Consider the following 72,089-nt stretch of genomic DNA (forward strand, 5'->3'; position numbering starts at 1 on the left):
GGAGTCCGCTCATCTATAAATTGTATGTAGCTGAGATTGCCTTAACAGTAACACCGCGCTGTCAACGTATTAGAAGGTACAAACAACGAATTACAGTGATATAATAACCAGTTTTTGTATTTCCATTCTCCATGAATGCTGATTTACTTGTTATCAACCAAAACCAAGCAATGTACACCCAGTTTGGCTCCACCCTGGAATCAGAAGCTCTATCCCGAAGATCATGAAATTTACAATTTTGGTGCAGGTCTTCATGCTCTTCATGTGCATGACCATACATTAATGTTTCTTACAGATGTGAGGTTGTAGAGAGGAGGTTTGAAAATTGGTGACGTTTTGGCTATATTTGAACATTTGAAAAATGGTAGTTATCGGAAATCAAAAGCCTTGAATTGTGAATGCACGACGTACGCTTATCAAATGTAATAGAAATGAATGGAACCTTTCAAGCCTGTCATTCACAGCAACTGAATATCGAATAAATAACTTACGACTGTGTTCTTGATGTGTATATCTTCATCAGGTAAACAGAGTAATCCATAGTCAAAATCAATATGTATAGGCCGTCCTAGCAATAAGTATGAAACACGTCAGACATTATTTGACCAAATGACAGGTTGTATTGGCAAACTAGAGCGTTTTAAAGACCATAGAACTTGCGAAATGTTGACTTTAAACGAAATTGTTGAAACCCATGTAACATCAACTTGTTTGACAGTAGGCTGTGTCAATTTAAAAACTGATCATACACAGAACAAACTACTGCGGATCGAATCAGTTGAGATATAAACACCATTTGCAGGTTATAGTGGAACATTGCTACATAGATATGAGATGTTTATAGTGTAGAAGCTGGACTCGTGCTGTTTGTCATCAAGTTGATCCCGTGGGGATCCGGGTTAGAAAAACAAATCCTCAGTACCCCATTGCTTGTCCTAAGAGGCGACTAAATGGGGCGGTCCTTCGAATGAGACCGCAAAAACGGAGGTCCCGTGTTGCAGCAGGTGTGGCACGATAAAGATCCCTCCCTGCTCAATGGTCATAAGCGCCGAACATAGGCCTAAATTTTCCAGTCCTTCACCGGCAGTGGTGACGTCTCCATATGAGTGAAATATTCTCGAGAGGGACGTAAACCAATATTCAATCAATCAATCCTAAAGTTGAATGTTAGTTCGCCGTTAGCATCTATGTTCAATAAAATATATAAGTACGAAGCAGATGTGGAACAATCAGTGGTGTGTTTTATTTCCTGTTCACTGGGACATATGAATGAAAATTATTATCGTTAATACTCGTAGATACATGTAAAACGTCGATATATCTAAATGTTGAGTTGGAGGTAACAACTAGATATTTTTTCTTCTCATGTAGAAGCTTTTAAATAAATTCTGCCTCAAAGGAATATGAAACAGGTCAGCTAACAAAGGAGTACAATTCATGCCCATGGGAATTTCAACAGACTGCTTGTTGGAAGACCTGATCACCAAAGACTGCGAAGATATCAATTGATATCAAAATATCTTGCTGTTACCTTCAACTAACGACATTAATTGATATTTGGACATTTTGTACATGCAAAGTAGAAGGACATCTAGTCTTTAATCTAAAAATCATTACATGTCATCTATTATATCAGCACAAATGAATGTAATAATACAATCTGAAAATAATTCTCTGGAATTATGTACAATATACAATTTTGGCAAATGTCATTCATTTTAACTTACGGAAAATATAAAGCATTAAAATGTTATAATCCTAGTTCATTGTTTGCAAAACATTCAGGGCTTTCCACCATCTATGGGTTTAGAAAAGTGAGAGAACTTTCCTGTTTTGTAAAAGGATCATTGTAAGGACCATAGAATCTGCAAAGCAGTTGAAACCCCTGTAACAACAACTTATTTGTCAGTAGCTTGCCATGGTTTCACATGTGATCAATGCAGAACATGTTCTAGGGTATCGAACAACTTGAGAGACATAAACACCATAAACAGGTGATAGTGGAAAATTGCTACAAAAATATAAGAAGTTTACGATGAAAAGCTGAAGTCATCACGTTCGTAATAAAGTTGAGTTGTCAGTTTGTCTTTAACATCCCTCTTCAATGAAACATACAAATATGAAGCAGTTATGGAAGACTATGTAGTGTCATCTATTTCCAAAGACGGAGATATATTTAATCAACATAGACTGAAAATGAACATTGTTAATAGCTAAAACTTTATCCATAGTTGAAGGTCGGAGTAAGATATTTTTTCTCATTAATAAGCGTTTGAATGATTTCTGTCTCGTAAAAACTCAAAACAGTTTCGCCGATAAAGCAGAGCAATTCATGCCTATGGATGTTCCCACAGACCAATGGAAGACTTGATCTCCAAAGCCCATGTAGATTTTTCTGTAAAAAGACCAACCTGGAATCGCTTTAGCAATTATTGTCAGAGTACTAATGCGTGGAATTTGAGTAGTGTTGCACATTTTTGATTTAATGCTATTCATCAAACAGACAGCAATATCAAAGTTAGAATAAAGATGTGGTTAAGCGTAAAATGTGAGTTATTTTTTCACTACATATTCACATATGCTCAACGCAAGGGACACAACCTACATGTATCAAATCATCCTTGATGATATTCCGATTCATAAATCTTCAATAATGCTGGTAATCATACATTGATAGACTGATTCACAACACATACATCACATGGAGTAAACTGTTTGCATGGTTGATTACATTTTTGTGAACGTGAGGATTAATTAATTTCAGAGATTGATCGTTGGTTACTAGCAATTTAAAACAGGATATCTATATTTACATGCTCAAACCCTATGCATATACATGTAATGTCATGCGTATAATATTCAATCATCGTACTGGAAACGGTACAGGGAAAGAGATAGAACTATACTTATAGATATGAATGTCCATCTTGTGAATGTACTTTGGTTACTGTCTTATTCACACCCGTGTGTCTCTGCTGTGGTATGCGAAGGGTATGTAAGATTCTTTTGAAATCTTAATGTATAATTTCAGTTTATGCAATATTTTAGTGGAAATATATTTGAATCAGTTACGAGCCTCTAGAAACTTCCTTATATATCACTTCTTTGTTAATACTGGGATAGAATATTGTATTTTAACATTTTATTGTAGATTGAAAGGACTTACATGTTGTAGTGGTTTTGCTGGACATGTTTGGAACGAGACAGTTCACAACTGTACAAGTCAGTAATGTTTCATCGATGAATATGTGAACTACTGAAAGATGCATGCATTTGAAATCTAAGAAAAACAAGAAACAATTCTACATGCAGTTATGGTATGTGCAATGAATTCTTCGATAGTTTTATCGTTGAAATTCTTGCAGCGAATTACGGGAAACAGGTACCCAAAAGCGTATAGGAATATTTTAATTGATTTCCGAATAATTCATGTTAATTAAATACCATTTCTGTTAAAATGGCATAACTTATTTCCCCAGTTAAGTATAAAACTCTTGTGTATGATTTAAACATTCATTTTAGAATATATGCTAAATTGATCTTATACAGGATGTATGTCCGGGTTTCATGGAGAACACTGTGCTTCGTCTTGTCCTTTTCCGCATTATGGTATTCATTGTGGCTTAATGTGCAACTGTAGTGAAGAGGAGTGCCATCATCAATATGGCTGCAAAAGAAGCTTTGGAGGTAAAATCCACATCATCAGGCAATATCTAAACACCTCATTATCTCTAGAAATAAGGTGCTATATCAGTTGTCTTTTACTTTTACATACATGTATTATCGTATCATAAGTAAAGATAGCTCAAGGTTTTACTGTAAATCTTACCTCTCTCCTTGGCTTTGATAGACTGTGATCCGGGGGTTTATGGTAGATATTGTGAATTAACATGTCAATACCCAGGATTTGGAAAGCAGTGTCAAAGGAAATGTGAATGTGAAGAACAGATCTGTAACCCGATTAAGGGATGCATATTAGGTAAATAGAAACACTAATATTTTTGCTTAGTTGCCTATGTAGACCATACAGAGTATAGTTTTGGTAAATATATGTATTTCAATATTTCAGAACTCATTGAAGTATGTAAAGGGTTTTATATTCAAAACTCTAAAAATAGATTTATGGAGATCTGTTTCTGATGAGCTTCCTATATGGAGGCAGCCTTACTAGACAGAATCATGCACATGCATCATATGCTGATTCATTCAAAGAACGAGGCTGGATTTTGTCTGTACTTTAAGGAAGTGAGATTCCAAATCATACATATACCTGAAAGGAAATGTGATCAATGGTGATTGTTGTTGAACTAGAACATGATTTGACCTTTTGCCACTTACGTACAATTCGTAAATTGATTTATTTGTTTCAACTAGTTATGCCTGTTGATACCTGTATAATCACACCATGAGAAGTACAACATAAAAAAGTGAAGATAACGAACAGTGATCAATCTCGTAACTCCTATAAGGAATACACAATTAAGGGTTGGGCAAACATGGACCATTGGATATACCCGGGGTGGGATCAGGTGCGTAGGGGCAGTAAGCATCCCTTACATCCCTTGTTGACCGGTCATACAAATCATTACAGTAAACCAATGCACACTTGTTTTCTAACAGTTAAATGTAGCAGGTTAAAAATAAATATTGACTTATTGACACATTTATACTCCAAGAAAATCATCAATCAAAGATTCAGAATTTGAATTCTAATCGAGCAAAGTGACTATTTTATAACTTGCACATACGCTAGTATGACTTAAACACAAGACATATTTTAATCATATCCTCATAGAAAAAGTCGTGATAATTGATATCTTCTGTGATCTGTTTGGAACATTTATTAATTAAAATAAATGAATTCACAACATTTGAAATCCAAGAATTTACTACTCTTATCATAGATTTACAACAACAAATGACATTAAAAATGTTAACAATACGTTAGATGAAACGAAAAAACAAATGACATGGATTTATACATTTTAGATAGTTGAACCCTTTCGCTTTTCAAATGTAATTCCTTCCAAAATGTTTCTAAATCTGCATTGAGAAAATCAAATTCAAATACATAGGATGAAGTAACAAGTAATATACGATAGCTGAGAGAGAGAGAGAGAGAGAGAGAGAGAGAGAGAGAGAGAGAGAGAGAGGTAATATGTTATAGTCAATGTTACGTTGAATGAAATATCTCCTTGGTTAACTTGTATTAAAACCCGAGCGGGAGTAAGTTTCCTTATGAAAAAATACCGTCAATTGTTATAAGATAAGTAATAATGTATAACGTATATTTGAGTTGTTTCGTTTGTTAACGCAGTGTTCGAATTATATCGCTTGAGAGTTTAACGAATATGTTTACTACTCAATTACAGGTACTATACACTTTGGCAATATTCTTTCTTCTTCAGACTCGTCATCACCTGATGCAGGTCCGTTAGCGAAAACAACTACAGCTTATCCACTGAATGAAGTGAATGAAAATTTTAGTAAGGCATCATACTAAATTGCAGATCAATAAAAGAAACCGTAAACATTGTGTGCCTTTAACTTAGAAAATTGATTTATTAAGGTATGATTTTCCTTTATATAAGCAAGCAAGTTAGTTTACAATCAATAATTAGTATTATACGGATTTAAAGCGATTATGCAACATTGGAGACTGGGTCAATCATAACTGTGAGTAGTTTTCTCTCCGTTTAGATACACTAGCTGTAGAGATTAACTCTTGCATTAGAACAGAGAATGTCCCCCCTATAAAGAGAAACACAGCAACACTGCAATACGCCATCATTGGACTCGGATGTGTCTGTTGTGTATTTCTGATCTTCTACATAGGACTGCGTATTGTTTTGTACAGATACAAACCGAAAGTATGGAACAGACAAGGACATGAAATGCAAATGGATGTTTAAACTGGAAGGAAAAATTCTTTATGAACTTATGAACGGAAATTCAAATACGGAAATTATTTCAAGTACATACGTATATTCACGATATACATGTATGATGCATTTCTGCCATGTTTCGGAAAACGAAATTCATTAAATCCAACGCTACATGGACTTTACACATGCTTTCTGAATTAGAATTAATATTACTGTTTCAGATATCAGTACTATTTTGTTAAGTGTACGTAGCATGACGCAACTGAAGTAAGATATACAATTAAGCCCAGTCAACAAGTCAGACAATATGATCTTAAACTTAAATACAAACAACGCAAGTAAACTAAAATCATATATTAGAAAACGAACTCCAACACCGCCAAGTACAATCGATGTTAGACTTATTTAAAATTAATCTTTATTATATTCTATGATGTTAATTGATTGACTTTTTTAGAACGCGTCGACAATTTTTTACTCATATTGAGACGTCACCAGGTTTAGGTGAAATACCACAAATCTAGACCTATACTTAGTGCTCTGGACCGCAGCAGTAAGGGTTCTTTATCGTGTCAACCCCTACCGCTACACGAAATCTGTGTTTGTTAAGATCATATTCGAAAGACGAGGCCAAGGCACCGAAAGACCCGTGATTCTCACTTCTAAATGTCGACCGTTCGGAGAAGGAATAATCATTGTCGATGTTTACGTGTTGGTTTTGACGCGGCCATGGCACGAGTGGAGTTCGAATTCACGATCTTTCTGAAGTGCCGCGACCGGTCTTATCATGTCAATAACATATTTTTTCTAGGATGACCTTAAATAAGACCCATTCACTTACATTGAAAATTGACATGCACGTCCTCATCGGAAAGCCAACAAAAGTGGAATGTAATTCAATAATGGTACAGGTTGACGCCAGAATCTATTGAGCTGCATTGTGTATTTTGTTATGGGTCAGAACAAACCCTTAACTAGATTAATAAAGTGCAAATAGTAATATACACAACATGTCAAATACGGCATAACGTCACTGATGAAGAATCCTTGAAATTTCTTATTTGAATATCTACATGATGATTATATAGGTATGGATACCCAAATTTCGAAATTGTATAGAGCAGTTTGGATACATTCCTACAGAAAACAAGTTTTAAACGTCTTTTTGTACGTATGTTTAATAAAGATGAAATAATAGTAGAGGCTAATGTATGAATACGATTGGTTAATAAGCATAATAACCCGTTCTGAAAGTAAAATGAACTATACAATTGAGATAGTTTTGACTAACTAAAGAGGTATGTTAAAAAGGCAATGTTTCAATTGATCGTTACAAGACGAGAAATAATATTGGATTGAATCCTAAAATCTAAACCCGAAGATCCAGAGAGAGAGAGAGAGAGAGAGAGAGAGAGAGAGAGAGAGAGAGAGAGAGAGAGAGAGAGAGAGAGAGAGAGAGAAAGAGAGAGAGAGAGAGAGAGAGAGAGAGAGAGGTTGTATAGTATTGATGTTTAATGCAAGAAGTCTGTGCAATAAAACGAATTGGTCGAAAGACTGATGCGAACAGAACCGTTTTAAAATATGTTTTACATTCTGTTCTAAGTTTTGATTCAAGCTTGAAAATGATAAACATTTATTCCTTTTCGACAAATACACCAATGTGGTGGCAGTATGGAAACTACACTCTGTAACGGTCCGTGTAATTGAGAATCATTCAAATGTTCGTTATCATTCACCATGGTGTTTGGAGATTTTGGAGCAATGGATTATGGTTTCATCATGGCATGCCTCGGCTGAAAAAGTATGAACAGTACTGGGTAAGTTAAGATATGCAGCAGTGCGTGTGTCTGTGTATGTCCATTTAGATTTGATTGTTATTGCATATATAAATGTCTTTTATGTCTATAATGCTTTCTATGTATTTCGGAAGACATTTAAGAATGTATAATGTCAATATTTTGATATTTCACATGTTTATCTTTCAGTGTTCTATGTAATTCCTTCTTCCCGCCATTTTACTAGTCTTCTCGAACGTTAATTGTTTTTTGCAATATCGTTGGCTAAGAGGCTTAATGCTGGCTTATGAGATTGAACGTTTATCTTTAGTATTTTAATGGTTTGTCAGTCCTATGTCAAGCGTGACATGAGTGATATGATAAATCTCAAAGTATAAAACTCATGACCAATCACAAACGATTTCATTTTACACTTTAAGGTATGCTTATTTTATCATTTTCTTTATTTTGTTTTTAATTAATTTAGCCGACTTCAATAAGCATGCATTGAGTCTACTAACATTAATTGTTTATAGCTATGTTTTACAATTTTACAAATGTACATGTAAATATCCAGTATTTATAAGATAAACTAACTTCAATTAGAATCGAAAGCTTGATTGTCGATTCAGGTAAGGCGATTGAGCCTATCATTTATAGTCTTTGGAAACGAACTTAAATATCAATGGGCTACAAATCGAGGTTCAATTTGGGCTTTATTAAGATACTTTTGAGAGAATAATGGACTTTGAACTTAACAAATATTGTAACAAGTGGAACCTTATTGTGATGCTTCTTCTCCACTACATCAGGATTAAAATAACATTGTTAGTTAGTGGAATTTAACATTTTGAGGGAAAACATATTCACTAAAATACAACCTGTTAAGAACATGTCTCGGGAAGTTTTGCTCTACTTTTCATGAAAATTTTTACCGTACTAGGATTGGAATTGCAAAGTTTCATTTTGAAATATATCTTTCAGATATACATTTAACATGATTTTCTGTTTCATTTATGGAGTTTATTCTATTTTCTATATCTTTACTTGATTTCTTCGACTTCACACTTATGAAATGAGTAAGTAAGTTAATTTATGTTGTCATGTGCATGTGTTGCTATCCGCATATCATGTGTGTCTAAACGTTCAGTGTAATATGTGACAGTCGCTTTAAATGTGTTGTACAGCATGTAAAATACCCTTGCATTAGTTTGGAATTAGAGAACTGGACCCCTTAGAAGGGTATTTTTCAGGATGGACAAATAATTTAACATACAACTTATATTTTCTAATGTCTCTTTTAATATTTTTGGAGTGACATAAAAACAATTTATTGACAATCGATTGGTATTTGAAAAAGAGGACAATTTCTGAACAGCTCGGGTGAAAATAGGGGAAAATATTCATGATTCGATACACTATGATGCAAAAAAAATAAGAAAACATACAAATATCAAGCAGTTATGGAAGACTGTGGTGTATTTCATTTCCAATTCGCGGAGATATATCGACTTAACATCTGAATGAAAATGCATATTGGTGATAGATAAAAGGTTATCCATAGTTGAAGCTCACAGGAAGATATTTTTTGTCATTGATAAGCTTTTGAATGAGTTCTGTATTGTAGAAATATGAATACAGTTCAGCTGGTAAAGCAGCACAAGTCATGCCTATGGGTGTTTCTAAAGACCAATGGAAGACCTGATCTCCAAATCCACGTAGATATTAACAATGAAATTTCCTAGAATGTTTTAGTATTAGCGTCAGAATACTTGTGCAAGAATCAAAGTGGTATTGAACATTGCTTATTTGATGCTATTTACTAAACAGGCAGTAATATCAAAATTAGATTAGAAATGTAGTAAAGCGTAAAATGTGAGTTATTGTTTCACTAAATATTAGCAGATTTTTAACAAAATGGAGGCAGAGTATAAAATCTTCATAGAATATATTCAGAATTATAAACGTTCAATTAAGCTGGTAACCATACTTTGATGGACTCATTGGCAAAACACATAACACATACACTTAAAAACTACTTGCATGGTTGATAACATTTTTGTGAACACGAGAATAATTTGATTTCAGAAATTGATTGTTGGGTACCAGCAATTAAAAAACAGGATATCTATATTTATATCCTCAAAACCAATGCATTTATATGTAATGGTATGCATATATATCAACGGGAAACATATCATCTTCGTACTGGAAACGGTACAGGGAAATAAATAGAACTATACTTATAGATATGAGTGTCCATATCCATATTCTGAATGTGCTTTGGATATTGTCTAATTTACACCCGTGTGTGTCTGCTGTGGTATGCGAAGGGTATGTTTCTTTTTAAATCTTAATATCTGGTTTCGGTTTTTCCAATGTTTTTAGTGGAAACATATTTGAATCAGTTAAGAGCTGCTAAAAACTCTGTTATATATCACTTATTTGTGTGATTATGGAATGAAACATTGTATTCTAACAACATTTTACTGTAGATTGAAAGGACTTACATGTTGTAGTGGTTTTGCTGGATATGTTTGGAACCAGACAGTTCACAACTGTACAAGTCAGTAATGTTTCATCGATAAATGTGTGAAGTGCAGAAAAATAAGAAATAATTGTACATGTAGATATTATATATACAATAGATTCTTCCATATTGTTATCGTTGAAATGCATGCAGTGAATGAAAGGAAACAGCTACCCAAAATGTATAGGAATGGTATTAAGTGACTTCCAAATAATTCATGTTTATGAAGCACCATTCTTGTTAAAATTGCATAACCTATTTCCACAGTTATGTATAAAACTCGTGTGTATGATTTAAACATTCATTTTAAAATAGATGCTAAATTGATCTCATACAGGCTGTATGTCCGGTTTTTATGGTGAAAACTGTGCTTCGTCTTGTCTTTTTCCGTATTATGGCATTCGATGTGGCTCAAAGTGCAACTGTAGTGAAGAGGAGTGTCATCATCAATATGGTTGCAAAAGAAGGCTTGGAGGTAAAATCCATATCATCAGGCAATATCTAAACACCTCATTATATCTAGAAATAAGGTGCTATGTCAGTTGTCTTTTACGTTTACATGTATGGATTATCGTATCATAAGTAAAGATAGCGCAAGGTTTTACTGTAAAACGTACCTTTTTCCTTGGCTTTGATAGAATGTGATCCAGGAATTTATGGTAGATATTGTGAATTAACATGTCGATATCCAGGATTTGGAAAGGATTGTCAAATGAAATGTGAATGTGAAGAACAGAACTGTAACCCGATTAAGGGATGCATATTAGGTAAATAGAAACACCAATATTTTTGCAAAGGTGTCCATGTAGACCGTAGTTTTAGTACATGCATGTATTTCAAAAATTTAGCACTCATTCAATTATATACAGTGTTTTGTATTCAAAACTCTAAAGATAGATTTATGGAGATCCCTTCCTGGCGACCTTCTTATATGGAGGCACCGTTGCTCGTCAGAATCATGCACATGTGTCATATACTGATTCATTCAAACAGAGAGACTGGATTTTGTCTGTACTTTAAGGAAGTGAGATTCCAAATTATGTGTTATTGTCAATCATGTTGGATGTATATTTTCAAATTTCTACATTAAAAAGGAAAGCTAGAACGAAAACGAAAATATGGGAAATGCTGTTTGTATTTTAACTAGAACGTGACTTCACCTATTCGCACTTACATCAACTAGTTTTGCCTGTTAATGTAAACACAGCATAAGTCTAGAAGTAGAGGATTCGTCCCGCATGTGGAAGGTTGGGGTTCGAATTCCGGCCGCGACAGATCTATGACGTTAAAACAGTTAGTGACAGTTCCATCACTAAACGCTCGGTACCAGGTGCGAATATCCCGGGCTATCGAAGATCAAATAAGAAAAAGGATGTCTCGTGTCAGAGTAGGTGTGGCACGCAAAAAGAACCCTTACTGCTCAATGGTCGTAAGCACCGAGCAGAGGCCTAAATTTGAAGCCCTTTACCGGTATTGGTCGTCTCCATATGAGTTTAAAAAAATCAGAGTGAAGTTAAACAAGATACAATCAATTAAAAGCTGAAGATAACGAACAATGATCAATCTCATAACTCCTACATGTTTAAGCAATACAAAATCAAGAGTTGGGCAAACACGGATCACTGGACATATCAGAGGTGGGATCTAGTGCCCAGGAGGAGTAAATACCCCCTGTCGACAGGTCACACCCTCCTTGAGTCCTATGTCTTGATCGGGTAAACAGAGTAATCCGTAGTCAAAATCAGCGTGACATGAATGACCTATCAATCTGTATGAAACACGTCAGACAGTTTTTGACCGAATGAATGTATGTATTGGCAAACTAGATAATTATAACGACCATAGAATTTACACAATGCTGACTCTTAACGAGACTGTTGAAACCACTGTAACATAAACTTGTTTGTCGGTAGACTGCCTCGATTTAAAAGCTTATCATACGCAGAACAAACTCTTGCGTATCGAATCATTGGAGATATATTATCACCAGATGCAGGTGATAATGTGAAATTGCTACACAAATATGGGAAGTTGACGATGGAGAAATTGAAATCCTACAGTTAAATCATTAACTACTTTTATCATAGAACTACAAAAAATGGCATTAAATGGGTTGTAAATTGTTGACAATACGTTATTGTTTTGCCGTTCTTTGAGATAGAAATGGAGAAAATAGATTATTTTCATGTCTTTATTTTGTTCTGCAAATGGAGTTAACAAAATGTGTAACTTAAATTAATTCACTGACTTACGGGTGAGAAAGCTTTATCAAATATATTCAATTTTCTTTTTCATTTCAGAATTGTAATGGATAAACTTTGAAATTAATTCGTAATTGATGCCAATTTAATTGCCAGTGGGATAAAAAGAACTGGTGTATTGATAGTAAATTGCACTATTTTTATTCCAGATAACGTTACACTTTTGTTTAACAGTTTTGAAAATTCATCTGCAGCAGCTGGGACCGATCAGGTTACAGACTTAGATTTGACAAGAAGGAATGATGGTACTGATTTAATTTCTATTCGCTGGTTATAATGAGATCCGTAGAGGAGGTGTAGACAAAGAATGTGACCAATGTATCATTTCTTTACTTTGACATTTTACGTTACTTTAGGAATTTTACACTGACTTCTACATTCCAATTGTTATAGGTTCATTTGCACAGGTTAGGAACTATGTTCGGTGCTCCAGTCCAAAATAGGAATGGTATTATTCTAACTGTTACCATCGGTCCTCATAAACTTGAGCAAAACAATTTCGATGACATTCTGTTTGTTATAAAAAAAATTTGCTTCTAATTTACATATTGTTAGGTCTTTTCTCTGTTCTCATTGGCTATCGTATTGTATATCAGTGCTATGACGTCATATAAAGCTTTTGGATAGATGACAGTTTTGTTTTCGAAGAATCAATGGTTCTTGAATTTATCTTAATTTCAGAAATATGAAAAACAAAAAATCGAATGGTTGATTATTTTTTAATGTTAAAGGATGCCGCAACTTGAATGTAAAAGGTGAATAACAATAGCATTCGCGCATGATCTCTCCTTATCATTTAGTAATAAGCTACATTAAAAGGACGGTTAGATAAAAATATGACGATATTGTAATGGTAAATCACAAACATGCCCTAAAAAAACCAAACTTCTCGAGTAATTAATATTAAGAATAATTCTAATTACATGTACATAGACGAATCGAAATCTTACTTATTTATGTTGTTTTTGTTGCTGTACACCAAAAAAATTTTTTAAAAAACCCAGAATATCTGAGACGAATTGTATAAAACTGTATCGCCTTGATGAGAAGTTATTGAATTTATATTGTTTAACGTCTCACTCGAAAATGTTTCACTCATATGAAGACGTCACAACTGCCTGCAAATTTAAGGCCTATGCTCGGCGCTTACGGCCTATGAGCAGAGAGGATCTTTATCGTGCCACACCTGCTGTGACACGGGGCCTCGGTTTGTGCGGTCTCATCCGAAGGACCGCCCCATTTAGTCGCTTATTACGACAATCAAGGTGTACTGAGGAACTATTCTAACCCGGATCCCCACGGGACTCTTTTATGGAGAAACAGAGGATACAGTCTTGATATAACCCTTGCATATATTATTTTGATAGAGTACTATACATGCATAATTTATTTCTAATGATAAACAGGAATCGTTGTTTTCCACAGCGTTACCTTGTAAATGTTTGCATTATTTTCGTTTAGGTTTCTGTGGTTTTCCGAAAGATTCCAAACACAAGCGTACAATTTTCTACATCAGCATTGTATTAGGGACTGTTGCAGGCCTTCAACTCATTGCTTACATCTGGCTGTCCTTCTACAGACCCACTGTTCCACAGAGGAGTGAGTTACCGATATAATCAGAATAAAGCGGAAACAGCAACTGTGTCATCAGATATAACATGTCTGATATAACATGCAACGAGACGGTTACATTTCAGTTTGGCAGAAAAAGGCAGTTTAGATGCATGTTTATGGTTCGATTTTACACTGCACTTGATTATAATGTATAACATATATAAAGACTATCATTTGCGGTTTCTCTGTATTTAACTTCCACGTGTTTATGAAGAATTGAATTTTTAATTAACCGGATTTTAGTTGTTCTTGTTAATAACTTTGTACATTTGTTCGTGTACAGCAGGCCTACACATATGACTTATAAGGTTTCCATTTTTTTCGATTGGAAAGGTAAGCTGTTCCCTTGAAGATAACGAACAGTGAAAATCCAATGATAGTCATGAAACAAATGAACTAAGGAGAGCGATGCAAACTGTCTAATAACTGTGTTTCGATTTATAAAAACAATATTCAATATTCAATAGTAATTCGTATTTCACTTTATATTTCAATGTATTAATGCCACCCCTTCCTTTTTTGTTTTCATAATACTCAAATAACAATATACAACATTGCGTATTAGTATATGTTTTCAGCCAATTATGAAAACATGAACTCTGAAATTTGAAAAGAAGAATAAATCAATGTTTGTTCACATCATTGTTCATAGGGCCGACATGAGGAAAAGAAAGTTAATAGGCATATATTGAAATAGACCTATTTGTTTGAATAATTTCCTTCTAAAGAATCAACTTGTTTTTAAAAGCATTGAAATAACTTCACAGAGTGTGAAGTAACATTCACCAAGGTCTACAGGGCAGTATGAGTGATGCGTTATGGCTTTCCTGATAGCACGTAATTAAGCAGACGGCGTTTTGAAGATTGGATTTTTAAACAATTACAGTTTTGCATTAACAGAATGAATACATCCATGGTTCTCAACACATTGACGACTACCATGGAGGAAAGTCTAAGACGAAAAGTATGAAGTTACATTCTTGTTTCTGTACTTTATTATTAGGAATACAGTATAGTGTTTACACGATGCTAAAGAAGGTGGGAGAAATTGTTCCCTTTCTCACCTCAAGAACACTTGAATATATTTCTTGTTGTGTAAATCTGCAAAATAGTCTGGCACCCACAAAACGCTGCACACCCTTTTTGCATTTCATTTATGAATGAATATGAAATAAAAAATGAAATAAATTGAACCCGAAACAAACAAAGGCAAATTGACAACTCTAATATTGATTACATTTTTTCATATCAATGCACTTATATGTATTTCTAGAATTATACAACCTTAAGGCTAATATCAATTTTTAGGAAGCGGGTAAGTACTAACCTGTTCAAATATTCTTATGCCGACGGTCAAAGAGAAGGTAGCCCGGATTGGCCAATAAATTCAGAGCGGGCACATGGAAAACAATATGGCGGAAAACGGAGATGAACATTTATTGAAATAGTTGATACATTTAACATACATACATGTACGGTAGTAAAATAGGTAACGTTTCTGACAGTATGAAAGATAATGCGATCAACACTGCTTCTCTGTGGAAGTTGCAGATCAGTCAGCCAAATTATTAGATTAGAAAACCTATTATAAATTGTAAACTGACATGGGTTGCAGCTTACAGTATGAAATCTGTTTTGCAGATTTTCTTTGAAAAATACATGTGCCTATTCTTTTTCTTCATTTTGATAGAAATTCGACAGAGTTTTCACTCGTTTTCGCAAGATAAACCGGATTAAAACGATATGCGATAATAGTGAACGATAATAGCGACCCGCACCGCTCGGATGTCCGAAACAAGTGCACCCATTGTCGAAAGCGCGCCTGCTATTTAAAAGCGAAAATAGAAATACGTAAATGACGTGTGTAGTTTCTGTGTACCTGACTTCATATAACTTCCGGTTGTTTAAGAGATTTTCTCGTATTAATACTTACACCATGGCATTTTCAAATATAGTGAACAAAGACGTATATTTTTAACCGTCCTTGTGCACACCTTGTTTATCAATTACAGCTACATGTATAGGGACCCAGCTTGTTGTGAAATAGAGTAAATAAAGTTATGGGGAAAATTGCCAATTATATACATGTAGTTTATCTTTTTTCCGAGTCCTTGCATCCCGTAGGTACCCGGGTTAGAATAGGTCCTCAGTATCCCTTGCTTGTCGTAAGAGGCGACTAAATGAGAAGGACCTTCCGATGAGACCACAAAAATCGAGGTCCCATAACACAGCAGGTGTGACATGATAAAGATCTCTACTTGCTCAAAGGCCGTAAGCGCCAAGGATTAGAATATATTTTGCAGCCCTTCACAGACAATGATAGCGTCTTCATACATGTATGAGTGAATATTCTCGAGAGGGACGTTAAGCAATATGCAACAATCCGACTTCTTGCTCCCGTCTTGTAAAATCAAATTTGTAAAAAAAAAGTTTAATAAACGTCACATTACAAGCTGAAATCAAGTTCCTGTGGGTAATTTTTACATACATGTAACCTTGTCACTCAGTCCAGAAATCATAATTCCTTTCCCGTTTCGTTTCTAGAATAACAATGGAATGCCGAACCCGATTTACACCAATCTGAAACATGGCGGGAAACATACAGAAACTGTGTGTAAAATGTATAGTCATATAGAACGTTAGCTCTATAGGAAATTTACTTGGTCTATCCATTTCCCCCACAGAGTTACGGTTTTACATTTTCATAGTACAATATTTAAGTTTCCAATCATTTTCATAGTACAATATTTAAGTTTCCAATCATTTTCGTAGTACAATATTTAAGTTTCCAATCATTTTCATAGTACAATATTTAAGTTTCCAATCATTTTCGTAGTACAATATTTAAGTTTCCAATCATTTTTGTAGTACAATATTTAAGTTTCCAATCATTTTCATAGTACAATATTTAAGTTTTCAATCATTTTCGTAGTACAATATTTAAGTTTCCAATCATTTTCGTAGTACAATATTTAAGTTTCCAATCATTTTCATAGTACAATATTTAAGTTTCCAATCATTTTCATAGTACAATATTTAAGTTTCCAATCATTTTCATACTACAATATTCAGGTTTCCAATCATTTTCATAGTACAATATTTAAGTTTCCAATCATTTTCATAGTACACTATTTACATTTCCAATGTGTTTGCCTTCGATATCTTTACCAACTGAAAAGATTGTCCATTCCTCATGAATCAATTTTTTTTAACTTGAAGTAAATCGTGATATCTTGTTTAGAAAAATTGACTAAACAATAAAAAAAGCAGTAATTTCTTCCACTCCCGGAGAAATAAATGACAAAATCTTTTGATTTCTTGAATTACTTTATTTGGAGAACTTAATTTTTTTCCAAAAACCCTCAAACTGTGCGTCTAATTTCACCTTATTAAAAATGATAGAAAATAGTACAAAAGTATAAAATCTGTAAAATCCAGAAGATTCCGCGGGCTGGACCCACTGGGGGCTTCAAGACGGCCCCCAAACCCCCTGCCTTATAAAGTGGCGCCCCCCGTAACCGCAATTCCTGGATCCGTCCCTGCATACTTTCAAATTGAGATATAGCCTTTCCAGTATCTTGTGTTGCGGTCAAAAATTTGATATCTTGTTTTCTATAGCTAGTGATAGAAAAAAAAGATAAAAATAAAAAGTCTGAGTGTCGAATCATGAGCTAGGGGGTATTAAAGTAATAGGTAACCTAGTCTCTCCGGACCTCTACAATTCACTGCATACCGAACTGTTCTTTAAGTATAACTTGAGGTTCGGTTTGAATTATAGTCAATTCGATTTTGAATAAGACGTTATTAATTTCCGAGTCATTAATTGAATATTGACTAATCATAGACATTTTTGGTTACTTATGTCAGAGTCTTATATTTAGAATTTAGCTGTAATATGTCCAAAGCTATCAAAATTTGTGAAAGGGGTAAATCAAGTAGAGATAGAAAGAAACAAAAGCATTGCAAATCGCCCATACGTTTACTTTCGTTTTATCGAGTTGGATAAATTATATATAGTAATGGTGATTTCCAGTGTTATTTATACTGACACAGGACGCAGGAAAAAATGTGATGTCTCTTGAACCCTCTCTCTTCTGAAGAATATAGAAGATTCTATTTCAGATCTTCCTTTAACCACCCCCCCCCTCCCTCTTCTAAAGCAGGATACACCGAAGAAATCTTGAAATGACTGCGGGGGTACTCTGTACTTCATCAACATGTACTACATGTACTGTATATACATAAACTATTCTTTGATTATTACAGTGACTTTCGTAATGCATATGCAGAAGCGCTTACTTTTTTTCTTTTTTCTTTTTTATAAAGTCTTAATTTTAAGTAATACTAAAAATAAGGGATTAAATCGTGAATGTATTCACGTAATGTCTACACAATACAGCTGAAAATTAGAATTGAAATACAATTTAATGCAGTGGCATATTCAGGGCCTAGTTACCTGCCTACAGATTTTTGTGACTAAAAATTTAAATTAGTAGGACAACATAAGTATATAAAGATTTGACATAATACAAACAAACAGCTGCATAAAGATAAACAAACTAGTTCTTGTATTTTTTGTTATCTTTTGATTTTATTTTTCAAAAAGTATAGGTATAATAACTTTTTAAAAAAGTAACTTGAAAAGCATGAACACTCTTGAGGGAGGGTAGGCAATCTGGGTTCAAATCCTAGTGCAGTTTATTTCTTGACACACTATGTAAGTGATTCCAACTGCAAATTTTAAAGAAAAACGATAATCTCGTTTTATATCGATTTATATAAAGTAGGAAGCAACAATTTACATTAACATCCCAGAACATTGATATACAGTAGATACACAACTTTTTGATTAAAAGCAAGTTCCAGAAACGGTGCATAATACGCTGGACAAAAGTTTATACAAGACGGACATTTTACGCTATGTGGATTGATCAAGGCAGGCTACTGACAAACAAGTTGATGTTACACAGGTTTCAACAGTCTTGTTTAAAGTCAGCATTTCGCAAATTCTATGTTCGTTATAATGATCTAGGTTACCAATACAACCCATCATTGGGTCAAATGCTGTCTTGGCATGTTTCATATCGATTGTTAGACTGTTCTTGGCAAACTGATTTTGGCTACGGAATACTCCATTTACCAGATCAAGGCATAGGGCTAGCGGTGGGTGTGACCGGTTGACAGGGATTGTTTACTCCTCCTCGGCACCTGATCCCACCTCTGGTATGCCATGGGGTCCGTGTTTGCGCAATCCTTTATTTTGTATTCCTTATAGGAGTTGTGAGAATGATCACTGTTTGTTACCTTCGCCTTTCATTGTACAACTTTACTGAAGGTAGAGTCAGCCATCATTTTTCTGCGAAATACTTTCCTTGGTATGGTATGAATAAAATATCCTAGCTTAATAACTGTGACAGGAAGTAAATAGACACACCAAGAGCTTTGTATGTAAATCCTTTCCCCACAACTGAATTCAACAACTTTTATGTTTTTTCAAGCATCAAAGAATATTAAAACAAATGTTGGGAATCAAATTCCTTGCAATACGCAAGTTGTGTACAAACGTTGTTTACAAAGGCCTTACCTTGAAAAGTGTGAGATGAATTGAATTGACAAACCATATACATGTACTAATTTTGTAATATTTTTTTAAAAGTTCAACAACCTGTAATCATCTTAACAATAAGCATATCTTCACTATCAGTAAAGCCATCTGTGAAATAAGAAGCTCATCTCTTGAAAATTATGGGAGGAGTTCAACTGTGAAATCGCAAAAGAGGTCGAAATGGACCAAACTTTCAACATGATCTAGAGTGACCCACAACGAAGCTACATAGCAAGTTTCAGCTTGATATGTGGCCCCAAAAAATGAAAACCCCGAACGGACGGACGGCAGGCATCGGTGTACCACTGACACATAAGTTGTCCCAATAAAAGTAACAATACATCAAAAGATCTTGTCATTTATTTATCTAAGAGGGGGAAAATGATAGCTTCTTCTTATCGTTTATTTTTCTTTTAAAAAAGATACAAGGATATACTGTAAATTTTAGGGGTGGGCGCCCATTTAAATCTTCCACTGGGTGAGATTTCTTTTTATTGAATAATACAAGTAGTTATTTTCATTATTTTATAATAACAAATAGAATTTTAGCAGGAAAATTGGTTGGTTATTTTCAATACACGATATAATTTTCAAAGATGAAAATGTTATTGTAGTAACACGGGAATGACCCTGAACACATTATTATGATGATATATGAAAAATATCTATAAATATTATTTAAATCAACAATAAGTACAAAATAAGTATGTAATCATAAACATAGATATTAATTCTATCAATGTGACTCCCTACACCCGTATGACTCCCTACACCCGTGTGACTCCCTACACCCGTGTGACTCTCTACACCCGTGTGACTCTCTACACCCGTGTTACTCCCTACACCTGTGTTACTCCCTACACCTGTGTGACACCCTACACCTGTGTGATTCCCTATACCCGTGTGACTCCCTACACCCGTGTGACTCTCTACACCCGTGTTACTCCCTACACCTGTGTTACTCCCTACACCTGTGTGACTCCCTACACTTGTGTGATTCCCTATACCCGTGTGACTCCCTACACCCGTGTGACGCCCTACACCTTTGACTCTCTAAGTACGCCCGTTCCACTGCTTACACCCGTGCGACTATTCACATGTGTGACTCCCTACATATGTACGACTACCCGTACAACTGCCTGCATCCTAGAAACTTACTGCACGCTAGAGACTGCCTGCATCCGTGCAACTTTTGGTACCTGTGCTACTCCCTCAACCTGTGCTACTGCCTACATTCAACTGCATTTATAAGAGTATTGGGAGCACCCATGGAACTCCTGTGCGACCAAGCTCAAGACACCAGAGCAAACAAAGGAATGAGCCGAAAAGTGGTCGTAAAAAGACTATCGGATACTGTTAACGTTAGATATATGTGGCGATGGGGATTATTGTTATGGTGGATCAAAGACTGATATTGAAATTACTGGATCTGAAAGAACTGCGTGGTGGTGACGATGATAGCAGAATTTTATAGCTATTTTGAATTGAAGTTTTAAGTAAAAATACGATTCACTGCTTGTGTTTTTTATAGGGTTGGTATTGAATATAGGCCTATACCTATATTATTGTTAATATTACAGACAAAAATACCAGTTCCTGTGCTCATTGTGAGGGGAAATGTCCCGCCTTCCTATTGTAATTGTATGTTTTTATAGTTCATAAATTTGAATTGTGTATAAAAGTTAAGAATGAGATTTCATAGATTAACAAGAGATAGATAGTGACTCGAAATGTTATATAGGAATTTGACGGACAAGGGACGTAACTTGCGGCGAACTGTTGGTTAATTTGTGTACGTACACACAGATAAAAGGTAGATAAAATTTCAATTAACTGAGGATTGTCTCATTTGTTTTACATTTTTTTATTATACACATATCATGTCTAATGTATATACGTAATGTGGATCTTCACAAAACACGAGTTACAACCCGTTTTACAACTATCAGTAAGAGAATTCTGTGTCGATATTATTCCATAAAGAATAAATAAAATGTGAGCAATTAGAGTAGAAATACAAAATAATCATACAATATATTGTATTGTATATTAAACAAGCATTTAATTTATTATTAAAGAAATAACGATGTACACAATTTCATTAATAAGCCTTTTTGTTAAAACGATTTAAATATACACTACAATTTTTTAAGAGAAGCTGTCAGTAACCATTGGGAATTTTCTTTAAAAAAGTGGAAAGTGCAAAAATCACAAATCTGAATGAAACTCTCACACTTTTGTGTATGGTGATAATCAATGTTAAAAAAGTGAAAATTACTGGAACCATGCATCGTGTTTCCATGGCAACGGACCGTACCCACAGTTAAATCATGAGATGTTGAGTTTTTAATCTTTTCACAAATATTTCTAATAAATCAATTTCCCAGCAATGTACAGTGAATAGAAATTGAAGAAAGCACTTAGATTATTGTACTTTTGATTGAAAAAATGTGTATTTTCTTGCTTATTCTTAAAACTAAGTCATAAATTAAGGTAAAAAAGAGCATTTATGACTTCTTTTCAGACACTATTTTCTCTGAAACGCAGCAGGGTTGACATTAATTCTACATGCCGTTTTTAAGACAGTTATTTATACTACCAATATAGTAAATAAAAACAGTTAAACAATTTACCCTTTTTTGTAAAACCCCTCAAAACTCTACACTAGGGCCTACTATTTTACACAATTATTACCCCTCTTGATGTGAACTCTCTAGAATTAAAGGAAGAAATGAATGAATATCACTTTGCAGACAACATAACAAATTCTAGATGGTCAGTAAGGAATTCATTTAACAGGAAACTTGAAAGGTGGGGTAGAGATTAGCCTATTTTTCTGTAAATTAAATTTGATATGTTAGTTAATAGTAGAGTTAGAGTCCATTTAATCATTCCAAATTCATACAAACTGTCCCAATGACAGATAGGTCTAGTAAATTAATAGTAAACACCGGTAAATAAGATTCCAAGTATGTCTAGTGTAGAACACTTGTTTCTCATTAAAAAAAACCCAAAGAATATCTAAATCATGTTCTACACTCAATCAGTATCAATGCTGATGTCACACTTTCACCTCATATTGCGTCATACTCAACATGCATTGTGGCGCACTTTTTGTGTATTCAAAGTATTTCATTCTCACTGAAATAATTTATCTTCTATCAAATGGTCAATGTAATTTCTATTATAATGCAATTCATATTTCAAAATATTGTATACGTAACGATGTGGATTGTTGTTCTGATGAGAAGGGGGAAGGGGAGGGGGGTATTTTGTTGGTAGATCCTCTAACAAATATCCCATCCCTATATCATTACGCTATGGGTATAGCACACACGTTTTTCAATTACAAATTCTGTAATTCATGTACTTTAGACCACATCCATATTTTAAATGTAATAAAACAATACACTTCATAGAGATTTCGATATAGAAATACTTGAGGCCTACTTATTCCAACATCTTACATGTAGCCTATGTATCAAAAAATCAATTTCTCTATTTTCAGTGAGTATTTGTTTAAACTTTTCGATATCATAATCAATGTTTCCTAAATTATACTCTTAAAACCAGGCATGTAGAACCAGGATGGCGGTGAGGAGGGGAAGGTGTCCTATTTTTGATAAGTTAATTTTTTCTTTGTTTTTACTTAACCCCCCCCCCCCCCCCCCCCCCCCAAGATTTTGCATTCGAAGTTAGGGAATGATAACAATATTTAGGTTTCAATTCTTATAGCCATGCATTTGGGGTGGGGTTTTTTCTTCTTTTTTTTTTGATTGCTTGTCAATAATTATTCGAAATTCCTCTGCGTTTTTTTTAAATTTCTTTTTATCCCGAACATCCCCTCCAGCTGCCCCCGCCCCCCCCCCCCCCCCCCCCCTTGGAAAATTATAGGCCTAATATGTGTCAGAAACTCTCAAATTTAGACCAATGACTGTAAATGTGTTAGTAACTTATTCATCTCCCGAAGATCCCTAATGTCGGCTTCAAATGAATTTATAAAACCGGAAAACGATATAAATCCTACATATCATTTTACGAAGATTGCACAATTTGACTTCAAATCTGCTGCCTAATGTGATATATTTGCATCTGGTAATAATTGTTTAATAAACATGTGAATAGCAAGTGAACTTTTCATATTTGGTTAAATTAACACATCAATTCAGTGTCCGGGGGTCCGTGTTTGACCAACTATCTATTTAATTGCTTACGGGATTTAGGAGAATGATTACTGTTCGATGTTCGTTATCTTCACCTTTCATTTTCCTTTGGGGTACCTCAGTAACTAAGTTATTGTCTCAGAGTTATCTCTCTTGGATTTATAAATAGGATTACCAGACGCACAGATTTTTCATACAGAATATACTAAACCCAAAAATATTCAAGTTTTTCATGACTGTTTACTAGTCTGTAAATTATGTATAATGAATAATGAATTATGATAGGGTATAACCTAATAAATTGGGGGATGTATCACAAATCGTCTGTTTAACATCGACTTGACAGTGTAAATATTGCAGCCGAGGCAGATCATGAATTTTTAGAAAGTGGATTCAACTTTTGTATTGAAAATTATGAATTTTAAAAAAAAAAAAAATTTTATACCTCAGATTCATTCAGGATTAATTGTTCAAAGAAATAAACACAATCTTAGATGAACCTTCATGGATTTGCGCTGCTATATCTGCTGTTACCTACATGTTTTATTTTTGCCGGTCCGCTGCCGAAAGAAACCGACGCGGAACATTCAGATTCTTTTAAAAATATCATAAATTCTATAAATATTTTATCCAAACCTGTATATTGTTTCCAAATTGTCTTTTTGGTTTGGTTTAAAGCGTGCATACTAGCCTAAATCTAACACGTGGTTTTGAATCATGTGCGTGTACATAGGGATATATGCATCTTTACGTATGGCGCTAGGCCTACGTAACATCAAATCTTTGTGACGTTATTTCTCTGTTCTCTTGAATATGCCATAAGGACCTTTTGTCATGGGCGCAATCATATATAAACTATAATATATATAAACCACAGCAATATGTGATTTTAAAAAAAATACACAGGTTCGTTAGTAGATAAAGATATATACAAGTTTAAATTAAATACAAATGCAGTTTAGGTCAACTGATTAAATATGAAGGTCATTGGTTAATGTATGTGACCTTGAGATTGTAGGACAAGGTCATTTACAAGGTTCAATAGAATTTAGCATGTCATTAGAAAGTAATTCATGCACCCAGAAGGCAAATGTTCTTGACCTAAATTAGATCATTAGCCTAGTAATTAGATACATTCTCGAAAATGTAGCTGAACATGAAAAAAAAAATTGGTGTTTTTGGTAAGGTCAGTAACAAAAAACTAAAAGTTGTTTAACTGATTTTATTTTTTTGAATAAAAATCTAACATTTGTTATTTCTTTCTATATGAAAGACCTTGCATGATTGTGTTGCGTTTTTGAAAAAAGTTAGCTAAAAAATCTATTGTTTTATTGAATTTTTGACTGTATACAATGCAAGGTATGTTGGTTGCCATGGAAACCATTTTTTGCTGAGATATTTAAATTTCTTATTTCAACAAAATTTTATATAAGCCTTTTCCATTTACCTTAAACTAAAAAATTATGCATCTTATTATCTTAATTGTATTTATTTTGGACTTTAAAGAGGTATATTTCACTGTTTTTTCAAGAACTTTGTCCTTGTTACCATGGTAACAACAAAGTGATCAATAACTCTGTGTTATTTGAGTTTAAGTGACTCACACATGCGTTTTGAATGATTTTATCAATAACGCTGCATAAAATTATAGAATTTTTCAATAATTTTTTTTTTGCACTTTCCAAAAAATTCTCCATGATTACTGACAGCTTCTCTTAAAGCCTCGTCAGATATATACTACTATAAGTACAAGCCACTTACCTGTACTTAATATGGAAGGTCCGGAGTGCCTCGGTTATCTCTATGATTTACTCTATACCCCGAGCTCTAAATTATACCTCCCGCAAAGTCTTTTGTCACTTTCTATACTCTCCGTGTTCGAAAATGTACCCTCTTGGTGGGTGTGGTGATGCAAAAGAAACGAATATAATTGACATTACCTATTACAATTCCTTGCGGTAAGACATCGCAGCATCGTCAGAACCCCCGGGTTTTCTCTCAGTTTAACAAGAGAAAACCCGTGGGTTCTGACGATGACATTGCAATGGCGGATCCAGGAGGGGGGCCTGGAGGCTTCAGGATTTTGATGCTTTTCAAGTTACTTTAATGGGTTACTCTAACTATACGTGATGAATAACAAAATAAACAGATAACCACACATGCAGGTGATTGATTTGTTATAATAACAAATCTTACACATTTGCTGTAAATTGATCTACTATTTTTGTCTTTTCTTTTGGTCACAAAATTCTACATATACATGTAGGTAACTAAGCCCCTGAATATGCTTCTGCATTGCATTTTAATTGCATTCTCAGCTGTATTGTGTAGAAATGGAACACTTCACGATTCAACCCATCATTTTAGTTTTTATACTGTATTTGGGCGCATTTCACCTTTATATTTTACACACACACAATAGAAATTACACACTCCTGTATGTGTTATGAAAGTCAGTTAGACCTAGACATATACTAGTTTATGTAGATACAGTACATGTAGTACACAGGTAGGAAGGACACGGAGTACTCCCGCAGTCATTTCAAGATTTATTGGATCTCTCCTACTTCAGAAGATCGAGGGAGGGATTTAAGGAAGATCTGAAATACAATCTTCCATATGCTTCAGAAGAGGGAGTGGTTCAAGAGACTTCCATATCTGTCACATTTTCCCCTGCGTTTGGTGTCAGAATGAATAACACTGGAAATCACCATTACTATATATAATTTATCCAAAAACAAATATATATCAAAACGAAAGTACATGTACCGGTTATTTGCTATATTTTTTTCTTTCTTTTCTTTGTATCACTTCTTATTTTACACCTTTTACAAATCTTAATAACTTTTGAAATATTACAACTATATTAATAATATATTCTAACATTAGCATCCAGAAATTTCTGTGATCAGTAAATATTCGGTACATGATTTTGAAATTAAAGACGTCTTATTCAAAATTGCATTGACTATAATTCAAACCTAACCTCAAAATATACTTAAAGAACAGTTCGGTATGTACCGAATTGTAGAGGTCCGGAGAGACTAGGTTACCTATTACTTCAATACCCAAATAAAAGATAAAAAAAATATTACTTCAATACCCCCTAGCTCATGATTTGACTCTCTTACATTTTTTGCCTAATCATAAATGTTAGCAATGTCTTGGATCTTCTTTCTTTCCTTCCTTTTTACGAGATATAAATCAAAGTACTGAAAGACACTTTAATTAAGGTGCATGACTGTAGTGGTAATGCGGAGAAACAACAAGAGAAGTTCATTATGATATGTTTTCTGTAAGGAAATACTGTAATAGACATATATTGAAAAAATGTCATAAAACTGTTATAACCATGTTGAAATATAAACTGTATTCTAGTATGACGTTGATAAACACAATTGTGATTATTATAATCTTAGCTCCCATCCGGGATCCAAAACCCTACCCCTGGGATCATGAAATTTACCTGTCCTTTCTATATACCGTATCTAATTAGTAGGACTTTAGAATCAATAGCATTAAAGAATTAAGATGACATTTAAATGTTTTAAACATAAACACTATATACCCAGTTTTGCCCCGCCCTGGAGTCAGAACCTTTATCCCGAAGATCATCAAATTGACAATTTTGGTACAGGCCTTCATGCTCAACATGTATATGGGCATACAATTAATTTTTCTTACATATGTGAGGTTGTAGAGAGAAGAGGTTTGAAAATGCTGAAGTTTTGGCTATGTTTGAACATTTCAAAATTGTAATGGTGGTTATCGGAAATTAAAAGCCTTGAATTGTAAATGCACGACGAACGGTGACCAAATGCAATAGAAATGAATGGATTCTTTCAAGCCTATCATTCAAAACACCTATCATTCACAACAACTGTATCTCGTGGGGACCCGGGTAAGAATGGGTCCTCAGTACCCCCTTGCTTGTCATAGGAGGCGACTAAATGGGGCGGTCCCTCGGATGAGACTGCAAAAACCGAGGTCCCGTGTCATAGCAGGTGTGGCACGATAAAGATCCCACCCTGTTCAATGGCAATAAGCGCCGAGCATAGGTCTGAAATTTACAGTACTTCACCGGCAGTGGTGACGTCTCCATATGGGTGAAATATTCTCGAGAGGGACATTAAACAATATTCAATCAATCAATCACAACAACTGTATTTCGAATAAATAACTTACCACTGTTTTCTAGATGTGTATATCTTCATCAGGTAAACAGAGTAATCCGTAGTCAAAATTAATGTATATAGAGTGTCCTAACAGAATGTATGAAACACGTCAGACCTTATGTGACCGAATGACAGGTTGTATTGGCAAACTAGATCGTTTTAAAGATAATAGAACTTGCGAAATACTGACTTTAAACGAAATTATTGACACCCATGTAACATCAACTTGATTGACAGTAGGCTGTATTAATTTAAAAACTGATCATACACAGAACAAGCTATTGGGTATTGAATCAATTGAGAGACATAATCCCCATATGCAGGTTATAGTGGAATATTGCTACATAAAATTTAATATGAGATGTTTACAGTGGAGAAGCTGGACTGGTACTGTTTGTCTTAAAGTTGAATTTTAGTTTGTCGTTAGCATCTATGTTCAATAAAATATTTAAGTACCAAACAGATGTGGTGTATTTTATTTCCAGTTCACTGGGATATATCGACTCGACATATGAATGAAAATGATTATCGTCAATACTCGTAGATACATGTAAAACGTCGTCGATAAATCTAAATGTAGAATCGGAGGTCACAACTGGATATTTTTCTTCTTCTCATGTAGAAGCTTTTGAATAAATTCTGTCTCATAGGGATATAAAACAGGTCAGCTAACAAAGTAGTACAATTTGCGCCCATGGGAATTTCAACAGACTGTTTGTTGGAAGACCTGATCACCAAAGACTGCGAAGATATCAATTGAAGAGACATTATTTGTCGAAATGCGCATCTGGCGCATCAAAATTGGTACCGTATACGTTTTACATATCAAACTATCTTGCTGTGACCTTCAACTAACGATATTAATTGATATTTGCACATTCTGTATTATGTAAAGTAGAAGGACCTCTAGTCTTTAATCTAAAAATCATTACATGCCATTTATTATTTCAGCACAAATGAATGCAATAATACAGGTTGAAAATAAATCTCTGGAATAATGTTCAATATACGGTTTTGGTTTTCAACTTACAAAAAGGCAAAGCATTAAAATGTTGTAATCTTAGTTCATTGTTTGCACAAAAATAGGACTTTCCACCATCTGTGGGTTTAGAAAAGTGAAAAAAACTTTCCTGTTTTTTAAAAAGATCATTGAAACAACAATAGAATCTGCAAAGCAGTTGAAACCCCTGTAACAACAACTTATTTGTCAGTAGCTTGCCGTGGTTTCACATGTGATCAATGCAGAACATGTTCTAGGGTATCGAACAACTTGAGAGACATAAAAACCATAAACAGGTGATAGTAGAAAATTGCTACAAAAATATAAGCAGTTTACGATGAAAAGCTGAAGTCATCATGTTCGTCATAAAGTTGAGTTTGTCTTTAACATCCCTCTTCAATGAAACATACAAAAATATGAAGCAGTTATGGAAGACTATGTGATGTCATCTATTTCCAAAGACGGCGATATATTTAATCAATATAGACTGAAAATGAACATTGTTAATAGCCAACACTTTATCCATAGTTGAAGGTCAAGGTAAGATATTTTTTTCGTTAATAAGCGTTTGAATGATTTCTGTCTCGTAAATAAATCAAAAGAGTTCAGCCGATAAAGCAGAGCAATTCATGCCTATGGGTGTTCCCACAGACCAATGGAAGATTTGATCTCCAAAGCCCATGTAGATTTTTCTGTAAAAAGACCAACCTGGAATCGCTTTAGTAATTATTGTCAGAGTACTTATGCGTGGAATTTGAGTAGTGTTGAACATTTTTGATTTAATTCTATTCACCAAACAGACAGCAATATCAAAGTTAGAATAAAGATGTGGTTAAGCGTAAAATGTGAGTTATTTTTTCACTAAATATTAACATATGTTCAACGCAAGGGACACGGACTACATGTATCAAATCATCCTTGATGATATTCCGATTCATAAATCTTCAATAATGCTGGTAATCATACATTGATAGACTGATTGACAACACATATATCACATGGAGTAAACTGCTTGCATGGTTGATTACATTTTTGTGAACATGAGGATTAATTAATTTCAGAGATTGATCGTTGGTTACTAGCAATCTAAAACAGGATATCTATATTTATATGCTCAAACCCAATGCATATACATGTAATGTCATGCGTATAATATTCAATCATCGTATTGGAAACGGCACAGGGAAATACATAGAACTATGCTTATAAATATGAGTGTCCATATTGTGAATGTACTTTGGTTACTGTCTTATTCACACCCGTGTATCTCTGCTCTGGTATGCAAAGGGTATGTAAGATTCTTTTGAAATCTTAATGTATGGTTTCAGTTTATGCATTGTTTTAGTGGAAATATATTTGAATCAGTTACGAGTCCCTAGAAACTTTATTATATATCATTTATTTGTTGATAATGGGATGCTTACTCCTCCTAGGCACCTGATCCCACCTCTGGTGTGTCCAGGGGTCCGTGTTTGCCCAACTATCTATTTTGTATTGCTTGTAGGAGTTATGAGATTGATCACTGTTCGTTATCTTCACCTTGCATGGAATATTGTATTTTAATATTTTATTGTAGATTGAAAGGACTTACATGTTGTACTGGTTTTACTGGACATGTTTGGAACGAGACAGTTCACAACTGTACAAGTCAGTAATGTTTCATCGATAAATATGTGAACTGCAGAAACATGCATGCACTTGAAATCTAAGAAAAACAAGAAACAATTGTACATGTAGTTATGAATTGTGCAATGGATTCTTCGATAGTTTTATGTACAAAACTCTGTGTTTAATTTAAACATTGATTTTAAAATAAATGCCAAATTGATTTAATACAGGCTGTATGTCCGGATTTCATGGCGAAAACTGTGCTTCGTCTTGCCCTTTTCCGTATTATGGCATTCGATGTGGCTTAAAGTGCAACTGTAGTGAAGACGAGTGTCATCATCAATATGGCTGCAAAAGAAGGCTTGGAGGTAAACTTCATATCATCAGGCAATATCTGAGCACCTCATTATATCTAGAAATAAAGTACTATATCAGTTGTCTTTTACTTTTACATGCATGTATTATCGTATCATAAGTAAAGATAGCTCAAGGTTTTACTGTAAATCTCACCATTTTCCTTGTCTTTGACAGACTGTGATCCGGGAGTCGTTGGTCCATACTGTGAATTAACATGTCGATATCCAGAATTTGGAAAGGATTGTCAAATGGAATGTGAATGTGAAGAGCAGAACTGTAACCCGATGACGGGATGTATATTAGGTAAATAGAAACATTAATAGTTTTGCATAGGTGCCTATGGAGACCGTAGTTTTGGTAAACATTTCAGGATTTTAGTAATTCTTCAAGCATGTACAAGGTCATACATTTTTTTTAATTCAAAACTCTAAAAATAACTATATGGAGATCCCTTGCTTGGGTTTCCTATATGGAGGCACCGTTACTAGACAGAATCATGATTGATTGATTTCATATTGTTTAACGTCCCAATCGAGTATATTTCACACATATGGAGACGTTACCATTGTCGGTGTTTGTATCATATACTGATTCATTCAAAGAAAGAGGCTGGATTTTGTCTGTACTTTAAGGAAATGCGATTACAAATTATATATTACTGTCAATTATCTTTAGTATATATTTTATAATCTCTACATTAAAAAGGAAAGCTAAAACAAACACGAAAATATGGACAATACTGTTTGTTGTTGAACTAAAACGTGACTTCACCTTTTTACACTTACATAAATTATTGTTTGTTGGTGTAAACACACCATACACCTAGATTGGAGCATTTGTTCCGAAGGCGGAAGGTCGGGATTCTAATCCCGCCTACGACAGACCTAAATTGTTAAAACAGTTAGTGACAGTTCCCTCACCAAAGGCTCGGTATCAGGTGTGTATGTCCTCGGCGATGACCTGAAAACGTATGTCCCGTGTCACAGAAGGTGTGACACGCTAAAGAACCTTCACTGCTCAATGGCCATAAGTGCAGAGATTAAACGTAAGTTTGAAGCATTTCACCGGTATTGGTGACGTCTCCATATGAGTGAAAAATTCTTGAGAGTGACGTTAAACAAGATACAATCAATCAACGAAAAGGTGAAGATAACGAACAATGATTAATCTCATAATTCCGACAAGGACTACAAAATTAAGATTCGGGCAAACACGGATCCATGGACATACCAGAGGTGGGATCTGGTGCTCAGGAGGAATAAACATCGCCAGTCGACGGGTCACACCCACCTTGAGCCCAATAACTTCATCGGGTAAACGGAGAAATTCGTAGTCAAAATCATCGTGTCATGTTATTATTATTAATCTGTATGAAACACGTCAGACAGCTTTTGACTGAATGATAGGTTGTATTGGCAAACTAGATCATTATAATGACCATACATTTTCCGAAATGTTGACTTTAAACGAGACTTTTGAAACTCCTGCAACAAAAAATGGTTTGTCAGTAGCCTCCCTTGATATCAAAACTGATCACACGCAGACCAAGCTCTTCCGTATCGAATCAGTTGAAAGATATAAACAACATATGCAGGTGATAATGGGATATTGCTTTATACATATGGGAAGTTGACAATGGCGAAACTGAAATCATTCCGTTTTTCATAAAGGTAAAGCATTTACTATTCTTATAATAGAATTACATGGCATTAAATGTGCTGTAAATCTTGACAATACGTTAGATGAAACGGGGAAAGCGATGCAGATTGATACATGTTTCTTTTATTGATGCATCCTTACGCTTCCAAATTTAATTCCTTCCAAAATGTTTCCTAATCTGTATCCAGAAAAACAAATTCAAATACTTAGGATTAAATAACAACTGTGTAGTATGTAATAGTCAATTTTACGTTGAATGAACTAATATCTATCTGGTTAAGTTATTTTAAAGCCGAGCAAGTGTCCTTCTGAAGAAATGCCGGCAAATAAAATGAGTAGTATTGTATAACGTATATGTGGTTTGCTTCATTTGTTAATGAATTGTTCGCATTATATATCTTTACAGTATAACGAATATGTTTTCTACTCAATTAGTATACACTTAATATCAATATTCTTTCTTCAGATTCGTCATCACCTGCTGCAGGTCCGTTAGCGAAAACAACTACTGCTTATCCACTGAATGCAGCGAATGAAAATTTTAGTAAGGCATCATACTAAATTCCAGATCATTAAAAGAAACCGTAAACATTGTCTCCTATTATATAAAACTTGATTTATGATGGTTGAAGTAAAAGTTGATACTGGGTCAATAATAAATGTATGTAGTTTCCTTCGTTTAGATAAACTAGCTGCAGGGAGTAACTCTTGCTTTGGAAAGGTGCATATCCCCACTATAAAGGGAATTACAACTACTTTGCAATATGCCATCCTTGGACTCGGAGTTGTGTATTTCTGATCTTCTACATTAGACTGTACATTGTTTTGTATAGATATATACCGAAAGTAAGGAATAGGAAAGGACATGAAAGGCAAATGGATGTGTAAACTGGAAGGGAAACATTCTTTAGGAAGTTATGGATTGAAATTCAAATACAGAAACTACGTCAAGGACATATCTCCATAATATACATGTATGATGCATTTCTGCTATATTTCGGAAAACGAAAATCATTAACTTCAACGTTACATGGACTTTACACATGCTGTTTTAAAATTAGATTTGATCAATATAAAACTAGTTCACATTTCGGTACTAATTTGTTAAGAGTACGTAGCATGACGTAACTGAAGTAAGATATACAATTAAGCCCAGTCAACAAGTCAGTCAACTGAAATCATATATTCAAAGACAAACACAAACGCCATAAAGTACATTCGAGGTTAAACTTATTCCAAATTGATTTTTATTATATCCTAATATATTGAATAATTGATTGTTCTTTTACGACCCATCGATAATTGTTCACTCATATTAAGACGTCACCAGTTGTAGTTGAGATACCAGATACCTCATATTTGCTAAAAACGGCATTCATTCCAAATCATGTAATCAAAATAAGGCCCCAACTGTTATGATTTAAGGTTTTATATTTCGAAAAGAGGACTTTAGTCAAAGTCATAATCAATGTATGTCGCGACAATCATGACCTAAGTACGTTAGTTCGCGTTGCCTAGTGACTTCAAAAACGTCACAATCATATCCCCTTAAGTGTACGTAGCATGACGTAACTGAAGTAAGATGTACTATCAAGCCCAGTCAACAAGTCAGAGAATATGATCTTAAACTTAAATACAGACAACTCAATTCAACTAAAATCATATATTAGGAGATTCAGACAAACGTCACAAAGTGCATTCGAGGTTAACTTTATTCAAAATTAATTTTTATTATATCCTATTATGTTAATTGATTACTTGATTGCTTTTTTACGACCCGTCGAGAATTTTTCACTGATGTTGAGGCGTCACCAGTTGTAGGTGAAGTACCACAAATTTAAACCTACCTGTATACTGAGCACTCAGGACTGCAGCAGTGTGCGATTTACATTTTACCAACGCCTACTGCTACACGGGACCTCCGTTTTTAAGGTCATATCCAAAATACATGAGATGCTCACTTCTAAATGCCGAACGTTTGGCGATAGAGCAATCACTGTCTATGTTTACGTCTTGGGTTTGACGCGGCCATAGCACGACCGGGTCTCGGTCTCACGACCTTACTGAAGTATCGTGTTAATAAAATATTTTTTAGGATGACTTAAAATAAGACCTCTTCACTTGCATTGAAAATTGAAACGTGCGCCCTTACAGTCGCAAAGCAAAACAGTGGAATGTAACTCATTAATGGATACATTACTGAAAAATGGTTTGATATTTCACATGTTTACCTTTCAGTGTTCTATGTCATTCCTTCTACCCGCCATTTTACTAGTCTTCTTGAACGTTAATTGTTTTTTGCAATATCATTGACCAAGAGCATTTATGCTGGCTTATCAGATTGAACGTTTATCTTTTAGTATTTTATTGATTTCCCAGTCCTATATCAAGCGTGCTATGAAGGTGATGAATAAATCTCAAAGTTTAAAACTCATGACCAATCACAAACGATTTAATTTTACACTTTGAGTTATCATTGTTTCATCATTTTTTTTTTAAATTAATTTAGACGACTTCTATAAGCATGCATTGAGTCTACTAACATTTATTGTTTATAGCTATCTTTTACAATTTTGCAAATGTACATGTAAATAACCAGTATTTATAAGATAAACCAACTTCAATTAGAATGGAATGCTTGACTGTCGATTCTAGTAAGGTAATTGAGCTTATCATTTCTAGCATTTCTGGGCGACAGATCATGTTTCAGCTTTCTTGAGATAGTTTTGAGAGAATAATGGACCTTTGACGTAATAAATAATGTAACAAGTGGAACCTTACTGTGATGCTTCATCTCCTCTACATCAGGATTAGAATAACATTGTAAGTTAGTAGAATTTTAGATTTTGAGGAAAAAATATTCACTAAAATGTGACCTGTTAAGAACATGTCTCGGGAAGTATTGTTCTGCTTTTCTTAGAAAACTTTACCGTACTAGGATTGAAATTGCAAAAAGTTTCATTTTGAAATATATCTATCAAATATACATTTAACATGATTTTCCGTATCATGTATGGAGTTTATTCTATTTCCTATCTCTTTACTTGATGTCTCCGATGTTACAATTATGAAATGAGTAAGTAAGTTAATGTATGTTATCATGTGCATGTATTACTATCCGCGTGTCATGTGTGTCTAAACGTTCAGTGTGATATGTGACAGTTGCTTTAAATGCGTTGTACATCATGAAAAATACCCTTGCATTAGTTTGGAAGTAGAGAACTAGACCAATTAGTAGAGTATTATCAAGATGCACAAATAATTTAACATACAACTTTTATTTTCTAATGTCTTTTTAAAATATTTTTGGAGTGACATAAAAACAATTTATTGACAATCGATTGGTATTTGAAAAAGAGGAAAATTTCAGAACAGGTCGGGTGAAAATAGGGGGAAATAGTCATGATTCGATACACTATTATGCAACAAATAACGAAACATACAAATTTGAAGCAGTTATGGAAGACTGTGTGGTGTCTTTTATTTCCAATTCGCGGAGATATATGGAATTAACATATGAATGAAAATGCACATTGTTGATAGATGAAAGGTTATCCATAGTTGAAGCTCACAGTAAGATATTTCTTCGCATTGATAAGCTTTTGAATGAGTTCTGTATTGTAGAAATATCAATACAGTTCAGCTGATAAAGCAGCACAAGTCATGTATGGGAGTTTCCAAAGACCAATGGGAGACCTGATCTCCAAGCCCACGTAGATATTGTCAGTGAAATTTCCTAGAATGCTTTTAGTATTGGTATTAGCGTCAGAATACTTGTGCAAAAATCAGAGTGGAGTTGAACATTGCTTACTTGATGCTATTTACCAAACAGACAGTAATATCAAAATTAGATAAAAAATGTAGTAAAGCGTAAAATGTGAGTTATCGTTTCACTAAATATTAACAGATTTTTAACAAAAGAGACGCAGAGTATAAAATCGTCATTGAATATATTCAGAATTATAAGCATTCAATCAAGCTGGTAACCGCACTTTGATGGACTCATTGGCAAAACACTTAACATATACACTAAAGAAATACTTACATGATTGATTACATTTTTGTGAACACGAGGATAATTTAATTGCAGATATTGATTGTTGGGTACCAGCAATCTCAAAACAGGATATCTATATTTATACCCTCAAAACCAATGCATATACATGTAATAGTATGCATATATATCAGCGGGAAACTTTTGATCTTCGTACTGGAAACGGTACAGGGAAATAGATAGAAAAATACTTATAGATATGAGTGTCCATATTCTTAATGTGGTTTGGATATTGTCTAATTTACACCCGTGTGTCTCTGCTGTGGTATGCGAATGTTTCTTTTTAAATCTTAAAATATGGTTTCGGTTTTTGCAATGTTTTTAGTAGAAACATATTTGAATCAGTTAAAAGCCGCTCGAAATTCTGTTATATATCCTTTCAAAGGATGAAATTCTTCAAAATCATGATTCAGGGTTAAACAATTTAATATGCCAGTCAATGGGTTGAATGAATATGAGTTACCATACCTATACTAGATTCCTAAACTACATAAAACACCTTACAAACAAAGATACATTGCTGGATCCAGTAAGTGTCCTACCAAGCCCCTATCTTTGATCCTGACAACAATATTAACAGTTGTGAAGGAGAAACTTCAAACTTACTGTGCGACTACATATGCCAGAAGTGGTGTTAATCAAATGTGGATTCTAAAAAATTCTAAAGAACTTTTAGTAAAATTGAAATCACAATTTATTCCCAAAATCAATACCATCAAAACCTATGACTTTTCAGCAATATACACGACCATTCCTCACCATAAATTAAAGACTAGACTTTTTGACATCATAGACAGTTGCTTTTTGAACAAAAATCGAAAAAGGAAATATTCATATCTAGTGGTCAGTCAAACAAAAACTTACTTTGTTAAATACCACTCTGATTCCACGCATAAATACTCTGAAATTGAAATAAAACAATATGCTAGAGTTCCTCATTGACAATATCTTCGTGGTCTTTGGTGATCAGGGTTTTCAACAGTTTCTTGGAATTCCCATGGGCACAAATTGTGCTCCTTTGATTGCTGACTTGTTTCTATATTCATATGAAGCAGAATTTATTAAAAAAATCCCGTGCTGTGGCATTCAATTCAACATTTAAATATATCGACGACGTTTTGTCTGTTAACAATAATAAATGTCATTCATAGGTGGATTCGATATACATTTATCCCTGTGAGCTCAAAATAAAAATCGCGACAGTGTCGTCCACTTCTGCTTCATACTTCGATATTTTATTGAAAGTAGACATTAACAGTAAACTGACAATTCAACCGTATGACAAACGGGATTATTTCAGCTTCTCCATCGTCAACTTCCCACATGCATGTAGCAATATTCCATTATCACCTGCATATGGTGTTTATATCTCTCAACTGATTCGAAACGCAAGACCTTGTTCTGCGTATAGTCAGTTTTTAAATCGAGGCAAGCCACTGACAAACAAGTTGATGGTACAGGGGTTTCAACAGTCTCGACTGAAATCGGCATTTCGCAAGTTCTCTGTTCATTATAACGATCTAGTTCGTCAATACAACTTGTCATTGGATCAAATGCTGTATGACGTGTTTCATACCGATTGTTAGGCCGTTCTTGCCACACTGTTTTTGACTACGGATAACTCCGTTTACTTGACCGAGATATAGGGTTCACGGCAGGTGTGATCGGTCGACAGGGGATGTTTACTCTTCCTAGGCATCTGATCCCACCTCTGGTGTGTCCAGGGGTCAGTCTTTGCCCAAATATATATTTTGTATTGTTTATAGGAGTTATGAGATTGATCACTGTTCGTTACCTTCGCCTTTCATCTTAAATGAAAGGAAATGTGAGCAATGGTGATTGTTGTTGAACTAGAACATGACTTGACCTTTTGACACTTACGTACAATCCGTAAATTGATTTATTTGTTTAAACTATTTATGCATGTTGATACCTGTATAAACACACCATGAGAAGTACAACATGAAAAAGTGAAGATAATGAACAGTGATCAATCTCATAACTCCTATAAGGAATACAAAATTAAGGGTTGGGCAAACACGTACCCCTGGATAAACCAGGGGTAGGATCAAGTGCTTAGGAGTAAGCATCCCTTGTTGACCAGTCATACCAATGATTACAGTAAACCAATGCACATTTATGTTTTCTAATATTTAAGTAGGTTAAAAATAAATATTGACCTATTGACACATATAAACTCAAAGGCAATCATCAATCAAAAATTCAGAATTTGAATTATATTCTAACAACGTGACTATTTTTGAACTTGCACATACGATACTATGACTTAAACACAAGACATATTTTAATCATATCCTTAAAGAAAAGTCGTGATAATTGATATATTCTGTGTTCTGTTTGGAACATTTATTAATCAAATAAATGAATTCACAACATTTGAATTCCAAGAATTATCTTCATATCATAAATTTACAACAACAGAAAATGATATTAAAATGTTAACAATACGTTAGATGAAACGAAAAAACAAATGACGTAGATGCATACTTTTTGTATTGTTGCATCCTTACGTTTTTCAAATGTAATTCCTTCCAAAATGTTTCTAAATCTGCATTGACAAAAACATATTCAAATACATAGGATGAAGTAACAAGTAATGTACGATAGCTGAGAGAGAGAGAGAGAGAGAGAGAGAGAGAGAGAGAGCGCGCACGCGACGTAACATGTTATGGTCAACGTTACGTTGAATGAAATACCTCCTTGGTTAACTTATATTAAAACCCGAGGGGGAGTAAGTTTCCTTACAAAAAAATACCAGCAAGTGATATAAGATAAAGTAATAATGTACATTGTATAATGTATATGTGGGTTGTTTCGTTTGTTAATGCAGTGTTCGAATTATATCGTTTTAGAGTTTAACGAATCTGTTTACTACTCAATTATTATATACTTAATACCAATATTCTTAATTTTTCCTAGATTCGTCATCACCTGCTGCAGGTCCGTTAACGAAAACCACTGTACCTTATCCATTGAATGAAGTGAATGAAAATTTTAGTAAGGCATTATACTAAATTGCAGATCAATAAAAGAAACCGCAAACATTGTGTCCCTTTAACCTAGAAAAATTGATTTATTATAGTATAATTTCCCTTTATCTAAGCAAGGAAGTTAGTTTACAATTACTAATCAGTATTATGCGGATTTAAAGCGATTATGTAACATTGGAGACTGGGTCAATCATAGCTGTGAGTAGTTTTCTCCGTTTAGATACACTAGCTGCAGAGAGTCACTATTGCATTGGAAAGGTACACCCCCCCCCCCGTAAAGAGAAACAGTAACATTGCAATATGCCATCATTGGACTCGGAGTTGTGTATTTCTGATCTTTTACATAAGACTGTGCATTGTTTTGTACAGATACAAACCGAAAGTAAGGAATAGGCAAGGACATGAAAGGCAAATGGATATGTAAACTGGAAGGGAAACATTCTTTAGGAAGTTATAGACGGAAATCCAAATATGGACACTATCTCAAGGACATATATCCATAATATACACGTATGATGTATTTCTGCTATATTTCGGAAAACGAAAATCATGAAATTGAACGTTACATGGACTTTACACATACTTTTTTAAAATTAGATTTGATCAATATAAAACTATTTCACATTTCGGTACTAATTTGTTAAGAGTACGTAGCATGACGTAATTGAAGTAAGATATACAATTAAGCCCAGTCAACAAGTCAGACAACTAAATTCAACTGAAATCATATATTAAAAGACAAACACAAACGCCATAAAGTACATTCAAGGTTAAACTTATTCAAAATTAATTTTATTATATCCTAATATGTTGAATAAATGATTGTTTACGACCCATCGATAATTGTTCACTCAAATTAAGACGTCACCAGTTGTAGTTGGAATACCAGAAAGGACTGTAACAGTGGGGATTCTTTAAGGTACCAACGCCTATCGCTACACGAGAACTCCGTTTTTAAGGCCATATTCGAAAGACGAGGCCAAGGCACATCAATACCAAAATGACCTTTGTTACTTGTAACGAACTTCGCACTGGCCAAAAACGGACCAGTGGTGCTATATATACTAAGAGCAAAAACGCTCATGCATGAGCTGATATACCCGTGAAATGTATTTACAGAAAGTAACGAAAAATTATGAAATGTCAAACGTAAAGAAATAAAATTAGTATTTTTCAGAGGTATATATATGTAGACTACCTCAGTGTTTATATCTAGCCTTGAATTGTATTACTTTGAGGTGTGGGGGGACCGTTGGTGTAGTAACACTGTATATGGAAGCTTGTTATTGTCCTAACTCTAGATGTTTCTTATTATGTCGTAATTCTAGTGATTTATTCTGGGTGAATTTTACAGACAGGTTCCATTCCCGGTGACCAGATAGCTGAGTTGGTAGAGTACCTGACTAGAGAATTCAAAGGGCCCAAGTCCAAATCCCTGTCGGGTCCGTTGCATTTCTCTCTCTCTCTCTCTCTCTCTCTCTCTCTCATTTCATAGAGAGAGAGAGAGAAAAAGAGAGACGTTAATAAAGCTGACATTTTGAAAACCATGACCAATCACAAACAATTTAATTTACACACACTTTAAGGTATGGCTATTTCATTATTTTCTTTATTTTTGTAATAAATTGAGAAGACTTCTATAAGCATGTATTGAGTTTAATAACTTTTATTGTTTATAGCCATGTTAAACATTTACATGTACATATCCAGCATTTATAAGATAAACCAACTTCAATTAGAACGAAAGTTTGATTGTCGATTTTGGTAAAATAATGGAGCCTATCATTTATAGTATTTTAAAATGAACTTATATCAATGGATTACAGACCATGTATCAGTCTGGGCTTTTTTCAGATAGTTTTGAGAGAAAAATGGACCTTGAACTTAACAAATAATGTGACAAAGTGGCACCTTATTGGGATAATTGTTGTCCATTAGATCAGGATTAAAATAGGATTATTATTTAGTGGAATTTAAGATTTTGAGGAAAATAATATTCATTAAAATGTAAAACTTATACGGAATCAATTTTGATGCACCAGCTGCGCATTTAGACAAATAATGTCTCTTGAGTGATGCTCAAGCCGAATTTTTCGAAATTCGAAATGGCAGTAAACCTGTAAGAGCTAAAAGGAAAACTAGATTGCCAAAAACTGAAGCCAACATGTGACGTTTGAAGAACCTCTATCGGGAAGTTTAGTTCTACCTTTCATTGAAAACTTTACCGAACTATGATTGGAATAAAAAAAAAAAAGGTTTCATTTAAAAATATATCTTTCTAAGATATACATGTAACGTGAGTTTTACATTTTACATATGGAGTTTATGCTATTTCCTATCTCTTTACTTTATGTCTTCAATGTCACAATTATATAATGGTAAGTAAGTTTATTTATCTTGTAATGTACACGCATCACTACCTGTATGATATGCGCATGTGTAATCGTCCAGTGTTAGGTGTGAGAGTTGCTTTAAATCTGTTGTACATATATACAATGAAATCTACCTTAGCATTACTTAGGTAGAGTATTTTTCAGGATGAACAAATAATTTTTAAAATATTTGTGGAGTGACAGAACAACGACAATGAACAATTTATTGACGATTGATATCTGTAAAAAGAGTAACATTTCAGAACAGGTCGGATGAAAATAGGGGAGCATAGTCATGATTCGATACATCAATATGCACAAAACTAAAGAAATAACAGAACCATGGTCAACATCGTAGAATTTAATAACGGATTTATAACATTTAGAAACGCGCAAAAGATTCTTTTTATTTATCAGAATGAACAGAAGAATGAAATGTGAAGATAACGGACAATTATCAATCTCATTACTCCTATAAGCAATACAAAATAGATAGTTGGGCAAACACGCATCCCTGGCTATATCAGAGGTTGGATCAGGTGCCTAGGAGGAGTAAGCATCTCCTGTCGACCGGTCACAACCGCCATGAGCCCTTTATCTTGATCAGGTAAACAGAGTTATCCGTAGTCAAAATCAGCTTGCCTAGAACGGTCTAGCAATCGGTATGAAACACGTCAGACAGCATTTGACCCAATGCTAGGTTGCATTCGCAAATTAAATCGTTATAACGACAATAAAATTTGCAAATTGCTGACGAGACTGTTAAACCCCTGCACAATCAACTTTTTTTTTCGTATCACCAGTAAAGATAGCTCAAGGTTTGGCGTTAAATCTCACCACTTTCTTTGACTTTGATAGACTGTTATTCCAGAGTCTATGGTCCATATTGTGAATTAACATGTCCATATCCAGGATTTGGAGAGGAGTGTCAAATGGCATTTGGATGTGAAAAGCATAACTGTGTCCCGATTGCAGGATGTATATTAGCTAAATAGAAACACCAATAGTTTTGCTTAGGTGTCTGTGGGACAGCAGTTTTGGTAAACCTTTTCACAATTTTGGTAATTCATCAACCACATACAAGTTGATACAAATTTTTAAATCAAAACTCTAAAGATAGATTCATGAAGATCACTTGCTGATGAGCTTCCTATATGGAGGCACCGCTGCTAGACAGAATCATGTACATGTACCATATCATGATTCATTCAAAGAAAGAGGTTGTATTTGTCTGTAATTTAAAGAAATGCGATTCCAAATTATGTATTATTGTCAATCATCTTGGATGTATATTTTCTAATTTTTACATTAAAAAGGAAAGCTAGAACGAAAACGAAAATATGGACAATGCAATTTGTTGTTGAACTAGAACGTGACTTCACCTTTTCGCACTTACATAAATTATTGCCTGTTGGTGTAAACACAGCAAAAGTCTAGAGGTAGAGGGTTCGTCCCACATACAGAAGGTTGGGGTTCGAATCCCGGCCGCGACGTTACTTTAGGAATTTTACACTGATTTCTACATTCCAAATTTCCAATAGTTATAGGTTCGTTTGCTCAGGCTAAGAACTATCTTCGGCACTCCGGTCCAAAACAGGAATTGTATTGTTCCAACTGTTACCATCGGTTCTCATAAACTTGAGCATAACAACTTCGATGACATTCTGTCTGTTATAAGAAATTTGCTTCTAATTTACATATTGTTAGCTCTTTTCCATGTTCTCATTGACTATCGTATTGTATATCAGTGCTATGACGTCATATAAAGCTTTTGGATAGATGACAGACAGTTTTGTTTTCGAAGAGTCAATGGTTCTTGAATTCATCTTAATTACAGAAATAAGAAAAACAAAAAATCTAATTGTTGATTATTTTTTAATCTTAAAGGATACCGCAACTTGAATGTAAAAGGTGAATAACTATAGCATTCGCACATGATCTCTCCTTGTCATTTAGTAATAAGCTACATTAAAAGAACGGTTGGATAAAAATTTGACGATATTGTAATGGTAATTCACAAACATGCTCTAAAAAACAAAATTCTCGAGTAATTAATAATACATGTACATAGCCGAATTGAAATCTTACTTATTTATGTTGTTTCTGTCGCTGTACACTAAAAAAGCAAATTAAAAAAACCAGAATATCTGAAATGAATTTTATAAAACTGTATCACCTTGATGAAGATTTATTGAATTTATATTCTTTAACGTCTCACTCAAGAATGTTTCACTCATATGAAGACGTCACCACTGCCTGCAAAATTTAGGCCTATGCTCGGCACTTACAGCCTATGAGCAGAGATGATCTTTATTGTGCCACACCTGCTGTGACACGGGGCCTCGGTTTTTGCGGTCTCATCCAAAGAACCGCCCCTTTTAGTCGCCTCTTACAAGTAAGGGGTACTGAGGAACTATTCTAACCCGGATCCCCACGGGACTCTTATTGAGAAACAGAGGATACAGTCTTCATGTAACCCTTGAATGTATTATTTTGATAGAGTACTATACATGCATAATTTATTTCTAATGATAAACAAGAATCGTTGTTCTCCAATGCGTTACCCGGTAAGTGTTCATGTTTGCCTTGTTTTCGTTTAGGTCTCTGTGTTTCTCCGGAAGATTCCAAACACAGGCGTACCATTATTTACATCACCATTGTATTGGGGACTGTTGCAGGCCTCCAACTCACTGCTTACATCTGGCTGTCCTTCTGCAGACCCACTACTCCACAGAGGAGTGAGTTACCGATATAATCAGAATAAAACGGACACAGCGACTGTGACATCAGGTATAACATGTCTGATATAACATGTAACGAGACGGTCACAATTCAGTTTGGCAGAAAAAGGCAGTTTAGATGCATGTTTATGGTTCCATTTTACACTGCACTTGATTATAATGTATAACATATATAAAGACTATCGTTTTACACTGCACTTGATTATAATGTATAACATATATATAAAGACTATAGTTTGCGGTTTCTCTGTATTTAACTTCCACGTGTTTATGAAGAATTGAATTTTTAATTAACCGGATTTCAGTTGTTTTTGTTAATAACTTTGTACATGTGTTCGTGTACAGCAAGCCTACACATATGACTTATGAGGCTTCCATTTTTTATCGACTGGAAAGGTAAGCTGTTCCCTTGAAGATACCGAACAGTGAAACTCCAATGATGGTCATGAAACAAATGAACTATGGAGAGCGATGCAAATTGTCTAATAACTGTGTTTTGATTTATAAAAACAATATTCAATAGTAATTCGTATTTCACTTTATAATTCAATGTACTAATGTGACCTCCTTCATTTTTTTCATAATACTGGAATAACAATACAACATTGTGTATTAGCTTATGCTTTCAGCCAATTATGAAAACATGAACTCTGAAATTTGAAGAGAGGAATAAATCAATGTTTGTTCACATCATTGTTCATGGGCCGACATGAGAAAAACAAAGTTAATAGGCATACATTGAAATATACTTATTTGTTTGAATAATTTCCTTCTAAAGAATCAACTTGTTTTAAAAACATTCAAAGAACTTCACGGGGTGTGGAGTGGCATTCGTCATAGTCTGCAAGGCAGTATGAGTGAAGCGTTATGGTTTTCCTGATAACACGTAATTAAGCAGACGACGTTTTGAAGATTGGATTTTTTTTTAAATTACAGTTTGAATTAACAGAGTCCCCTACCGGTACCACAACAATGTTCAAAGTTCATTATGTATATTATGGTAAAAGAGAAAATTGGGGAACCAGGATAGGAATGGTTGGAAGTTAACCACTATTCAAGTAGAGACTAGGCCAGGAAAATAGACAAATTTACAATTAGGTTTAGGTATTTAACCAAGTCAATAAACTGTGAAACATTGGTGATTATGAATAATTTGGCTACATACATGTAGGTGTATTACTATGCTAGAAGTTTTAATGAGTGTTGTACTCTTATCTACAGAAATAAGAACTTTGGATGTAACTAACAATTCATGCTACTTTTCAAGTCCAAGGGCCATGCCTTAGTGAAAAATCAACATACTAAGACGAAATTCAAACTTGATTTGTAACTTGTTATGGCAAAGTAATGTACCAAATATCAAATGATTATCTACAAGCACAACAAACAAACAAATCTGGAAAACTTATTTAAATTCATGCTATTTTTCAAAGTCCAAGGGCCATAACTAAGTGAAAATTTAACGGACTAAGACGAAATTCAAATATATCTGTAACTTGTTATGGCAAAGCAACATACAAAATATCAAATAAATATCTGCAAGAACAGAGAGAGAAAAAGTGCAGAAAACTTAACTCAAGAATAGACGGTCGGACAGACGTTGGTAGGGGACTAATAAATTGAACCCGAAACAAAGTCAAACTGACAACTCTAATATTGATTACATTTTTTCATATTAATGCACTTATGTTTATTTCTAGAAGACTAAAATAATTTTCTAGGAAGCGGGTAAATACAAACTTGTTTAAGTTTTTTATGTTGACGGTCAACCAGATGGTAACCTGGATTGCCCGATAAATTCAGAGCAGGCACATAGAAAACAACATGGCGGAAAACGGAGATAACCGTTTATTGAAAAGTTTGATATCCATTTAGCATACATGTACAGTAGTAAAAATAGGCAACGTTTCTGATAATATGAAAGATGCTACGATCAACACTGCTTCTCTGTGGAAGTTACAGACCAAAATATTAGATTAGAAAACTGATTATCAATTATAATAAATTATAAACTGACATGGGGTGCAGTTTACAGTATGAAATCTGTTTTGCAGATTTTCTTTGAAAAATACATGTTCCTATTCTTTTTTTATTTTGATAGAAATTCGACAGATTTTTCACTCGTTTTCGCAAGATAAACTGGGTTAAAAAGTTATGAGATAAAAGTGAACCGAGTCGCCTCTCGGATGTCAGAAACAAACGTACCCATTGTCGAAAGCGCGGCTGCTATTTAACGAAAGTAGAATCATGTAAATGACATATGCACTCTCTGTGTACCTGATGTCATCTAACTTTCTGTTGTTAAAGAGATTTTCTCGTATTAATACATAAAACCCAGTCATCTTGCATGTTACATGTTACATCATGGCATTTTCAAATCTTATGAACAAAGACGTATATTTTTAATACTGTCCTCATGGAGACCTTGTTCATCAATTACAGCTACATGTATAGGGACCCAGCTTGTTATGAAATAGAGTAAATAAAGTTATTGGGAAAATTGCCAATTATATAGTTTATCTTGTTTCCGAGTTCTTGAATTCCGTGGGACCCGATTTGAAATAAGTCCTCAGTACCCCTTGCTTGTTGTAAGAGGCGACTAAATGAGGTGGTCCTTCCGATGCGACCGCAAAATCGAGACCCAACGTCACAGCAGGGGTGGCATGATTTGATCCCTACCTGCTCAAAAACCGTAAGCGCCAAGCAATTGCTTACATTTTGCAGCCCTTCACCGACAATGATAACGTTTTCATATGAGTGAAAAACAATATGCAACCAACCAATCGATTTCTGCTCCCACCTTGTAAAATTCAATTTGAAAAAAGTTTCAGTAGATACATTTAGGAAGACAGTTGTTGTTATCTTATTTTCAAACTTCACATTACAAGCTGGACTCAAGTTCCTCTGGGTCAATTTTACATACATCATTACGTAACTTGTCACCGAGTCCAGAAATCATAATCCCGTTCCCATTTCGTTTCTAGAATAACATTGGAATGCCGAACCCGATTTAGATAAATCTGAAACATGGCGTGAAACATACGGAAACTGTGTAAAATGTATAGCCATGTAGAACTTTAGCTCTATAGGAAATTTACTTGGTCTATCCATTTCCCCCACAGAGTAAACGATTTCACATTTTCGTAGTACAATATTTAAGTTTCCAATCATTTTCATAGTACACTTTTTACATTTCCAATGTGTGTGCCTTCGATATCTTTACCAAATGCAAAGATTGTCCATCCCTAATGAATGTGAACGATCTGCATATGAATCTTGATAAATATAGAACGAATATTTTAACGGGTAAAATTCTCCGACAGAAATGACAACAGAATGTAAATATAAGAAACAAATTTGATTTTGAAATCACATCAGTGTATGCACAGCAATGCGTCATGTTGTTTTATTGAGGCAATTGTACCTCAATGTTAAACATTTATAATGCATCCAGAGAAAGGGATTCGTATTGACTTCAGTTATTCTTGGAAAATATGAAACTCGCTTGACATACTGTATGATACATGCATGTCATTTCCTATGTGTTTGCCTTTACTAACTGTAATGATAGTCATCTTCTTACATGCAGATGCAGTCGTACACAATGCGCGAATGAATATTCATACGTGTGTAACAGGAAGGGAGAAAATCTAACGAACCAGACCGGAATTCGAACCCTGGCCAGATAGCACAGTTGGTAGAACACCTGGCTAGAGATTCGTGGGCCTGGGTTCAAATCCCGATCTGGTCCGTTGCATTTTCTCCCCTTCTGTTACATTTGGTGCCGTAGACCACTCCCTGGAACTGATAGGTGAAAATGCCTGCCAAGGGATTACGATCCTGGGTTGATGTCCTCAAGTGTGAAGACATTTAAGGAAGAAGGAATGTAGCGGTCAGGCGGGTTTGATCGCCGGTGGCAAGATAGCTCAGTTGGTAGAGCATCTGACTAAAGATTAAGGGGTCCAGGTTCGAATCCCGGTCTGGTCCGTTGCATTTTCTCCCTTCCTGCTATACGTATAATACGTCTAATTTAACAGCTGGCAATTCTAATAGAAATGAACGTAAATGTAAATATAAGAAATAAATTTCAGTTATGAAAACACATGAGGGTATGAACTGCAGCGATTCACGCCGGCATACTTTATGTAACGCGCTTCATGAGAGGTGTGAAGCGTTGTAGTTCATATCCTCGTGTATCATCAACAAATGTAGACCTCCGTATTCTATAAATTCCCCAACTAAAAGTATGTAGTGTTGAGTAACACCTACTACACCAGGGTAGTGTTTGTTTTATCAACAAAAAGATGTTATATGCTCTTAATATCAATATTGCACTTCTCTTCGATGTACTGTGTAAATTGATACAATAGAAAAATATAAATAGATTAGTGTGAGAGTACTGGGTTTCCAGATGATCGATTTCTACAGGACGGACACGGCCTTTTCCGTCCCTTTCTTCCCCATGTGTATCGGGCCAAGTGTGGTGTGCATCTGGAAAAATAAAAGCAACGTTTTACACTAACATCAAATCAGAATAAAGAATTCTTAAGATGAAAAGAAAACATCTTGCAACGCTATGTCATTACATAGTCGAATAATTCCGAGATTTTTGATTGGCTGAGATCCAACATATTAGAAAAATTCACCTGCACGTGCCTTTGAAGGGGAATAATATTTCAATTTTGATTTCTCCAACTTCGAACAAAAATGAAATTGAGAATTTTCAAACTGATCCGATTGATAATTGATTGGTCGTTCAATGAAAATTCACGTTTCTACTCACTTTCGACTAAGTTTTGCACAAGTAGCTGTAATGGAGTAACAATTATTATCTTTTAGTGACATCTATCCCGATCTGAAGGGACCAGTTAGATGTCGTTTGGCAGGTTCTAGTAGCTGATTTCGATGTTCTAAATCATCTTGTCATACAATTTTCAAGTATAGTTTGGGTTTTTTAACAAAGTTCGCCGTCTCTAGGAAAAGGAGGCACATGAGCCACATCGCTCACCTGAGTTACTCTGGCCCATATTTAAAGATTTTTCTCTCTATAGACGCATGTAAACTTTTTATTCCTTCAGTGGCCCCAACCTATCCTGGTGGGCCATGACTTTTACAAACTTGAATTTGCACTATGTCAGGAAGCTTTCATGTAAACGTTTTTGGCCCAAGGTTTTTTGATCAGAAGATTTTTAAAGATAATTTCTATACATATGTATGTAAAACTTCGATCCCCTATTGTGGCCCCATCCTACTTCCGGAGGTTATAATTTTTACAAACGTGAATCTGCACTATGGCAGGAATCTTTCATGTAAATTTCTACTTTCCAAGCCTAGTGGATCTTGAGAAGAAGCTCTTTAAAGATTTTCCCTACATATTTGTTTGTAAAATTTCGATACCCTATTGCGGCCCCATCCTACCTCTGGGGTTATGATTTTAACAAACCTGAATCCTCACTATGTTAAAAAGCTTTCATTTAAATTTCTACTTTCCTGGCAAAGTGGATCTTGTGAAGAAGACTGTTAAATGACTCCATCCTATTTTTGTAATTGTCTCCCCTTTCAACTGGACATGGCCCTTTCGTTGAACAAACTTGTAAGCCCCTCACCCAGAGATTCGTTTTGCTAAGTTTGTTTGAAATTGGCCAAATGTTTCTGGAGAAGAAGCAAAAATTGTAAAACGTTTACAGACGGACAGACGACGGACAACAGGCGATCAGAAAAGTTCATCTGAGCTTTTAGCTCAGGTGATCTAACAACCTGAAGGAATAGAATGAATATTATGAATTTTCAGAACTATGCAATTTTAAAGAATGCGAAGGATAGGAAATACGAATGAAGAAACGTAATAATATGTACCGGTAGACAAGCTGCTATTTAACAAGAGTACCGCTAACGGCACAGCATACACCTGTTGGACCTGTTAGCACATTGAATTGATTTCATACACATTCCGAATAGAAAAGTCTTAAGTAGGTTATGATTCGCCAATCTATCTGACATTTGAACTGATTATGTATTTCTCTGAGAAATAGGTTGTGGAAAAATGTCAGTGCAATATCTGTATCCATGATGCGAAAAGGTTCAGAAAACTATTTCACCTACTTTTAGCCCTAAAGTAGGTCACGGTGCACCAATCAAGTTGAAATGTGAACTGATTATGTATTTATCCGAGAGGGAGGTTGTGATAAAAATTTCAGGACAATACCTGTATTCATAAAGAAAACAAAATCTGGAAAACAATTTGACCTACTTTTACTCCTAAAGTAGGCCATGTTGCACCAATCAAGCTGAAATGCACACCGAACTTATATTCCTCCGAGAGGAAGTTTGTGACTAATATTTCACAGCAATATCTGTATCCGTAACGGATACAAGGTTTTCTACTAGGCGATACTACGACCTTAACCTTTGACCTTGAGTAACAATAGACACCCTCGATCCGCTCGGCAAAAGGTGTATGTGTACCAAGTTTGACGGTCCTAGTCTCAATGGTTCGGTCTGTATCCTGCCGAAAAGGTTTTCCTATCAAGTTTCACTTCGACTTTGACCTTGAAGAGCAACATGACTCTGAACATAATTAAACAGATCTTCTTAACACAATTAAACAGATCTACTGTTCGCCATATCTCATTTTGTTTTAAACATGATATTTTCTATTACGCAATCTACATGTATATTTAAACAAAAACATGACACGGTCCATTTTTACATAACAAAGAATTGTGAGTGCTGTATCTCATTTGAAATATTAAGATATTTTTTGACTACTAGAAATACCTCAGTTAAGCATTATAAACATTAAAAATGGGAAGATAGAATTTAATTTTTTTTTTAGTTCAAATCGTGTCCATGCCCCTTTTTAAATACACTTCATTGTTTAATAAATCTGGTTACAAGAGAGTACTAAACTATACCATTTTGTATACTGATCTTTCTTGCAGAGTTGAAGTGTATTTCAATCTTCGCACTGTGCACTCCCTATTTTTTGTGTTCGATAGTAAATGCATGATGTAAAATTAAATTATTCAATACAATAAAACAATTATTGACTTTTTCTCAATATGATGTTTTAGGTACCTGAGAAGTACAATAAATGTATTCACCTTGTCCTCTGAACTCGTTGAATATTATACATCTCAGGTCATTAACGCATCGCATTGATCGAGAAATGTCAATATACATTCTTCAATGATTATTTCTTGGGGGGGGGGGTGTCTATAAATATACGTGTTCTATTGATTGATCATGATACTGGTGATATAATTCTACTCATCAAGTATAAGAACTGAAAAGGATTTTACTTTGAATGTATAAGATGACCACATGGTAGTTTATCCAGGTTTTCCGGGATTTGGCCCATACTTTCCCCACACACTCCACAAAAGAGTTCCAATTCCGCCGTTAAATGCGCGATGTTTTCCTCGCATTGCTGAGCGGCAAATGAGTTACCAGTCATGATATAAAGTTCGGCTAGCCTTGTGTTACAATCCAATATTCCCATCTAAAATGTAAAACGTTACAAAAACAAAGTTACGGATTCTAAGTTCCAATAAATTACATGGGAGAAAACAAATAATGGATCATTTTTATCGATATTTTTATATACCCTGTTTCCTATATCTTCTGCTAGCTGCCGTGCTTTGTGGTTTATTTCTATGGCCTAAGAAAAACAAAAACAAAACATAGTCATAGATTTACAGTGAATGAAAATCAAGTATTTTTCATTTACTTGTACATGTACAGTATATCGATACCTGGATATGCAACTGAATAAAATTGCATCGTTTCTTTGTGTAAATAGTGTGTAATGCATATTCAAAATCAATGATTTAGAATGTGTCCTTGTAATTATTTTCTACAATACTATTATATCTTAGGTACATGGACATATGTGGTGCCTAATGCAAGTCTTCTATTCGTTGTAGGATAGTAGTTATGGCGATCGCTTCGCCACCGGAAGGTCCTGAATTCGATTCCCGATCCCGATTGCCGAGTCAAACCTTAGGCGTTCAAGTGGCTGTTTCTTCGCAAAGCGCCCATCATTGAAGAGAAAATCACGAGCCTTTTGGATAGAACTATGAAAACGGAGGTTCTTTAACACGGTAGGCGTTGACATGTTAGAGAACCCTCACTGTTACGGCCCTGACCGCTATGTATTGGTTGGCATTTGTGGAACTACAGCTGATGATGTTCCTTTATGAGAGAAAAATTCCGAATGGGACGTCGAAAAAGAAACAAAGAAAGACGCCGAATATCCGGGGTTCTATGGAGGATATCGCAAAAGCTCATCCGATCCCTGTAATTGCAATTAGTGAAGTAATTACCTGTTCAAAATCTTTGAGAGCAGTCATGCACTTCGCCATTCCTCCCAATACTTCTACTTGGTTCAGGCGATCTCCCATTTCTACAAAGAGGGCGTAGGATGACTCGTACCGCGGGAACGATCTCTGAAATCATCATCATCGTCATCATCATCTCAATCCCCCTCTCTCTCTCTTTCTCTAAGTTGAGCAATATGATAAAATACATTTAACACATTCCCATTCAAAAAAAAAGAATCATTAATCAAAACTTCCATATCTCTGTTCATGCATGTTTTTCTGTGAGACATATATTTATGCTGAAAAATTCCTACGGTCATGACACCAAATGATTTGTGTATGCTGTTTATAAACATAGGGACATCTGCTTTAGATCGATACTGAAGTGGGGGCTTTAAATCGGCGTTTACATTTCTCTCTGATGTCTACTTTTGTTAAGCATGTATATTACAAAGTATATTTATAAACATAAACAGTCTTAAAAGTACTAGAGACCAAGAAAAGATACAAAACATATGTGCATTATTCGTATAAGAAAACATGTTGTATGAAACACTTGGTCTGCAAAGGGGCTTCGTTTTCCTTGCGAATTAAAAAAAAAGTGAAGTTGGTGATTTTAACTTTAGACATATCTTGAAATTGCATCATTTTAAAGGTTTATAATCATGACATAATTTTACACTATTTTGAATATTAAGACGTCACAGAGTACATCGTTATATCCATATTGTTAATTACTCATTCAAAATAACAACGATATAAAGATGTTTTCTTCATTTTTTTAATCGGGAGCTCTTTTCATATTCAAATTATTTGTAATATATAACAGAGTCTTTTTATGCATTATTTGAATCTATTCCTCTAAATGATAAGTGTAAGATCCAAAAATAAAATCCAGTGTGTGAAGACTTTCGATTTAGTCATGAGCATGTTAAATAAATGCTTTGACTTTCGATTTAGCCATGATCATGTTTAACAAATGATTTGACTGACTTTCGATTTAGCCATGGTTGTGTTTGATAAATGATTTCTCACTTTCGATCTGGTCATAGTCATGTTTAATAAATGCTTTGACTGACTTTCGATTTAGCCATATTCATGTTCGATAGATGAAGGAAAGGAATTCCTTTGTAATCAAAGGACACGATTTGGAAACAGCAAAGTTGCATGTATTACCAAACGAAAGAACTAATTGTCAGGATCAGAAGAGCTGAGAAAAAGATTCATATATTCTGTGTAGTTGATTTGGTTTTAACATAAGTTTAGACTTAATCCGTCCATGAAAGACGCAGATATGGAAGAGCTAGAAATTTTCACAAGGATTGTGATAAAATTATGTTAAAGTTAAGTTGAGAAAATACAGAGAGTATAGGGACTAAGACCAACAAAACATATTTTCATGTTAGATAAGACTGATATCATCAACATTTTATATCGAATTAATTAGTAGTTGGTTAGATAAGACTGATATCCTCAATATTTTATATCGAATTAATTAATAGTTGATAGAAGGTTGTTCACACCGTACTTGTATTGGTTTTGGATCATTAGAAATATACATTCAGACAAATAGGTCATAAGCAACATGCATTTAAAAAAATATATTTAGAGGACAATTTCTTAATGATCAACCGGCCGCGGAATCCTACTGAGTGGTTAGGTCGCTGTCTTCGCAACCGGAAGTCCCGGGTTTGATTCTGGATCCTGGAGCTGCGCCAAATCTCGGACGTGACTGTTCCTTCGCCAAGCGCTTGGCATTTTTTAGAAGTGAAATCACGGGACTTTTGGAGGTCACGTGTCACGATAGGTGTTGGCACGGTAAGAAATTCTCACTGCTACGTCCGTATGCGTGACTTAACGGATGATGACGTCTCCGAATCAGTGAGAAATTCTTGAATAGGAACCCCAAAAAACCAGATTCTTAATTATCATATTCATATAGTAGATATCAATTTATGTAAACGTATATTTTAAAGGAAATGTACATTTGTTTTCTTCATTGGAAGTTTGACACGCTGATGCAGTGTTTGTCCATATAAAACGTTTAGCAATGATTAACCTTGTCTATGTACAAAATTGAAACCTTGCCTGAAAGGGTCCGACGTTTTGTCTGATCATATCGATTACGAACGTACAAAGCAATCTGGATTTAAAAGGCAAACACTGTTGGACTAAGGCAAAGATACATGTATTCATTACAGGCACCCGTAGTGTGGATAGCTTGAATAGATCTTATAGGTACATACTAGCTGCAATAATGTAGCCCTCTCTGATTTTTTTTTTTTTTTTTTTTTAGGGAGAGGGCTACAACTCCTTAGGATCTCCGTAATGGTGCAAATGCGGGAGTGATTCACTCCCGCAACATTTGCGCTCACTCTAAACATTTCCTGACTTTCTTTACGTAAATAAAATGATATTCTGTTTCTTAGTCAATATATAAATTTACAACCTGCAACTTAAGATTTGTGAGGCTCTATTCTACCGTTTTCAACAATTTCTCGATTCATATTTGTGCGCCATGTTTGATGTACTGAAGTTTCAACTTCCGATTGTCAAGTCATTTGCATATGCCATATAAGTTAGTATTTACATCAATGGACAAGTATGGAGGCGAAAGTTATTTCGTCGGTATTGAAAAGGTTTGAATTTAATATCAAGTTTTGAATTTAATATCAAGTTAAAAACCGAACAGCAGAGTGTAAATTCTTTCTGTAACAATATGATTTTCCTTTCTTTGTCGAAGTGGCTCGAGTAACTACATTTTCGCGCTGATTGTCAATGTTCAGGTTTTTCATTAGATCCACCTACGAGATCTCGCGATAACAAGCATGGCGGAGCAGACGAAGAATCTTGCATGCTGTACATTATATTTAATGAAAAACACCTTTATTAGACATGCCCGAGCACAAAGTTGGTACTCCTTTTGGTGTAAACAACATTTGGGACTAATACACAGAGTTTATTATCGGTTATTCATAAAATTATTTTGCACCATTACAGAGATCATATGGAATTGTAGCCCTATCCCGAAAACGTCAGAAGAAAAAAATTGGATAGGGCTACATTATTGCAGCTAGGTACATACCTCCCCCCCCCCCCTCCTCTAGAATGAAAATATTTTTTATACAGAACCAATAATTTATCCAAAATATGTTATTTCCTCACCGAACACCTTCATAAGTCGTTCTGAATAGTCAGTTTAAACCTTCTGCACGTTTTTGAGATGACCACTTGTGAGATACTAATATATGTATTATTGGTGTTTCTGGTATCCATATCCCTTTTGTAATGTATACTTTATACACTAGATATTAACTTTTGCCACATCTGGATACTTTCAATGAATTTAAATTGAGGTATATTGTTTATAAAAAGACACAGACTCTATAAACAAGGAAGCTGATTATCCCCTCGGTGCGCATGCGTGTTTAGAATTTGGAACACTTGCGGAGAACAGGTGCGTTCTATATAACAATGCAGGTTACCTCAAAATCTTTTCTTTTTCTGTGAATCTCCGCAAACGTAAACAGGCATCGAGCTTGAACGGGGCGGTCGGTCCGTAGCATGGCATCCTTCATAGACAGCTTGAAAACACAATGGAAATGATTGATGGGAATTCTGTGCAGGTACTCAGGTGTAGACAGGTATGTCTCCCGCCTTTTGGAATTACTTAAACATTGAACACCCAGAGACAGGTTTCATCTTTAGATGAAAATGTCCAAACAATTTATATCATACATTGTAGATTCCACCTGGCTTAATACGAAACACACTGAATTACTTAAGATGCACATAGTTTCTGAATGTGTGCATTGATTTTTATTTTCCCCTCTTTTCACATCGAATCATTCTGTTGAAATTGAACTTCTGCCACAGAAATCATATACATGTACTTAATTCTTTTTAACCCCCCCCCCCCCCCAAAAAAAAACAACAATGCAGGTTTGACGTGTTTCATAATTAGAACACCCCTGTTCTTACATATATAATACAAATGTTTCAGATAAAGGAAATACCTTTGTGTCAGGATGGCACCCCCTATCTGAACTATCAATAATATTAATTATCATAGTTCGTTTGCACAAAATACACCATTAACCTTTATCACAGAAAATAGTTGTCAATTAAGTCGCAGACTGATCGCATCTTGCCTTCTGACTATTCTTAGAGAGGAAGTTAGGTCTAATAGAGACGCGCTGTTTGTGGATCCTTGCAATTATCGCATTAAACACAAACATGTGGCTTTCGTTCCTCATTCTTGGAAATCCAGTGAAACAATCGAGGATTACCTTGCAATCTTTGTTTATAAACTTGGAGTGAATTGAACCAAGGTGAAATTCAAGCATCGTCATTTTTTTTAGTGCATTTTATATACACATACATACATGTACATCCATCCATCCATCTCTCTCTCTCTCTTTATCATTTATCTATCCATCCATCCATCCGTCCGTCCGTCCGTCCGTCTGTCTGTCTGTCTGTCTAATTTGTCTGTCTGTCTATCTATCTATCTATATCTATCTATCTATCTATATATCTATCTATCTATATATCTATCTAATCTATCTATCTATATTGTGGAACTACATTCTAAATGTGACCAGCGCCTTATTTTAAGACTAAGAAATCAAATGATTTAACCAATAACCTGTGCCTATAGTTTCACAGTAGAGTACATGCTTTACATATGTCCCGTGGTCAGATTAAAATAGTGGGTCTGAGATCCCAGAATCAAGCTCATGAATTTCCCTCATTATAGACTGGTTTTGCGATATCTCAGTCTCTCTTGTTGAATATTTTGTTGTCCGAAACGATGTGTAGATTTCATTTTGAAAATCGAAACAATAGACAATAGGTATACCCCCTGCATGATATCCCATTCTCTTACTAATTATATAATGAATTATACAAACTCCGTGCCTTCACTCTACGCGTTTACAATTAAAAATATAATTTTTTTAGTAAACCCAAATTTCGTTATTGGTTATGCACTATTACAAATTCTATAAAAACACATCGATCGTTTCTTCTTTTATTATTTTATTGATTTAAAATCCTTAAAGTTTAGGACCAGATGTAGCGAATTTCAAATGAAACAATGAGAAAAAAAATTCCCAGATGCTATGATCGATTAGTAGGGGAATTAGGAATTTTATAAACAGAAGAATGTTCATCAATGTGTGTGGCATATTCATACCCACCTCAACGGTTCACCAGCCTCGCACTGCTTCATACAATACAACAAATAGTACTAGTTCTACTATTGTCTGATAGTATTTAAGCGAATCTACTATCGTCTGCTAGTATTCGTTTGAATTTAATAATTCTGTGGGGATCCGGGTTAGAATAAGTCTTCAGTGCCCTTGCTTGTCGTAAGAGGCGACCAAATGGGGCAGTCTTTTGGATGATATTGCAAAATCCGAGGCCCCGTGTCACAGCAGGAGTGGCATGTTAAAATAATTCCCTGCTCAAAGGCCGTAAGCACCGGACATAGGCCTAAGGTTTGCATCCCTTCACTGACAATGGTGACCTCTCCATATCAGTGACAAATTCTCGACAATATTTGATTAATCTATCGAATTCAATTTTTCAGCACAATAAATTAAATGCATTATGAATTGATATAGCTTACAATTAAATCTCTGGCGACACCAGGCTTACCTCACATTGTTCCATGGCGTCATTGAAGTGTCCCATGTGGAGCAGGGGTAAAGCAATTTGACTCTGAATCCGTCTTCTATACTTGGATAGCGTGGTCGCATCCTGCTGTATGATGTCTAAACATCTATCATAGTACAGATGTGCTGTCTCATAATCCTTAATCTTGGAGAAAAGCTGTCCAAGGCTTTCAAACACTAAAAATTTCATGTGCAAGGAAGGGGCTTTTTCAGATCTACTTAAAACGGTGTCGAAGTTATTGATGGCATTATAAAAATCACTGAGACCATGATACGCCTTTGCCAGACAAATGGTTGCAAACGATTTAATTTCCCCGGCATTTTCGTTACTCGCTTCCTTTACAACACAGTTTTTGGCATATGAAATACTTTTCTTGAACTCTGATAATTTCTCATATCCTCTTGCAAGGTTAAAATACGCCTCCTGTAAAAAATCAATATTGTTACACATGGTTTTAGAATTCAGCATTTCAAGTTGTTGGTTAGCACACACGACAACTTCACGATACTTCCCCATATCAAAGTAAACCATGCATAGAAGATTTAAAGTGTTGAATTTCTCAGGAAGTTTCTCTTTCTTCGTCATTCTTCTTAACGCACTTTTCCATTCAGTGGTAGCAGCGTCAAATTTTTGATCTGCATATAATCGCGTTCCTTTATCAACCTTCCTCTTAGCAGCTCCTTGTCCCATCATTAGATAAAGATCCACAAATTATATGTATTTCTATCAATGAATGTAATACACATCATCAGATTGATTCTTCACAGCCCGCTATAACTGTCTTTTCTCTTTTACCAGCACGTAAGATAAAAACATGCAACGAAAACTAATTAGATTCCATTAATTCTTGCACGCGTCTATACTTTGTGAATCGCCATCGTATCACACTGCCGAGTTCAAGGTGTTCATTTCCTCTATAAAATGTCGTTAGACTAGTACAAATCTAAAGTTTATTCATTTTCCCCAGAAGAAGTAACTAAAAATTAAGCAATGTTTAGAACCTTTTAGCGAACAATGTGCTGTTCATTCGCGAATCAGGAGCCGTTGGATTCTGAGAGCGAACTTCTCACGCACCTGCCGAAAGTTAGCCTCCTTCTCGACAAATATTTTTCATTATGCCTTTTCACTTTTTGCGAAAAGAATGAAATCGTTAGTTTCACAATAAGAGCCAAGATGAGCAAACCCACGGTTTGTTTTTAATTAGTATGAGGAGCTTCTCGCTTTAAATAATTTTGTAAATGCATGTCATGTTTCGAAATGAAAGCGAGCTTTTGCTGTGTTTATGGGCTTCAACCTCTCCAAGAGGCTAGCGTCTTCCTGAAATGTGAAGTGTCGGCATATGGATTTCATTGCAAATTTTAACGAAACGTTTAAACTGGCTCTTTGGAGCTAAATGCCAGGTCTTTTATTTCGGTGTAAATTAAATAAGACGCGTGTATTAAGCACTTTAATCACTCTTATAAGCATATCGATTTTGGTTCAAACAAAAAGTAAAGCAAAATGAATAACGCAATATAAGTATTAATTTCCGTCGGATATACTCTCTCTCTCTCTCTCTCTCTCTCTCGCTCTCTCGCTCTCTCTCATTGCTAAACAATTTCACTAAACATACTTTGTTTCTAAGTTTTCCTTAATGCCCGGATTTAGTTCACCCTGTGATCACACCCACACATTTTTGCATCATCTTCATAATAGTACTTATATTAATTTCAAACAAGATGGGGCTGTTGTGTTTCTAGTCAGAAATCAATTGCTTTAGAATATTATCTTTGAAGAGACGATAATTTTCTCATGTAATAAAACCACACTGCATATAGATGTACATGTGTTGTATATAGAACTATTTCAATGTGATGATTCTCCCCAATGTGGTAAATATTCAGAAAATTAAATAAAATACACACCAATTTGCAAATTATGCATGGCAAGCTGTTTCCGCTACATCATGCAATGCTTTTTTTTTTTAACTTGCAGAGATATCGCTTTTTTGTACCTTTTTTTAAATATACATTTTTAAGGAAATGTCTTTCGTAATATAAGAGATATATTTTTATGAAAAGCTTTCTGGCAAACAGATATCTCTTCCTGATGGACAGGTTTATTTTGGAAGGAGAGATTATTTAGTGAAGATTATCGTCTTTAGGTCACTCGGGTAATCATTTATCAAATTTGGTATGAAACATGTCGGGGGGGGGGGGGGGGGGAGGGACTAAAATTGTGTGTCCCATAGTCACTGCACTCCTGGGACCAGAGGGGTGGAGTTACAAACTCAATACAATAATACAATCTTTTTAACAATTTTTTTATTCGGGCACATCTAGCATATTAAACATACTTTGTGTTTCTAGTCACGGCGAGCCGGGATGCCTCTCAAACGTTCAGATGCTACAGTGGTCTTCATGGTTCATAGTGAAAATGCATTAATTCTTTGAAAATCTACTTCTTCACCCTGGGACAACTATACATGTAATATGAAGAGAATTGTTTTTATCAAAATCTTTAAATCCACTGTCACAGGGTCAGTAGTTCTGGTGCTATAAGATAGGGCTTTATGGCTCTTTTATAGTGAAGATGAATGTGGTATTTCTCAGATTTTACAAATCTTTTCTTGATTCCTGAACATCAAACAAGGAAACAGAGTACATAGTAATGATGAAGAGAGGCGCTTCTACAACATTTGTGAAATTCTTGCCCCTTGTATTAGGCCTTCTGATGGTAGGACGTGGCGTAATGGTTCATGCCGTGAAAATGCAGTTTTTAAAGAAAGGATCTTCTTCTCGAGTTTTTGACATCAAACAATAAAAGTCATTATGTATTGCAATAGCAACATGAGAAGCTTCTACCAAAATTGTGAAACTCACGGACAATTTGTCAGCGGTCCTGGTGCTAAAACAGCGATTTATGATTCATGGTAAAATGTTTTATTTCGTTGAAATCTTCTTGAAATTCCCCAGCCATGCGTTAAGAAAACATCCACGCGTGTTTATAAAGAGCATGGAGCCCTCTACCGAAATTTGTGACATTCATGACCACTTGGTCAGGAATTTGGACTCTATACAAAGTACCAAGCGCTTGGGGTAAAAACTTTAGAAATGCATTTTAAAAATCTTTAGTAATCTTCTTTATTTCTGTGTATTGTTAAGAAATGTTACATTCATTGAAACTTATAAAAGTATGTATCTTTCTACCAAAATATTGAAATTCCCTACCTCTAAACCAAGGTTTCAGTCTTTTGGGTGGAGTCCAAATGTGCCTATAGTAAAAATGCATTTAATCTTTAATAAAAATCGCCTTCTTTACAACTATGTATTGTCAATAAATACTTTAGGCATTGTTATGAAGAATCCTTTCCCCTGCATCAGGGGTTCAGAATTAATTGTTCAGAACTAAAAGTGTTATGATACATTTTATCTAGTAAAACCATCCGTTTTGCTTCGGTGTATTGTGACAAGATAATACATGTATGATTATTAAGAGTGTGGAGACTTCTACCAAAAAGCTTCAGGGAGCGGCAGTCACGTAGTGAGAATACAGTTTATGAACTGGCAACTGTCGATACACCACTACCGAGAATATAGGGTCGGAGCTTAATCCAAAATCCCCACTTCCATTATATGCGAGATCTCATAGGTTCTCACTATTTATACACTGTATACGAGTCGCCAGTTCAAAAGTATTCTTTAACTCTCGGACAAAACTGAATTTGGACAACCAAGTACATTTTATTCTAATTTTCAAAAACAGAAGAACACCCAACACCCTTTTTGATTGAACTAGCTGTTTATTGAAAAGTTAATGCATACCACTCAGGTGACCTTGAATATCCTTGGGATCGTGTTCTAGTAGTTTTATAATGACCTGAGCAGTTAGCTTTCAGACATACTTCTTAGAAAGATTTCGTCACACCATACATTGTAATTTATATGTGAATTCATTCTGACTCGCACGGGAACAATAAAACATTGTACCAGTATGACTGGACGCTCGGTCTGTCTCAGCGATGACCGAAAACGAGATCAAACTTCCGGTGAGGTAAAATAGTATCGGGGTGATTGTTTGTTCGTTGTCGTCGCCTTTTTTTTTTTTTAAAGGAAAGGGATATATCTCTTTTGAACTTCATGTGAGATTCATATACTCTCACGAAAAAGTACATAAATTCTATAAAAATAATTTAGAGAACGAATGCCTCTTTGTATTCAATGAAGTTTGTCCTCATTAGGAGGAACTTCGTCATAAATATATCAAAAAGTATCTGTTTTCAGAGTACGATTATGAAGTGTTCATAATGTACATGAACTTTGCAGTTTATGGAAATATTTGCCTTTCACTTAAGTTGCGTGAAAATCTTGTTTAAAAGCTATTCTCCGTCGAAATACTTAGGTCTATGTATACTACAATGTAGAATGAGGTTGTACACCACCATACAATGCCACATGTATTTATACATGTACCGTTGATGTGATAAAATGTATATATTAAGCAATGAAGAGATTAATTATAATACACTAGATGTAACTCGCGCAACCACGGGAAATCCCATTAAATAATATTGCATAGAGGAAGGACGGCTTTTTTAAACGTGTGCTTGAATTGTTGCGCACATGAATTTAATGATTCATTCATTGATTGATTGATTGATTGTATCATGTTTAACGTCCCTCTCGAACATATTTCACTCATATGGAGAAGTCACCACTTGCGGTGAAGGGCTGCAAAATTTAGGCCTATGCTCGGCGCTTATGGCCTTGAGCAGGGAGGGGTCTTTATCGTGCCACACTTGCTGTGACAGGGGACCTCGGTTTTTGCGGTCTCATCCGAAGGACCGCCCCATATAGTCGCCTCTTGTGACAACCAAGGGGTACTGAGGATCTATTCTAACCCGGATCCCCACGGGAATGAATTGAATGAAAGATATCTTTGAATGAAAGATATCTTTAAATCAAATGAATTAGAGAACAATTTATGAATACTTGCGTGCATTAGTTCTGTTATATTTATTGATATCATATGTACAGTAAATAAAACTTGATCATTAGGAAGTCACCTAGAGCTCCAAATTAAATGTTCCTTATGCAACATAAATTATCTCTCTCTGTATTGAAAATTAGATCATGATTTTACGAATTGTAATCCGTCATGCCGAATTGTTGACCAAGGACAAAATGAACGATCGTTCATAATTTCAAAATTTGAAACTCGGTATTGGTTATTGCGAATGTGTTTTTGATGATTGTTTTTGTCCAATGTGACAATTTAAGGGCAAAATTATGAATACACGTCATTTCTTCTCGTCAAACACAATAATCAGTTAAAACATAATGCACTATATGAATGACAAAAACTTCTCTCTTCTGTAAGATCAAAATCAAGCATCGATAAACGACGGATTTACTTCATATCGTATTATCTTAACTTATCATTTTAAAACAAGTGGCTTAGATCTGCCTCTTTACTTTCATTTTTGCTATTTCAGGGTAGTTTATCAAAAAGAAAGTGGGTGTTTAGTTAATTTTAAGATATTTACTAATGAAGTAAGATTCTATATTACAGTGTACAGTGTAGCTACCAAACTTTATTTCACATATGAAACAATATTAAAGGTGCAAGCAGTAACTCTGGAGGAAGCGTTTCGGAATTAATTGGCAAAATTTGTTAATTATAAGTATAGATATGAAAGAAATTACACTATTTTACGTAAAAACAAATCAGTGACGTCTGATTTCTGAAGATGTCTCTCGTTTGTAATAATTTTTTCTTTGGCACGGGCCGATATCTCTTTCAGATTTATAGCATTATTTAAGCTAAAGAAAAATAGTTCTAAGTTCATCTGTGTCTTGAACGCATTTGGTGGTACATTTATAATTTGGACAGGTATGTAAAGGAGACAAAGTTACTGTTCACCTGCATTCAACCGGTCGCGCTAACCTTTAATGATCAGGGAGATTGCTTAGCAACCGATATAGGCCCGGGTTTGGTTTCCGACCCTGTCGCCATGTCAAATCTAGGACGTCTAACATCGGCACTATTAGTGAATGTACCTTCGTCAAATACCGTATTATCTAAAACAATATCCCTGCAGGTATCGTCCGGGCAATTTTCATCAGTGTAGAATATATTGTCACAAAGAATGAACTAATACCCAGAACGTGTAACTTGTTTACTCCTTTAGGTATTAGAATTAAATGTAGCTTCTGATGAAAGTTCCATACATCCTATGTTCATGTATAACAAAGACGAGTTCGACTGGACAGATCGAGATGACATTGTTACTAAAAGATAGATTTTCCTTTAATAATACATTGATAGGTAATAATTTATTAACGTCGATTTGATCTTTTTTTCATTAATATAAAGACCCTCTGCTTTTTTCCGCCGCCATCTTTGAACTCCGTAGACCCTGACCGGAAGCCGGATTCAACTCGGGTAGAGGTCAAAGTTAAAAGGACAAAACTGTAGTACATGTAGGAACTCTGCCTGCTCCACTCTAACTACTCTAGTAAATACTGTATATCTACAAGTTGAAGTCGCCCTAGTTACTCAGATCTGGAAAATCATATGTACCTGTAGATCATTTGTTACATCAGACACCTTATTTGCATATCTACAAGCTAAACAACCGTCTCATCACACATCCTGAACCCTTATATGTAGAAGTGCCCTTGACAAGCATTCACCGGAATTCAACCCCCTATAGACCTAAATCGAAAATTCCAAAATCGTGTTTTATTGCAAATTTGTGAGGTATGCTCAATCATATTTGCTACCTTTTAAAACAGTTTTAGGGACACGAAAGTGAACAGTGCTGGTGCGGTGCAGCATCAAGCGCGGACGGACGGGCATTTCTTTTTTTCAGTGACAAGAAAGTGTCAAGCGGACGGACGGACGGACATTTCTTTTTTTCAGTGACAAGAAAGTGTCAGGCGGACGGACGGACGGGCATTTCTTTTTTTTTCAGTGACAAGAAAGTGTCAAGCGGACGAACGGACGGGCATTTCTTTTCTTTTTTCAGTGACAAGAAAGTGTCTGACGGACGGACAGTATCTTTAGAATCGAACTCTGAAATTAACATACAAAGAAAGAAAAATTAATGCATAATTCATTGTGACATACATGTAATGTCATTTCATTTACTTTGATTTGCAAAATGGAATAAAGAAACATTAATAATATCAACACGGGAGACAACCATACATATCAGTTTCTTTGTATCGGATTGTTTTGATAAGTTAGTCTGGGTTATCTCTCTTGAGCTGTACGTACACTGGAAGCAGTGGTAGCGCTGCATGATCTATTAAAGTTAGGGACCATCTCATTTAGCTGCGTATTTCGGGAATTCTTGAATGCGAAGTGACAAATGATTTCTTTCAGATACATTGGGACTTGGTGTGATAGCTGATAATTTAGAGATGGCAATTTGTGTAGAGAATGCAGACTCGCTACAGCCCTGTACACTAAATTCAAGAATTTCCTTTGAAGAACAATTAGAAGTAAAGAAAATGCAAAGTAATTATTGGGAGCACAAAAATTCGCCTGTGTTTTGACTGATTTAAAAGGTATTTTTTCAAGAAATATTGTATCCAAAAACAGAAAGAGGTATAGTTTAAAGGTTGGCACAAAGAAAAGTCGAATTATAGGATGCGGATAAATCAGGAGAAAATTTAAAAACTCCGTTGCTTCATCTGAACACATTTTATTACTATTACCTTAGACATACCGACCCCAGCGCCTCAGAATGATTGTCAAATTAACATGGATGTCAAATAAATTGCATGACAAATATTCACCCAAATATTCATATCAATCAAACACATGTTCATGCATCGTCTTCCCCTGTTTTTCTGATTAAAATCATTTATATCCAAAATTTGATAAATCACTGAATATCTGAAAATAATGGATGTTTATACATGTTTTTCTGATACTTGTGTGATGTTGGTTGAGTTTCTCCATGAGATAAAGAGTATTGTCAATCATCTTAAAAGTACTATAATTATAGATAAGCGCACCTGTAATCTTCAATTGTTCAATAGTTTTTTCTACTTACAAAAATATTTTCAAACATAGGCATGTAATATGATATCATTAAAGTTCTGAAACTATCATAAAATTTAACAATATACTACAATGGACACTTCAAACATATTGTCCTTATCTGAATCTACACTCGGTGGAGTTTTATGGTGGATCTAATCGAATTTATACATGTATGGTCAAATCTTGCATTTCTTATTCTGTGACGTTTGTATACCGAAATTTCCATTTATTAGCCGTCCTTTTATCTTTTTGAGGACAAACAAATTACATTTAACCCGTCTCTGTATCAGGAGCTTAACAAATACAGACATATGTTTCATTACTGGTATAGTATTCGTCCGTAGAGAGATTGTAGCATGTCCTATCGGAGTCCCGCAGAATCTCAAAAACTTGCTATTTCTTTCAGTTTTGGCTTGCAGATTGTGCTTATGTGACAAAGATGAAGACGATCTCACATTTCAAAAGGTAGTTTATTCCACAGAAATACACCTGTATGCTGAAACGAATTTTTAGATATATTTTTGCGGTTTCTTGATACTCGAACACAGCATTATTTAATCTGGCTGTAATGTGTAAATATCAGAACTGTGAAAAGTAAAAAGATTGTGGAACTTTTTAGGGATCATGCCGTAAAAAGCCATGCTCAGCAGAAAGTACTCGCTTAAATGCAGTTAACCAGCCTATCTTTGTCAGACAGAGGTTTTTAAGCGTACATCTAGGGCTGCATCAAGTATAATTCTGGCAGCTTGTTTTTGTAACTTATTGCGTTGCACGTAACTCTTCGCGCATTACCCGATACAGTGCGACAGTAATTGACAGTTGGTTAAATGTATGTATGGTAGCAAAGCTTTGTAGTCGTTAACGGTCGACATTTCTTAATGTTACGTGGAGTTAAACAATATATCAGTCAAATATTTACCCACTGAATCTACATGAAAATGGTGATGAAGTGATTGATCAATTTGAACACCAAGCAGTTTTTCGACTTCAATATTACATGTATGAAGTGTTTGTTCCAAAATCAGTAATTTATGTGTGATAGGGTTATCTAACTTTGATTTCCTTTGCCGTGTTCTCATAAATTTATCTAGGTTTAAATACATTTGGTTTCGTAAACACAATTTTCGGTTGTTCACAAACCAGAATCAAATATTGATTTACTGGTAATAGAATGTAAAGTTTCATCCTCAGCCAACAATTCTATACGAGAATAATATACATTTAAAGGAAGTTTATTAATGTATCAAAATGGGGAGCTAGTATTGATTCTTAGACAGAGAAAAAGAAATCTTTATTTAAATCTAACTTTTAAACAGAGTTCTAAAAGTAATGTTTTAAACCAATATAAGATAAGATTTAACAAACAACATCTTCTCTTCTAAGAAAGATTATCTTTGTATCAAACCTAAAAATAATACGAGTTTCATTGACGATCCCGTATAATGGTCGACATCAGAGCAGCAACTGAGTGCAAATATCCGATGTGTACTCACTGGATTGTCCTAGCAAAACACGACCCTACACTACAAGGTGTGACAAATTTAAGACTCCTATCGATAAAAAAAAGATAAAATCTTGAGTTAATGACTTCAAGTCTGTGATGTTTTTATGTACATCTGCAGGCCACGTGGTTCGATTTCTAATTGACTCATTTCCCGCAAGCATGTTAAGTATGAAATTGCAACGTAAAACCAAAAATTAGCAGCGACTGGTATAAAATGGTGATAATATTTACATCATATACAGACTTTTATGATCTTGGAAAATAAATGAAATACAGATGATATTTTGAAAGTGTTTTTATAGATTTGTACTGGTAAATTCTGTCAGGCTCTATGATACAACTTCTTTGTACAATATACTTCTTCAACATTAATATGTTGTACCATTCTTTGAGATGAGGGCGAGAGAACATGTGACAGGAAGTATGCACCATTTTTCCTACTGATATTTTTCTTGTAACCTGGAAATGAAATTAATCCCACCTCTGAATGGACATGATTGATTTTGAACATTTTTGATTCAATTGGATGAACGACGTTCATCACATAGCCAAAATTTGTGAATCGTGAAGGGAATTTGCTGATCGAATGATTGCTCTACCACAGCTGGTCCGTGTTCATCAGTGGTTCCGAATAAATAAAATGTCAGAAATAACAAGATTTGTATAACAAATGAAGTAGATAAATTCTTTTGCAAACACCCATCTTTAATGATATGCTTTGATTGATAGTAAATAAAAAATGACTGACAGCAGAATTATTGTTTTAACACAAAAGAGGATTCCAAGTTAGAATTTTAGTGAGATTTTTTAAGTAACGGGGTTTATCATTTCACAAAGGTTTAAGAACACACCGACTAAAAGTAAAGTTTGTATTTATCTACACTTTACTGCGTGAATGTACACATGTATATATATATATATATATATATATATATATATATATATATATATATATATATATATATATTAAGAGAAGAGGTTGGAAGGCATTGATCAATAGTTGGTTAATTGGTTATATATCGTGTTTAACGTCCCGCCCGAGAATTTTTCACTCAATTGGATACACCATTATTGCCGGAGAATGGTCCTATGTTCGGCTCTTACGGCCTTTGAGCAGGGAGGGATCTTTATTGTGCTACACCTACTGTGACACGGAGCCTCGGTTTTTGCGGTCTCATCCGAAGGACCGGGTTCACTGGAATAATTTCAAGGTTCATTGGAGAAATATAACTTTAGGCATTACATTTCAGCAATGTATATAAGATCCTGACACATTGATAATTAAAATGACCTGTTCAAAATATAAATCAGATATTGTACATGATGTACGAGATGGTACCTTTCTATGTATTGAATGTAATTCCTGTAATAATGAATTAGATTGAAGACAACGTAGAAGAGTCCTTTAATGAATTCAAAATCTGAGAGCCTGTTTCTAGTTGGATGTGAAACATTTTCATCCTAGGACACCCGATACACATTTTCTATTTGCCCAAGTGACTGTTCATGTAACGAGTATTAGTGCCTGAGAATACAAATGCATTAATTCATTACATTGTGCATGTTTCCAGTCCTTTGTCAAGTGTACGTTCACCCGTACCTTTGCAGCAAAAACCTATTAATATTCGAAAGAGGATAAGGCCATTTTGTTTCTGGTCTTTTCGACAAACTTACCCCTTCCTGAGCACTATTGGTACGTGTAAGAAGTACTGACTTGCTGTGGTGCATTTTCCAGGGAACACGCTCGGCGGTTAACGTAGGATTGTATGTATTCAGGTTTCTTTAAGAGATACTAATGATGTAAGATGACCACGACTAATTTGATTAAGAAATAAATTTCAATTATGAACGCTGACACGGTTCGTCAAAAAGTAAGCCGGTGTGAAGCGCTGCAGTTCATACCCTCATGTATTTTAAGAAATGAAGGTTAATTTTTGAAGTTTTCATTTCTGTCTGTCTTTCCAGCCTCTAAGATAGACGTACTACTTTCATTTGTATTCACACGCGCAACGCATTCATGAGGAAATGGTTATATAATTTGTAAAGATATCAAAGGCAAAAACATTTAAAGAGTAAATATAAACAAATGAATGACAATCTATATTTTGACGAATAAGACACGTTATAATGCTAATAGAAGGAAGAAAATGCACTCAGTTCCAAAGATTATAAATAAGGTTCTAATAAAGCATGCATCACGAGTCTATTGTTTTCCTTTATCAACGGTATAATCTCATATACACTCAAATATAAAAGTCCCGTTGCATTTCCTCGCACTTTAATTCTACTTGTTAATCGATTGTTTTGTAAATCAAATGAAATCTTTTTATCTCGTCGACGCAAATACTTTAGAAAATTACAACAGTTTGATAACTTTAATCAAAGTATCAGAATTTTAAAAATATAGTAAACATATGAGTCAAGAATCAGAATATTTACCATATCTATTCCAAAGTATCCAGTTTTTCACAACTTTGAGTAAAAATATCAATGTGTTAGCGTATCATGAAAAACATGCCGCCGTGAAGCGTTGAAGTTCATATCCTCACGTATTTCCAAAATTAAAAAATATATACATTTTTTTTTTAATTTACACGCTTTCTTTTCTATCGAAATTCCCAGTCGTTGAAACAGACGGACTATATTTATCAAGTATAATTATGTATTCATACGCGCATTGTTTGCAACTGCTTTGTGTTAATAAGGAAATGCCTATCATTACAATTTGTAAAGATATAAAAGGCAACGATTGGAAATGTATGATATGATATTGATAGAAGTACAACATGATGCAAACACTATACGTCGTACATCAAAGATGAAGATAATGAACAGTGGTCAATCTCATAACTCCTATAAAGATGAAGATAACGAACAGTGGTCAATCTCATAACTCCTATAAAGGTGAAGATAACGAACAGTGATTAATCTCATAACTCCTATAAAGGTGAAGATAACGAACAGTGATCAATCTCATAACTCCTATAAAGGTGAAGATAACGAACAGTGTTCAATCTCATACCTCCTATAAAGGTGAAGATAACGAACAGTGTTCAATCTCATAACTCCTATAAAGGTGAAGATAACGAACAGTGATTAATCTCATAACTCCTATAAAGGTGAAGATAACGAACAGTGATTAATCTCATAACTCCTATAAAGGTGAAGATAACGAACAGTGTTCAATCTCATAACTCTTATAAAGGTGAAGATAACGAACAGTGTTCAATCTCATACCTCCTATAAAGGTGAAGATAACGAACAGTGTTCAATCTCATAACTCCTATAAAGGTGAAGATAACGAACAGTGTTCAATCTCATAACTCTTATAAAGGTGAAAATAACGAACAGTGTTCAATCTCATAACTCTTATAAGAAATACAAAATAGAGATTTGGGTAAACATTCCAGAGGTGGAATCAGGTGCCTAGGAAGAGTAAGCATCCCCTGTCGACCGGCCACACACCCCGTGAGCCCTATGTGTAATGCGAATGCATAAAGTCCCTAAATCAATCGTATGACAGTGCGAATAAAACGATGCTGACAAAATGCTGTTTAATTTCACCTTTTCCGATCTAAATGCATTCTTATCAGTGCATTAAACGATAACCCGATATACTAGGTTTGAATATCCAGAAATTTGATTTGCCTTGGCCTATTTTAAATCATCTTTATCCGCAAGATTCTGCAGTATACTGATACCTGTTGAAACCAAAACTTCATGACGTAATTTTAGCGACAG

The 72,089-nt window shown here is 34.8% G+C and overlaps 4 protein-coding genes across 12 annotated transcripts; 3 read left to right on the forward strand and 1 right to left on the reverse strand.

The window, feature by feature from the left end:
- Window positions 1-2,753: 2,753 nt before the first annotated feature.
- LOC130046334 (multiple epidermal growth factor-like domains protein 6) lies at window positions 2,754-7,311 on the forward strand. 3 transcript variants are annotated; one of them, XR_008801144.1, is made up of 6 exons: window positions 2,754-2,991; window positions 3,152-3,222; window positions 3,550-3,687; window positions 3,851-3,979; window positions 5,409-5,569; window positions 5,701-5,808. XR_008801144.1 is itself a non-coding variant. In XM_056158652.1 (6 exons), exons 1-6 carry the CDS (start codon window positions 2,915-2,917, stop codon window positions 5,910-5,912), a joined length of 705 nt encoding a protein of 234 aa, XP_056014627.1. In that variant the 5' UTR covers window positions 2,754-2,914; the 3' UTR covers window positions 5,913-6,067. The 3 variants fall into 3 exon arrangements, 2 of the variants coding, with proteins under 2 accessions (XP_056014627.1, XP_056014628.1); XM_056158652.1 differs by having other exon boundaries at window positions 5,409-5,486; window positions 5,701-6,067; XM_056158653.1 differs by lacking the exon at window positions 3,851-3,979 and having other exon boundaries at window positions 5,409-5,486; window positions 5,701-7,311.
- Window positions 7,312-7,374: 63 nt separating this feature from the next.
- On the forward strand, window positions 7,375-14,303 carry LOC130052755 (scavenger receptor class F member 2-like). 4 transcript variants are annotated; one of them, XM_056158654.1, is made up of 6 exons: window positions 7,375-9,994; window positions 10,156-10,226; window positions 10,528-10,665; window positions 10,829-10,957; window positions 12,601-12,696; window positions 13,913-14,303. In XM_056158654.1, exons 1-6 carry the CDS (start codon window positions 9,912-9,914, stop codon window positions 14,065-14,067), a joined length of 672 nt encoding a protein of 223 aa, XP_056014629.1. In that variant the 5' UTR covers window positions 7,375-9,911; the 3' UTR covers window positions 14,068-14,303. The 4 variants fall into 4 exon arrangements, with proteins under 4 accessions (XP_056014629.1, XP_056014630.1, XP_056014631.1 ...); XM_056158655.1 differs by having other exon boundaries at window positions 12,646-12,696; XM_056158656.1 differs by lacking the exon at window positions 12,601-12,696.
- A 15,839-nt stretch (window positions 14,304-30,142) lies between these two features.
- On the forward strand, window positions 30,143-33,641 carry LOC130046299 (multiple epidermal growth factor-like domains protein 6). 2 transcript variants are annotated; one of them, XM_056158685.1, is made up of 6 exons: window positions 30,143-30,296; window positions 30,585-30,655; window positions 30,847-30,984; window positions 31,148-31,276; window positions 33,099-33,176; window positions 33,302-33,641. In XM_056158685.1, exons 1-6 carry the CDS (start codon window positions 30,208-30,210, stop codon window positions 33,313-33,315), a joined length of 519 nt encoding a protein of 172 aa, XP_056014660.1. In that variant the 5' UTR covers window positions 30,143-30,207; the 3' UTR covers window positions 33,316-33,641. The 2 variants fall into 2 exon arrangements, with proteins under 2 accessions (XP_056014660.1, XP_048765750.2); XM_048909793.2 differs by having other exon boundaries at window positions 33,316-33,641.
- Window positions 33,642-49,113: 15,472 nt separating this feature from the next.
- On the reverse strand, window positions 49,114-59,953 carry LOC125674204 (43 kDa receptor-associated protein of the synapse-like). 3 transcript variants are annotated; one of them, XR_008801147.1, is made up of 7 exons: window positions 58,793-59,953; window positions 56,617-56,715; window positions 53,135-53,257; window positions 52,417-52,470; window positions 52,112-52,311; window positions 49,594-49,783; window positions 49,114-49,301 (listed from the first exon to the last, which is right to left on the reverse strand). XR_008801147.1 is itself a non-coding variant. In XM_048911302.2 (6 exons), exons 1-6 carry the CDS (start codon window positions 59,501-59,503, stop codon window positions 49,196-49,198), a joined length of 1,293 nt encoding a protein of 430 aa, XP_048767259.2. In that variant the 5' UTR covers window positions 59,504-59,953; the 3' UTR covers window positions 49,114-49,195. The 3 variants fall into 3 exon arrangements, 1 of the variants encoding a protein (XP_048767259.2); XR_007370050.2 differs by having other exon boundaries at window positions 49,594-50,462; XM_048911302.2 differs by lacking the exon at window positions 49,594-49,783.
- Window positions 59,954-72,089: the final 12,136 nt, after the last annotated feature.

This window comes from Ostrea edulis, chromosome 3, assembly GCF_947568905.1.
Source record: "Ostrea edulis chromosome 3, xbOstEdul1.1, whole genome shotgun sequence".
NCBI lineage: Eukaryota > Metazoa > Mollusca > Bivalvia > Ostreida > Ostreidae > Ostrea > Ostrea edulis.

Coding starts and splice junctions, on each gene's coding strand:
- LOC130046334 (XM_056158652.1), top strand. CDS start 2,915: ATGAATGTCCATCTTGTGAATGTACTTTGGTTACTGTCTTATTCACAC. Junction 2,992..3,151: donor TCTGCTGTGGTATGCGAAGG/GTATGTAAGATT, acceptor ATTTTATTGTAG/ATTGAAAGGACTTACATGTT. Junction 5,487..5,700: donor TGAAGTGAATGAAAATTTTA/GTAAGGCATCAT, acceptor CTCTCCGTTTAG/ATACACTAGCTGTAGAGATT.
- LOC130052755 (XM_056158654.1), top strand. CDS start 9,912: ATGAGTGTCCATATCCATATTCTGAATGTGCTTTGGATATTGTCTAAT. Junction 10,958..12,600: donor GATTAAGGGATGCATATTAG/GTAAATAGAAAC, acceptor TTTTTATTCCAG/ATAACGTTACACTTTTGTTT. Junction 12,697..13,912: donor TTTGACAAGAAGGAATGATG/GTACTGATTTAA, acceptor ATTTTCGTTTAG/GTTTCTGTGGTTTTCCGAAA.
- LOC130046299 (XM_048909793.2), top strand. CDS start 30,208: ATGCTTATAAATATGAGTGTCCATATTGTGAATGTACTTTGGTTACTG. Junction 30,656..30,846: donor GACAGTTCACAACTGTACAA/GTCAGTAATGTT, acceptor GATTTAATACAG/GCTGTATGTCCGGATTTCAT. Junction 33,177..33,315: donor TGCAGCGAATGAAAATTTTA/GTAAGGCATCAT, acceptor TCCTTCGTTTAG/ATAAACTAGCTGCAGGGAGT.
- LOC125674204 (XM_048911302.2), bottom strand. CDS start 59,503: ATGATGGGACAAGGAGCTGCTAAGAGGAAGGTTGATAAAGGAACGCGA. Junction 52,312..52,416: donor CAGAAGATATAGGAAACAGG/GTATATAAAAAT, acceptor TTTACATTTTAG/ATGGGAATATTGGATTGTAA. Junction 49,302..52,111: donor GGTCATCTTATACATTCAAA/GTAAAATCCTTT, acceptor TTATTTTTCCAG/ATGCACACCACACTTGGCCC.